The sequence below is a fragment of the Melopsittacus undulatus genome, chromosome 3 (assembly GCF_012275295.1).
Source record: "Melopsittacus undulatus isolate bMelUnd1 chromosome 3, bMelUnd1.mat.Z, whole genome shotgun sequence".
Lineage (NCBI taxonomy): Eukaryota > Metazoa > Chordata > Aves > Psittaciformes > Psittaculidae > Melopsittacus > Melopsittacus undulatus.
In genome coordinates, this window is record NC_047529.1 from 103193609 (window position 1) to 103260427 (window position 66819).

General features: G+C 50.4%; 6 protein-coding genes and 1 long non-coding RNA gene across 9 annotated transcripts in view; 6 read left to right on the forward strand and 1 right to left on the reverse strand.

The window, feature by feature from the left end:
* Positions 1–4478: 4478 nt before the first annotated feature.
* Positions 4479–11249, reverse strand: LOC117435970 (uncharacterized). Its single transcript, XR_004549512.1, has 3 exons — positions 11027–11249; positions 8957–9038; positions 4479–6076 (listed from the first exon to the last, which is right to left on the reverse strand). It is a non-coding gene; the product is annotated as an uncharacterized lncRNA (long non-coding RNA).
* A 4361-nt stretch (positions 11250–15610) lies between these two features.
* Positions 15611–20862, forward strand: LOC117435932 (SUN domain-containing protein 3-like). Its single transcript, XM_034060770.1, has 10 exons — positions 15611–15675; positions 15882–15985; positions 16408–16499; positions 16772–16812; positions 17485–17656; positions 18028–18112; positions 18491–18606; positions 19187–19354; positions 19866–19952; positions 20655–20862. Exons 1-10 carry the CDS (start codon positions 15611–15613, stop codon positions 20787–20789), a joined length of 1065 nt encoding a protein of 354 aa, XP_033916661.1. The 3' UTR covers positions 20790–20862.
* Positions 20863–23425: 2563 nt separating this feature from the next.
* On the forward strand, positions 23426–28677 carry LOC117435933 (SUN domain-containing protein 3-like). Its single transcript, XM_034060771.1, has 10 exons — positions 23426–23490; positions 23697–23800; positions 24223–24314; positions 24587–24627; positions 25300–25471; positions 25843–25927; positions 26306–26421; positions 27002–27169; positions 27681–27767; positions 28470–28677. The coding sequence occupies exons 1-10, from the start codon at positions 23426–23428 to the stop codon at positions 28602–28604; spliced, it is 1065 nt and encodes a 354-aa protein (XP_033916662.1). The 3' UTR covers positions 28605–28677.
* Positions 28678–31237: 2560 nt separating this feature from the next.
* Positions 31238–36488, forward strand: LOC117435934 (SUN domain-containing protein 3-like). The gene is made up of 10 exons (XM_034060772.1): positions 31238–31302; positions 31509–31612; positions 32035–32126; positions 32399–32439; positions 33112–33283; positions 33655–33739; positions 34118–34233; positions 34813–34980; positions 35492–35578; positions 36281–36488. Exons 1-10 carry the CDS (start codon positions 31238–31240, stop codon positions 36413–36415), a joined length of 1065 nt encoding a protein of 354 aa, XP_033916663.1. The 3' UTR covers positions 36416–36488.
* A 4477-nt stretch (positions 36489–40965) lies between these two features.
* LOC117435947 (SUN domain-containing protein 3-like) lies at positions 40966–44294 on the forward strand. 2 transcript variants are annotated; one of them, XM_034060853.1, is made up of 6 exons: positions 40966–41088; positions 41459–41543; positions 41922–42037; positions 42618–42785; positions 43297–43383; positions 44087–44294. In XM_034060853.1, the coding sequence occupies exons 1-6, from the start codon at positions 40981–40983 to the stop codon at positions 44219–44221; spliced, it is 699 nt and encodes a 232-aa protein (XP_033916744.1). In that variant the 5' UTR covers positions 40966–40980; the 3' UTR covers positions 44222–44294. The 2 variants fall into 2 exon arrangements, with proteins under 2 accessions (XP_033916744.1, XP_033916745.1); XM_034060854.1 differs by lacking the exon at positions 40966–41088 and adding an exon at positions 41262–41286.
* Positions 44295–55993: 11699 nt separating this feature from the next.
* LOC117435946 (SUN domain-containing protein 3-like) lies at positions 55994–59322 on the forward strand. 2 transcript variants are annotated; one of them, XM_034060841.1, is made up of 6 exons: positions 55994–56116; positions 56488–56572; positions 56951–57066; positions 57647–57814; positions 58326–58412; positions 59115–59322. In XM_034060841.1, the coding sequence occupies exons 1-6, from the start codon at positions 56009–56011 to the stop codon at positions 59247–59249; spliced, it is 699 nt and encodes a 232-aa protein (XP_033916732.1). In that variant the 5' UTR covers positions 55994–56008; the 3' UTR covers positions 59250–59322. The 2 variants fall into 2 exon arrangements, with proteins under 2 accessions (XP_033916732.1, XP_033916733.1); XM_034060842.1 differs by lacking the exon at positions 55994–56116 and adding an exon at positions 56290–56314.
* A 2564-nt stretch (positions 59323–61886) lies between these two features.
* Positions 61887–66819, forward strand: part of LOC117435935 (SUN domain-containing protein 3-like) — a 5252-nt gene continuing 319 nt past the window's right edge. Inside the window, exons 1-9 of the mRNA XM_034060773.1 lie at positions 61887–61951; positions 62158–62261; positions 62684–62775; positions 63048–63088; positions 63761–63932; positions 64304–64388; positions 64767–64882; positions 65463–65630; positions 66142–66228. Of these exons, the coding sequence (XP_033916664.1) occupies positions 61887–61951; positions 62158–62261; positions 62684–62775; positions 63048–63088; positions 63761–63932; positions 64304–64388; positions 64767–64882; positions 65463–65630; positions 66142–66228 (930 nt within the window). The remainder of the gene's footprint in view (positions 61952–62157; positions 62262–62683; positions 62776–63047; positions 63089–63760; positions 63933–64303; positions 64389–64766; positions 64883–65462; positions 65631–66141; positions 66229–66819) is intronic.

The window sequence follows — 66819 nt, forward strand, 5'->3', positions numbered from 1 at the left end:
CGTTCAAGTGAGCACAGATACACATTTGCACACAAATTATTTAAATGTATGTTTAGTTCCCAAAGACTAGACTGGGATTTATATGGGTTGATATTCTTCTGACTCTATATGCAAGATAAAATCTTGAAGTAAAAATCGTTCTGTAGATTTTAGGCATTTTAGGTGGATACAAACTGTGTTTCTAAAATCAGTAGAAATCATATAGACACATATAGCGCACCTTCAACTGCAAGGAGAACAGTTCCTATTTTCTGCAACAGGATTTTAGATAGTTTGAGATTAGGCTTGTAAAACAAACAGTAATTGAACTAGTAACACAGAACCAGATTTCTTTAGGAGCTTCTTTTCAATTTGCATCGGTTTCTGCCCAAAACTGTCACAAATTTACCTTCAATTTGCAAGTTAATATCACCTGATCATCATTACTCTTGTTATAAAGGTACTTAAAAACAGGAAGCCTGTTCAAAATGATGTTTAAACAAGTATACTGTTATTGAGCTGTTAATCAGTAAAAGCCATAAAAGTTATCTGTGTCAGTCTGAACTTTTGCATGTTTTCCTGAGATGGTGCTGAGATTAAGACTGCTAAATCTGTCAATTAAGGAGTCAGATCATTTAAAACCAAAATGTTGAGCAAAACTACTGTGTCCTATTTTGGGCAGACAGAAGTAGGAAGAATTTAACAAAAACAACCCCTCACAACACAATGTACTGCACCAAATCCTTAATAACTACTTCACAAGCATTCACTGGAAGCTTCACTAAGGTGGCATGGAGCGAACTGGCTGCAAATCGTGGCACAGGAGGTAAAGGATCAGAGGCATTTAGATAGCTCTGCCTTCTCATGAAACTGTCACTGACCCAGTGTTTCAACTCAAAAGATGCAACAGACTAAGGCTGCCAGAGAAAATCCACCAGGGAATCCCTAATGAGATCCAAGTTAAAGCAACCCAACCCTTCCCTCCACAGCATGCTGTCCAAGAGGTGGAGAGCTCAGAGTCCAGTTTTGTGAATCAAGCTATAGTTGCATTTCCCTGCTGGAGATGGCACAAGAGGCTCAGCACTCTGCTGCCTCTCTGTAAGCATCTTCTCACATGTAGCTGTACCTCAGCTGGCACACAGGACTCCTGACAGTGGTGTGTCTCCAAGTCAGCAGCAAGTGTTAATGAGCTAGAGTCACCTCTAGTGGAACTCTCCTAAGGGCTATCTGTTTATATGACTCTGTTGTGCCATTACAGCTCAACTACTTTAGTGCCACCAAAGCTACTTTCAGTTTATTCCAAAATAAAATAAACAAAGCTTTGTTCTGGAAGTCTAGGCAAACTCTTCACCACCCCAACTGTATTAGTTTCTTAGGAAAACATTGGGGCTGTTCAGCCCGGAGAAGGCTGCGTGGAGACCACACATCAGCTTCCAGTGTCTTAAGGGGGCTACAAGGATGCTAGGGAGGGACTCTTCATCAGAGACTGTAGCGACAGGACAAGGGGTAATGGGTCTAAACTGAAACGGGAAGTTCAGGTTAGATATAAGGAAGAAGTTCTTCCCTGTGAGGGTGGTGAAGCGCTGACACAAGGTGCCCAGAGAGGTGGTAAATGCCCCATCCCTGGCAGTGCTCAAGACAGGGCTGGACAGGGCTTGGGAGACACGGTCTAGGGTGAGGGACCATGATCTAGGGTGTAGCGAGGGGGGTTGGAACTGGGGGATCTTAAGGTCCTTTCCAACCCAAACCATTCTATAATTCTGTGATTCTAGGGAAAACAAACAGAAGGTCCACCCTTTTTTAGACAGATGCCCAGACAGACTAACAATAAGGTAACTCCTCTCTGCCCCAGAGGAGACATATTTAAACCTCTAACATAAAATCAGGCTAATCGGAAACCTATGCAAGGTCCTAATGGTGTCATCAGAGAGCAGGTCTCTGACTCTGTCCACAGATAGACTGCCCCTTAATGCAAACAGAACATCCTGCATGCAACGGCAGCTCAAACCCAGATGACTGTCACGCAAGCTCCTATAGATCCAAGCGGAAAAGTGCTCGAGCGTGACTACAGGGAGCTGTGCAGCAATGGTGACACCTCGTGGCGCCAGACCACGGAAACACAGACTTCTTCCCAAACACGACCCATCTGGACAGGGTCCAGAGGAAGAAGCTTTACACGCAAAATAGCCAAACAACCTCTATACCATTCTCCTTCTAAACCAGTATCTCCTGCAGAGATAGGAGTCAGAAACCGAAGGGGGCTGCTAGGTTCTGGGGAAGGACTCTTCATGAGGGACTGTAGTGATAGGACAAGCGGTAATGGGTACAAACTGAAACAGGGGAAGCTCAGGTTAGATATACGGAAGATGTTCTTTACTGTGAGGGTGGTGAGGTACTGGGAATAGGTTGCCCAAGGAAGCTGTGAATGCTCCATCCCTAGCAGTGTTCAAGGCCAGGTTGGACAGTCTTGGGTGACATGGTTTAGTGCGAGGTGTCCCTGCCCATGTCAGGGGTTGGAACTGGATGATCTTAAGGTCTTTTCCGACCCAAACCATTCTGTGATTCTATGAAACCTGAAATCAAATCTCTGCTGCTGTTTTCATACCTCCTGTACCTGACTGACCTCTTTTTCTCTTTAGAACTCTTTCCCATTCCCCATTTCATGGTATTGACAACTTTATGTTAGAAACATAAAACTGACTACATGCAATGTTCAATGCTAAACTGCTAATAGAAGAGGCAAAAAAAAAGAAGTAAAATGGCTAAATGGCACATCATTTAAAAGATGAAAGACTAGGTTAATTCCAGGACACCTAGTTTCTCAGAATCCTCATGAAAATTGTACTACATACATAATGAGTTAAAAAGTGTGGAATTTTGGAAATTCAAAATACTCACCCAGGAGTATTTTTTAATGAGTATTTTTTAATTCTGTGTTTGGGGTTATTTTCACATCCCTGCTAGAGCAGCAACCTCAGCTATAGTGCATAGAGCATGAGCATACTTCATTTGCTGCAGGAGCTAAAGGGAAGGGGCTGAAGGCCAAAAACAACACGAGGGTGCTTGTGAGCTAGCTGGAGGGGCACAAAGAGATGGGAATGTTCAGGCTTGGGGAGTTTTGAGAGTGAGAGGAGAATTGTTTTTACATAAGAAAGTGAAATTGTAGAGGATCTGGAGCAGGACTACAGAGTTCAAGGGCAGAACCCCTCAGCAGAGAGGAGGCTTCACAAGTTGCACATTTTGGAGCTTAGAGGAAAGAGGCATAAAAGAGGGACAGGGTGTTCTAGAGTAAGAAGACTAAAGGGAAAAGTCTCAAATTAGAAGGGGTGAAATTACCTTCAGACTTACTCTAGAGGTAAGTGAACACCCATGTGACCATTGCTCCTCTTTTCCTTCATCCCAGCTTGTTTGCTGTTAAGAGCAATAGGGCTAGTTTGCAACCGCAAGAGAGATGAGTGGGCATTCTGAAGAGCTGCTGGTACCAAAACCTCTCAGCAACATTCTACCTTCAATGAAACTGCACCAGAGTACAAATCAACTCTCAGTGCTCCACAGCAGATATTTCTGGCCCTACCACTTATTTCCTGGCAGCAGTTTAAGCAAAGCTAGATGTTTATGTAACACTGTGATTCAAACAGATCCATAAAGCAAGCAATGTTTTCAAACTGTTGCTGGCTAAAGCCATGTTTTGCAAACTTACAATTGGTACCAAGTCAAACATGAGCTTTTTTTTGTTTTAGTTTTCATCTTTTCCTCTTTTAGCCCCAAACACCCTTGTAATCAGAGCCCTACAAAAAATAATTTCTTACCTAAAGGCAAAAGAAAAGAATGACATTTTAAAACCCCATCTGAAATGTACTAATACTGTTTTAAATACAGCCACTAATGCACAGTCAAAAAGAAGAGCAGCTGAGTGAAGGACAGAGCACACCCACTGCTCGGAGGGCAGAGCATGAAAACATTCCATAGAATCATAGCATTAATTCAGAATCATAGAATTAACTCAGAACATCTTTCCTCTTAATCAAGATGGAACCAATAGAAAGTTCAGACTTTGTGGAGATGTTCATCTTTACTAGAACGGATACATCCAGACTTCTAGTCTAAAGCATTCACCCTTATTCATGGCAGATCATAAATTAATATGCCATATGGAATACCTTCTTTCTTTGAAAAGCAAACAGTAAGAATGTACGTAAATGTACTCCTTGCTAGCTAGGTGCAGCTATATTCTTATCTATAAGGTAATCTTCATTCCTGCTTTGTGTCAATATCAATGCTTCGCATTACAGAAGCATGAAAAAAAAAACCCAAATGTGACCAAACCTATGACTGCAGATCTATGTTATACTTTATTGTAGCTTAAAACACTACCATAACATTCAGAAGTTGTGGTATTGTCACTTATAAATGTGACCATAAATGTGTAGCAACAGGACAAGGTGTAATGGGTTTAAACTGATTCGGAGAAAACTCCAAGAACAAACTCACCAACAGAGTTTCAAGGTGACAAGCAGGTATTCTTTATTGCGGCACCGGGAGACAAGGGGGATATTTCCTCCTAACGTGGGGCCCCGTATTGCTAAGCAAGCTGTCCTTATATAGCCAATGGGCATACATACATCTTCATGAGGCTACATATGGATTACATCATTTTCCAGAAAGATCCCCACCTGTGTACAAAAATGTGGTGGTGGTCTCTGAGGGTCGTTTACTTCTTCCAACAATCTTCATCACTGCTGGCAGCCTTTGAAGCACGCGCAGTAGAGGCTTATACCAGCTTAATTCGTTTGTTAACACCACAGATGTAACAATCCTCCTGTCCTACTTATCAGTTAGCTTAGCTGCAGCCCAACCTGGACACCTGCCATTCCCAAATACTCCTTATCCTTGCATCCTGTTCTTCTAGCCTGTTTTTCTTACACTCATTTTGTACTGAGGCCCTAGGGCCTAATACTACAGTGGTTTATCTTGTACGAGAATTCTCAGTATGTTCTCTAGCTGTACTCTACTTTGTCTTTTTTCCTGTGCATCATGCACCTCAGTAATTTTCCATTGCTACTGTTACAAAGCCATCAAACTTAACATGACTTAAAACTGATTCTAAACTTTTATATATTCCATTTTGTAATTTTGTGTTCCCCCTTGTCTCAAATCCCCCTCCCTTTCCTGTCCTTTTGCAAATTCTTTTGCAACGTTTTATATATTACCATTACTGTCTAAAGTCTCTTTGAAATAATTTCCCATTTCTAATTGGTGCTTAATTTCATTCCTTTTACAGTTTTCATAATTTATCATATATTGTTTACGATACCAGAAGGAGCACTGTATCATACCACAAGTAATCAATATTAAAACAATTAACATCTATATTCCTGCAACCAGTTGCCTCAACCAGGAGAGATCAGGTAACCATGAAGTTAACTTTTTCCATATTTCTTCAAAACCCTAGGAGGTGTCATCCATGGCCATTTCATGAAATACTTTAGTTTGTTTCCAAATTCCCTCTAGATCTATTTCAACTCTGCCACTTTGATCTATATAGGAACAGCAACTTTCATTGATTATAGAACAAACCCCTCCTTGTGAAGCATAATCTCCTACTCTGGTTCCTGGTGTAATACACCTTTGTGTGCAGGTATAATATTTATTACCTGGATTATGATTAACTAGCCCAAATTTTAACCTTTCTCTTAGACGCAGATTGCTGCTGTTCACCCTTAAATTTGTTCGTGAGATAGTGTTAGGAATTGGAACTCCAATTAACGGAAGGTCTGGATTTTCTCCTGATTTAGGCAACTATGCGCAAACCCAGCAGTTACTATGATTAAAAACCTTAGTAACATTCTGCACTAATTTCAGGTGTAAGTTTTGGTCCCAAGCTTGTGTGCCAGTTATCATATAAATCCAAATTATGACCGACGCAATTTCATACGTAAGAGTACTGAAGGTTTGATCCGCCATGTCTTCTCTGGCTCTGGTGCTTTCTTTATTCTTGAACAATGTATCCAAGCAGGTTGTTCCTTTATCTTCAGTGCTGTAAAGGTGGTCAATAATATCTGATACGGTGCGCTCCACTTCTCCTGTAGAGGATCTCCTGAAAAATTCTTAACATAAACCCAGTCTCCAGATCTGAAAGGGTAAATCAGATAATCCAAACCTCTTGCTCTTGTCCCTAATATTCTCTTATTTACCTCCCCTGATTGTTTTCCCAGATTGATCAGAAACTGTTGGAGATAGCCTTCTCCCACTTTCTGAAGACTTTCTCCTTTAAACTGGGCCTGATACAGTCTTCCATATAAAATTTCAAATGGGTTAACCTCTTCTTTCAACCAAGGTTTAGTTTAAATTCTTAATAGAGCCAGTGGTAAAGCTTGGTACCAATATAAATTCGTTTCCTGACATGTTTTACTAGTCTGCTGTTTGACCAGATGGTTCATCTTTTCTACTTGCCCACTGGCCTGAGGCCTGTATGGAACATGTAGCTGCCAATCAATTTCTAATTTTTTGCTAATTTCTGGTAACAATTTTGCACTAAAGTGTGAGCCTCAGTCAGAAGAAACTGCTGCTGGTACCCAAAAACAAGGTATTATCTCATTAAATAATGTTTAAATCACTTGCTTTGCATTATTTATCCTACAAGGGAATGCTTCTGGACAGCCTGAAAAAGTATCTGTTAACACCAACAAATATCAGTAACTTCCTTTTCTCAGTAATTCAGAAAAATCTTATTTGCCTCTGCTGTCCTGGATAACTTCCTCTCCCAGTTGTCCCAGTTTGATTTCTATTTTCAGTTTTAGGATTAAGATGTAGCTGACATTGTTTTGTAACTAACTGAACAATAGTATATAGATTTCTTCCTACAATTTGTTTAAGTATTTATACAAAGAGTTACTGCCCCAGTGAGTTCTATTATGTTCCTCCTGAACTAACTACCACAGTTGGTTATAGAGGATTATAATTCGCCCATCAGGTATCTGAACCCCACCCTCTTTGTTTTCCTGTCCTTTCAGATCTTCAATTAATTTTCTATCCTCTTTTGAATACCTAGGTTTAGATTTCTCAATTGTTAGTTTGCCATCAGAGATTAAGGACATGATTTTAGATTGTTCAGCTGCTTGTTCGGCTTCAAACTCAGCCAAATTATTTCCAGTTTCCTGATCAGAGTCACCTTGCTGATGCCCTACAGTACATAATAGCTACTTCTTCAAGTAGCTGAACAGCTTCCAGTAGCCGTAGAATTTCTGTAGCGTGTTTAATCTGTTTCCCTTGTGTTCAAAAGCCCTTGTTCTTTCCAGATAGCACCATGTGTGTGTACCACACCAGTGACTATTTAGAATCAGTCCAAATATTTATCCTTTTATCTTTAGCTAATTCCAGGGCTCTCATTAATGCTATTATTTCTGCCTTCTGGGCAGAGGTGTTCATGGGTAAAGGTTTAGCTTCTATTACGTGTTAAGTGGTGGTAATGCCATATCCTGCCTTCTGTTCACCATTTTTCATGAAGCTACTACCAAGAATCAGCATCTTCCAGAGGTTTTTCTTTCAAGTCTGATCGACTCGAATATACAGTCTCTATAGTGTCCAAGCAGTCGTGTGTTAGTGGTTCTGTTGATTGTTCCTGCAAAAAGGATGCTGGATTCACAACATTAGTGATCACAATTTCTATATCATCTTATTCCACAAGGGTGGCCTGGTATTTTAAAAAACGTGAAGGAGATAACCAGTAAGCTCCTTTCTGCTCCAAGACGGCTGATACAACATGGGACATTAGCACAGTAATTTTTTGTCCCAAGGTGAATTTGCGAGCCTCTTCAATATTCATGACAACTGCTGCCACAGCTCTTAGGCATCTGGGCCATCCTTTGCTCGCTTCATCCAGCTGTTTCGAAAAATATGCCACTGCCCTTCTGCAGGGTCCTAGGTTCTGAGCAAGGAACCCCAAAGCTATTCCCTGTCCTTCATAGGAATATAGCCAAAAGGAGCTAATCACATCCAGAAGTCACAGAGCTGCAGCTCTCATCAGCTCTGTTTTATTAAATGTCTCAAAGCCCCCTCTGCTGTATCAGTCCATTCTAAAGAAGGAGAGTTTCCTTTCAACAGTTCATATAGTGATCTTACCATAACACCATAATCATGAATTCAAAGTCTGCACCATCCAGTCATTCCCAGGAATGTCCAGAGCTCCTTGATAGTTAACAGTTGTGGAGTCTGACAAATGGCTTCTTTTCTAGCAGCTCCAAGTTCTCTCTGTCCTCCTGTTATTTCATATCCTAGGTAGGAAACTTGGGTTTGGATTAGTTGGGCCTTTTGTTTGGATACCCAATAAGCATTCCATCCCAGAAAATTTAATAATTTCACCATTGACTGGATACATTCTTCCCTTGTTTCTGTAGCAATTAATAAGTCATGCACATACTGCAACAGAGTCCTCATCTGAGTAGGTGGCTTCCATGATTCTTGTTCCAGTGCTAACTGATTTCCAAAAATTGCTGGACTGTTTTTAAACCCTTTAGGTAATACCGTCCACGTTAACTGAGTTTCCCTTCCTGTGTCAGGATTTTCCCATTCAGAAGCAAATAATTTTGGCTTTCTTTGGCCAATGGTAAGCAAAAGAAAGCGTCCTTTAAATCCAGGACGGCAAGCCATTTCTGATTATTATTCAATTTATTCAATTTAGTCAATAAGTCATATGTATTAGTTACTCCTGGACAAATACCCTCTGCAATTTTGTCGACTGCTCTAAGATCTTGAACCAATCTGCAACTTTTCCCATCATATTTCTTTACTGTCTAGATAGGAGTATTATATTCCAATTCACATGCAATTACTAACCAATATTTTAAAATTTATCAATGATTTTTTGATTCCCTTTGATCTTCTAATTTGAAGGGATATTGTTTTATTCTAATTGGGCAGCCCCCCCCCCCTCCCCTTTTTATTTCCACTGTAACAGGCAAAGCATTTTTTGCCTTACCTGGAACTTCAGATGCCCATACTCCCAGATATACCCGATTAAGGTTTTCTTCTATTTCAGGGAGGTCCTCCTCTTCGCTTGTCTGTTGAATTAAAAATAAACTCAAAACTGCAATTAGTTGACTGATTTTAACTCTTAATTCCATTTTGCCTTCTTTAAATGTTGCTTCTTGCCTTAATATAGATTTTAGAGAATTTGACATGTATCAAAATTTATGCATTCCTATTTGTTTTCCCAACTTGTACTTCAAGGGTTTCAGAAAGTATGCCTCTTCCCCCTGACCCCCCCCTCCCCCCCGCTTCTTTGTGGCCAGTAGCTCCCACATCTGTAACAAACTCTTTTCTCTCTGATTTAACGCCAAATAAGTTGCTGCTGTACCTACTAAAATTCCACTTTATTTCCTCTAGTCCCTAGTTTTAATTTAACCACTGGATCTGCTAGGGTAGATTCCCCAGGTCCCTGTTAGTCTAGTTCCAGTTCAGTTACCGGAGCCACCCCATGGCACTCCCCGCCCAGAGCAGTCTGGCTTCCAACATCCAAACTCCCCATAGCATGCACACCGATCAGGTTCCACAGAAGAGCCCACGCACCCACCTCCACGACATCCCTCCTCCACCTCTGCCTCCCCAGCCTCATCCCACGCTCAAACACAGGAGCTGCGCCAGCTCCCCTCCTTTCCCCCTTGATTTTCTCTTTTTTTCTTTTTTTTTTCCTCTCACAGTTGCCCACCCTGCTCTGCAGCACGTCTGTTTTAACCCTTTCTTAACTCTGAACCTGAATCTGCTGCTTGTTGCCAGTGACAGCAAGCTCTTCCTCCTTATCAGTATCAGATAGGACAGATGCAGAGGGTGCTCCTCTCGGGGGTACCTCTGATACATAAATTTATATCCTATCTTCCTGATGACTGTTTTTTAACTTTAAACATCTTTCCCCAATATCACAGGCAGAACAGCATCCCTCCATCTTAACTTTCAGTTTTCCCCTGTCCTTTTCCAAAGCCAAAATTAAGTGATGTGGTGGAGCTATATTAATTTTGCATTCAGTCTGTCACTCTGGGTGCTTTCTTAAAGTGAAAAACATATCTGCATACATTACTTCATCCCATTTTCCTTGCCACCTCAAAACAATGTTAATTGTAACAAGGTATTACAGTTCAGAGTTCCATTTTTAGGCCATTTTTCCTGATCTTCCAAAGTATACAAAGGCCACCATCGGTTACAATATTTTACCAACGTTTTCTCCTTTACCAAGCCCCTAGAAGATCCTCCCGGTTCTTTCCAATGTGCCAAAATGCATTCTAAAGGACTCTTTTTCAAGATCTCTCCACTCTGCTGATTTTCCATTATCTGTCTCACATTTACACATGCACATGCACATACACACACACACAGAGGATCCCACAGACACACTCCACATAGTTACAACACTTGAGACAGAGACTAAAATTCAATCAAACAAACAACAGTTAATAACACGGTTATCACATCCTGCCACCAATACCAAAATCACAAGACCAAAATCATTACTGTAACAAGCCACAAAGTAAGTTGAATACCAATAGAAGAAAAAGCAATACTTCCTAACCTGTATGACTCAGACCATATTGTAACATTATAAGGGGGGTTTCCTTGAACCCTTTATATTTGACCAGCCTGTCAGTGTCCCAAGAAGGACAAGACCCTTGTTTGTGTCCGACCAGCCTGTCTGCATCCCACTGTGGGAACTGTACTGAACAGCACACTGTATCAGAGGGTGATTCAACTAACCCACGCTGACAGCATCACTGCATCAAATCCCTTATGTGCTGTTCACAGCACACTGGACCCAAAACCATTTCCACAAGACACCCCCTGCGTCTTGTAGGACCCAAACCACAAGATGCCCCCTGCTTCCTGTGGGTGTATAGCAAACGGACATTAGCAGCAGGGTATACACCTTTACAGACGAGATTTCCTATCTCTATTTAAGGAAGGCTTCCTAACGTTTCATACGCTTACCAAACCAACTCAATTTAGTCTTTATGTAAGATGTCCTCTGCACCTTACAGACTATACAAAAAGAAAAGAATACCGTTTAAGAAGATGGTAGTTGACTGCCTCCGCAGTGATCCGAATGAGTCGAGAGGTCCATCCGTGAAAAATTCCCGAGGGCCCTAGGGAGCCCTGTCCTGAGCGGATCCTGCAGCCGAGCAGAGTAGGTCCCATCTGGGTCGCCAAATTGACTCGGAGGAAACTCCAGGAACAAACTCGCCAGCAAAGTTTTCAAGCCGACAAGCAGGTATTCTTTATTGCGGCGCCGGGAGACAAGAGCGATAGCTCCACCTAGCGTGTGTCCCCGTATTGTTAAGCAAGCCTGCCTTATATAGCCACTGGGCATACATACATAATCATGAGACTACGTATGGATTACATCATTTTCCAGAAAGGTCCCCGTCTGCGTACAGAATTGTGGTGGTGGTCTCTGAGGGTCGTTTACTTCTTCCAACAATCTTCATCACTTCTGGCAGCCTTTGAAGAACGGGCAGTAGATGCTTATACCACAGTGGTGAGCGAGTCCCTGGGGAGCTGGGGACAAGAGACAGACAATACAATATGAATTACTTCCTCTGCTCTGATGATGCTGAGTGTTATCCTCTGATGAGGATGATGCGGTGGCAGCTGTGTCAGTGATGTGCAGTGGCTGCGATGCACTCACTCTGCTTTAGGGAATGTGAGCTAAAATGGTTATCCCATCTCCTAAGACTTAGATTCTTGCTGTGATAAACACCTAAATGTATTGGCTTTTGCAAATCACAGGTGTGGTTATGTGGCTATAACTTTACAAGTTTATAGTAACAAAAACAAAGCTCGATAAAGACACAAGATGAGCAAATTAGAGTCATATAGCAGAAGAATCTGTAAAGGTAAAGAGAAAGGGGGGTGGAGGGGGTTGTGTGCTTGATATAAGAAAAGCTAGTGCCTGGAAAATATAAAGTACTTTTTAGCTTAACTTAGGCTGTAGAAAGAGAACAATGTTTATGTTGTTAGTCTGTGGAATTTAGTGGCCCCACTAAACGTGAGTTGTTTCACACTAGTCTTCTGAAGCATCTTTAGCTTTAAAGAACAATGTTTGTATTGTAAGTCTGTGGTGAGATAATAAGATTTAGTGACTCCACCAAACATGAATGAGTTATTTCACACCATCCTTCTACTTATCAGTAATTGTAGAGACAGAGCCTCCCAAACATCTGCTAGCTTGGGATACTCCTTGTCTGCCCATCCTGCTATAAATTTTGCAGGAAGGTCACACTGTTTTAAATCTTTGCTAGTTATCAGAATAATTACAGATATGGCTGGTTTTAGCTAGTTGTGTGATTACTGAAGCATCCAACTGTGCCAAAGGTGAAAAGTACACTGTGAGGAAGACTGCTTACTTCATCTTGAAGATCCATGCTCACATGAGGAAGACTGCTTACTTCATCCTCAAGACCCCTGCCCACAATCACTGGAGAGCAGTGCGCAGACTCCAAGAGGAGACTTATGATAAAAGGTTCCTGGACATAGTTATAATGTTTCCTGCATAAACGCAGGAATTATGAATATGTATGTGACTAATGCAATAGTGGAAGTATATAAACCTGTAACAAATGCTAATCACTTGCGCCTCTGGCAATTGTCATGGGCCCAGCCCTGTTTAAGTTTGCTTTATTGACTTTCTCCCTCAATAAAACTTTCCTATCTAGTTCAGAGGAGGGAACTCTTATTTCACATTCCTGGTTTTAACCTTTCTGGGAAAACAAGTGAGGAGCACAGACAGACGCAGCCTTCATATGAATGGTCAGGAGCTAAACGAATGCTGCATCTCACCAAGGATAAAAGGCATTCATGCTTTACTAGATCCCATCACAGAGGTCCATTAGCCATTAAGAATTACATCCTGCTGCGAGTGCTGAGCAACTGGGGCCACCCGGACTACACCTGCGTATATCGGTTCTGGGTGCACAGTGATCCTGCCAGCAAGGAGGGGAAGGTGGCACTTTGAGCCGACAACAAAGCTCCTTGGTTGTCATTGAGTGTTCTGCCTGTGATAATAAAGTTCTGTGATTGTCATTGAATGTTTTGCCTCTCATGCTAAGGGATAAGAGAACTCAGGTCCTTCTCTCCAGCCACAAGCTTATGGGAGATTTCCCTGGAGGGAGAGGTGATGGAAAAAACGACTAAGAACCATTTCCTACAGACACATTAGTTTGGGGGGGTTAAACACACTGAATGTGTGTGCAGTTCAAGGAAAAAAAGGCTTCCAAGGACTCCAAACAGGCAAGAGGGAACCCCAACATTTACCCTTAAAGACTCCCTAAATCTGTCTGACCCCAAAATAGTCCCTGGGCGCCCAAAATATAGTCCAGGGACCTCCAAATGCCAGCTCAAGCTCTACTAAAATGCCCTTTGGGGACCCAAAATGGCCCAGGGACCCCCCCAGATGGGCCTTAGGGTCCCCCAGATTTACACCCAGGGATCCCCCAAATCTTTTTGATGCCAAAAGAACCCCTGCAGAATGCCAAAATACAGCCCATGGATCCCAGAATCACCCCAGGGCCTCCACAATGACATCTGCGGACCAAAAATGGCACCAGGGACCCTCAGGTTGCCCCAGAGAAGTGGTAAATGCCCCATCCCTGGCCGTATTCAAGACCAGGTTGGACAGAGCTGTGGGTGACACGGTCTAGTGAGAGATGTCCCTGTTTTCAGGGGAATAGAACTGGATGAGCTTAAGGCCCTTTCCAACCCTAACTACTCTATGATAATACCCCTTGCAGATCCCCCAGAACAGCTCAACGCCCCCAGACAGGCCCCCAGCAACCCTAAAACTCCCCAGGAATCCCACACTCCCCAGAGATCCCCAAACAGGGCAGAGGGGCCTTCCAAAACTCCCCCCTAGAGATCCTTAAATGGCCTCCGGGACCCCAGACTGGCCCCAGAAGAAGTCCAAATGGCCTCCAGAGACTCAAAAGTGGGCCTCAGGGACCCCAGAATCCTTCTGACATTCAAATAATCCCATGAGATGCATCAAAATCCCCCCGGGGCCCAAAAAGCTTTTCCATGGGCCCCAGAAATGGCCTTCAGGAGACCAAAAACAGCCCAGAGAGATCCCAAAATACAACTCGGGGGTCCATCGGGCCTCCTGCAAACTCCTGCCCACTGGAGGCTCCTCTCAGCTCCAGGATAGACTGCGACCGGAGCGACAGCGGGCCCAGGGCTACCTCCTGGCAACAAGTGTGGGAGGCTCGCCGGTTCCGCTATAGCCCGCCCTTGGCTGAGGCGCTGTTTCCTCTCAGCACCCGCCTTGCCCACCTCCTCAACGGTGACTGTCTGTAGCGGGCGCCCTGACAGGCACCTGGGAGGGCGTTGCCAGGCAACGAGCTGGGCTTCCGGGTTCGGGCCTTCAGCGGGGAGCTGCGGCCCCCAGGCAGGGCCGCGGCCTGAGGACGAGGCGGGTTCCGGCCCTAAGGCGGCGGCTTTTGGCACTGACCGGGTGGACTGGATGCTGCGAGTGGCACTGCGGGCCCTGGAGCCAGCGAGCCAGCGAGCCAGCGGCATTCCTCCCCTTTCCGCTGTCACAGAGCGCAGCTGGGGAGCGTGCATGAGCTCCTCGCACCCCCACGCCTAGGGGAGCTCTCTGAAGACAAAAAGAAGAGGGAAGGGCCAAAGCTGGGATAGGAAATGTGCCCCCAAAATACAGTGGCCTGTTCCGAGTGATGTTTCTGCATTGAAATCATGGGCAGGAAGGTACCTCAGAGTGCCCATGTGTGAAAATAACCCGCAGTTGACGTGAACCCTTCTGGAGCACGAGCTGGTTGTACAGGAAGGGATGTGGAGGTGGCCTGGGATGTAGAGCTGGGGCTCACATCCAGCACAGGAGCAAGCAGGCTGTGGCATCTTCATCCCTGGAGATGGTTGCTGGGGACAAATCCCCCCCCCCCCCAACAGACAGAGGCACCCACCCATGGGGCACAACACCAGGGGACATGCAGCCAGCTCACAGGGACACCAGGAAAACACATACCCCTGGTGTGATCATTTCAGCTTTATTGATGGAGCCAGGGCCCTGGTGCTGCGGTGGCACAGAAACATTGGTGGCCGGAGGGCTCTGCTGCTAACACTGGGCACAGGTCAGCAGCAGGTCCTCTTCAGAGAAAGCAACATGCCTGGGAGCCTTTCCAAAGGGCCTTTGTAGCTGCTGTGAACTGAGGCCCTGTGACAATGATGGTAATGTTGTCATTGTGCAGCTCTGTAGCAATTAATACCCAGAGTTTGGGTATCGCAAAGCATGCTCAGGGTACAGAGCCAGAGGTCCTAGCTGTCCTGGTGCAAAGTGGGAATGCAAGTGGGAATGCAGAGAGCTGCCACCTCTGATGGGAGGATACGGTCTGGTGTTGGAGGATGTTTTCCCTCATGCAGAGGAGCAAAACCTGCTCCCGCTCATGTCGGACTTGGCCTCAGAACACAGGGCTGCCTTTCTGTTGTGACGTTGCCTAGTGCCAGTGATGTCACAAAGCACTGTTGGCTTTGAGGCAGACACAGGAGGGTGGAAGATCAGAGTTGTCCCTGTGTCAAGAGACTGCAGGTCTTGAGGGAACAGACTCCACAGTGGTTGGTTTGCTCCTGAGCAAGCAGGATGCCTGATGTCTGCGCCTCAGTGCAGAAAGACAGAGTCTCACGGTGGAGCAAAGTTCTGAAAAGGTATGTTTGAAGCCTCTGCAGAATGGGTTATGAGCCTGAGCTTCCCTGGTTCTTGGAAAAACATAAGAGGACTGTTTATTTTTAATGAAGTGCATGCCGTGAGCTAGGTTCAAGACCTGCCATCCCTACTGCTGCTCTCAGGTCTGCTGCTGAACTGCATGGGTGCCACCAGCTTCACTATCCTTTTCCTCTTTACTGCTGCGTAGGAAAATGAAGGCTCTGAAGGCAGTGACCCTGGTGCTGCTGCGTAGGAGAATGAAGGCTCTGAAGGCAGTGACCCTGGTGCTGCTCATCAGTCTGCTCTTGTTCGGTGAGTCTCGGTGGAACTGGGACCTGAGCATGGTGCCTTAGGAGATAGGGCTCCATGTGCTCTGACTGGAGTAGCCCAGCAAAGAGTAGGAAGAAGTGAGAGAGGTGTGCCAGTTCCCCCTGCTTCAGAGGAATGGCTGTGGAGGCAAGGAAGGGCTCAGCCAGTTCTCTTAAGGCGATGGAGGGGCAGTGGCTAACCTTCCCTGTCCCCAGGAGCTGAAAAGCTTCTGCGGGACAAGGAGCATGTTCCATGGGAAGGAATATCTGTGTACTGTGAAGCCCTCTTTCACAACCTTTCTCAAAGACTACAAGAGGAGAAACAACTGTGGCAGCTGGGAGAGCCAGGGAAAGGGAAGCCGATGCATAACCCAGCCTCAGACCAAGTTCAAAGCGTAAGGAGAGTTTTGCTGTGTGTCTTAACAGGCGTTCACCACGTGGGACTGCTGGGTGAAGAAGGCCTCTGGAAGGCTGCAGCAGGATGCCAGGCCTTCACCTCCTCCCCCCCCGAACAGCAGGTGTCATTCAGGTTTCTTCAGATCGAGACTGGTTCTACCAGGACGTAACGTACCACACAGTAAAACACTGTGGCTAGGGTTGGGGACAGTTGGCATCCTGGCAGGTCATTCGGGTGAAGGTCAGCTGTACCGAATATCAGTGTCTCCACAGCCAGTGGCACTGCACACGGCTGATAAAAAGAATTATTATGCAGATTTGGGCTTGCTTAGGTTCCAGCAAATCACTGGTCTGTTGCGGTTTGTGATGACTGTTCCCTTCATTGTTGTTCCAGGCGCCTTCCGTCCTCTCTGGATGCGACGAGGAGACGTGGAGGTACAGGTTATTTCCTCTCGACTTGAGGGTGATTTAGAGGAGCTCTGCCCCTGGGCCTCAGCAGGACATCGTTTCTGTCCTGCCTCACAGAGACCTCACCTAGCACAGCTTCCTGACCTTCTCCCATTGCCCTTTCTTCCTGTCTGTCAAATGGTCACCTATAGCTCCCCACATCCACTAGAGGACTGGGGCCACCCATCCGTCACCCTTTTGCTTGGCCTGGTCTGCTTACAGCAAAGCAGGGGAGAGAGATGCTGTGGAGAGGAACCATCTGGCAGCAGCAGCCACCCTCCCTTGCTCCCTGTGTGTCTTGCAGCTTTCCATGTTCATGTCTGAGTTGTTCTAGTTAGTATTTTCTATAGGGAATACCACCTGCTCCCCTTCAGATCTGCTCTTGCCTGGCTTTGATAAGACATTGGCACATGGAGTAGGGAACGTGGCGGCTTTGGGCACACTGGAGATGTTCCTCAGTTTCCCCAAATGTTCCCGGGCAGCCAGGAAGCTGCTTCTCAGCCTGAAACTCTAAGCACTTTGGACCAAGCTCTCCCGACTGCTTAAGACATGATTGCCCTGCCAGTCGTTCAGAGCCAGGCTTCTTACCTTGCTCACACCCCCATGGTGTTCGAGAGGCCAGCCACAAGAGTGACAGTCTCTTGTTTCTCGCTTTCCTAGGCCAGCAGCGAATGAAATAGGAGAAGCACTGAGTAGAGCCCAGATCCCCAAAGAACAGCTCCAGATGCTCCAGCAAGAGTTTTATCACCAGCATTACATCACAAGGGATGTCACCGAGCGTGCTCTCCATGAAGCCTTGAAGCAGTCTAAGCTCCCAGGCTTTTCTGGATTGGTAAGGGCATGCTGCAGAAGGCTCTACTCAGAGGTTTCTTTCCTCCCTCCAGACTTTATCTTTCTACAGTTCCCTGTCCTGGCTAGCCAAAAGGCTGGTGTGGCTGGAACAAGTGCTGTGCATGGCCACACCTCCTTTCCTCTCGCTCCACACTTCTGTATGGGGGAAGAGAGCACCGTGATGGGAGTCCCAGTTGCTGTACTTATACCTTTCTCAGTGTAGAGCAAGCCTGGGAGGTTTCCAGGCAATCTGGGCTTTCCTCACAGCTGAGTTGAACCTCATACACCTTCCCCTTGGCTGGCCTTGCAAGGGAGATGATTGTCCCATTCCTTTTCCTGTTAACAGGCGCTTGCCTTTGTTCTCTTCCCCAGGCTGTTCAAGGGATCATCAATCAAGTCTTGGAGAAGCTGGAAGAAAGCCAAGTCCCGATGACTGATTATGCCCTCAAATCGTCAGGTGCTGTGCCGTTGTACACAGACTGGTTCCAGAGTGCTTCCTGCGCACACTGACAAGATGGGCCTTGGAACGGGCTCAGTGGTAGGAGAGAAAGGGCAAGAAGCCGAGGGCCACACTGTGCCCTAAAAAACGTACCCACTGACAGACTCTGGAAGCGGCTGGACTCCACCTAAAGAGCAGAAAGCCTAGCTGACATTCCAGCTGACATTACCATAGGTTCATGAGTCCCAGCTCTGCTTTCCAGAGGGATCACGCCAGGAAGAAAGAGGGGAATCCCACTGCAGGAGATGGAGGAGCACTTAACAGCATTTCTCAGGCGAACAGTGCAATATTCCTCCTGACACTGCTCAATGATCGTGCTTATGTTTTCATTTCCAGGGGCTGCTGTCATTCCTGAATACACAAGTCCATCCTACCGGAGTTCGGCATATAAAATCGTGTTGTTTTCCCTGCTATCGCTGGATTATGTGAGATCTCCTGAACTTATTCTTGAGGTAGGAGCACCAAGAAACAGGAAAACGAAAGGCGGGTTTGGGGGTGTGTGGGGGGGTGTTGGAGAATGCAACCATGCTGCTGAGAGTTGCCTTTACCCTTCTCTTTGCTCCTCAAAGCTTTCTTTCCCTGTCACATTCTTGTATGGACTCACTCACTGTCTCCCTGCCGAGTATTTCCTCTCCCAGACTGCCTCAGGTCCTCCATCTGAGCTGCTAGCAGGCAGTCTTGGTCCTGCAGCCTTTGTCTTCCTCGTCCCTGTGCAAACTGTCAGCATGGCTGAGGGCCTGCACTGCTGGAGGGCCCCACTCTGTGTTGGCAAGCTCTCCTGGCACTGATCATGGGAACACACCCAGTTGCGTGCCTTCACAGTGCTTCTACAGTGCTGAAGGGGTCTTGTGACCTGTGGATTCTCACAACTGCTGCTCTGTTTGGTACTGGCAGGGTCTGACCCAAGGCACTAGATGCAGTTCAGAGCAGAGCTGGTGGGCCAGATCAGTTCTTACTCCGTGATGCTCATGGCAGAAACGAAAGCCGGGGCACTCTTCTCCACGTGAACGCAGTTTCTTCTTCTCCTTTCAGAAGGAAAATCATCCAGGAAACTGCTGGCCCTTCCATGGAAGTCAGGGACACGTCCTCATCAAGCTCTCTGTGCCAATCATTCCCAGAGCAGTCACCATGGACCATGTCTCAGGGCCACCGCTCCTCAAAAACGGTGTCTCCAGTGCTCCAAAGGACTTTGCTGTCTACGTAAGTGATTTCTCTGAGTGGGGGGCAGAGGGTTGCTCAGCATTTCTAAGCAGGGGGTAAATACGGGTCAGAACCCAGAGGCCTGCGGCTCCCTCTTGCCTTGCAGAAGAACCAGGCTCCTTGGAGTTGCTCCCTTTCCATTGGACTCCTCTTTTGTCCAATATACCACACAAAAGGAGGCTTCTGGGCCAAGACCGTGCTCCAGGAGCCACAGGGAAAATGAGCTGGCACAGTGTCTGCCCCTTGGACCTTCCTGGCTCCCAATGCCAGTGAGCATTGGTGATCCTCAGGGATCATTACCCTGGGAATGTCTGCTCCTTTTCTGACAGCCTACACTCGTTAAGTAGGCAAGTGTGGCAGCACCCTGGCTAGCTTCAGCTTCTCGTCTTTTCCCTGTGATTATCTTCCTTGGGCTATGTAGATGAAATAAATCAGGACTTCACCACCAGAGGTTCAGTCTTGCCATGGTGGACCAGGGCACTCATGTTTTCTCCACCCCATCGTTCCCTAGGCGGTGACGGAAGACCAGGAGGAGCAGCTCCTGGGACTGTTTGTTTTCCTGGCACCACTGAATCCCACTCAGACCTTTCAGCTAAAGGTAGGGGGACAAAGAGGGAGGAGAACGGAGAAGGGATGGGAGGAAAGGAGAGGGGGAGAAATGCTGCTTGCTGGGGAGAAGCTCCCGTGCCCAAGGGCTGGAAGCAACATTCTCCTGGAGAATGCTGTGTGCCGTGCTGTCCCTCCTTCTGCTTTAACCTCCTAAATGGCATACGCCTGGAATGCCATTCTCCTTCCCTTTTGGGTTTACGCTTCAGTGCTGACAACCACCACTGCTGAAGCTGAAATCAGCTTGGCTGTCTGGACTCCAAGTGCCTACACGTGGCCACATCCACTCAGGAAACACTGCTACTGGCCTGCTCATTAAAGACTAGAAATACGGGGCTTTCTGAGGATGCTGTTGTTTCTAGTGTCCAGGCCAGCTAGACAGGGAGGCCGTTCTGTGCCATGGCCTTCTAGAGAAGGCATTGAGACATGATAGGGACACCGCTGGGTCTTCTGACAGGGGAAGCATGTGCCCTGAGGTAGGCTAGAAGTATTTGCCAATCCGTTCACTACAATTTCAGGGAGATGCTTGTTCCTTTCCTGTTCTTTTGGCCCAATGAGGTAGAGCGGTGGAAGAATGTCTCGGCCACAACCCTCCCAGGGCAGTCAGGTGTTGAACAAGTCCATTGCTGCAGTGCTAGGTCAGTAGTTGAATGCCAGAGAGGAAAAGACAACTCATCTCTTCTCCTCCTTTCAGAATGAGATCTCTGGGTCTGTGAATTACATCCTGCTGCGAGTGCTGAGCAACTGGGGCCACCCGGACTACACCTGCGTATATCGGTTCAGGGTGCACGGTGATCCTGCCAGCAAGGAGGGGAAGGTGGCACTCTGAGCCGACAACAAAGCTCCTTGGTTGTCATTGAGTGTTCTGCCTGTGATAATAAAGTTCTGTGATTGTCATTGAATGTTTTGCCTCTCATGCTAAGGGATAAGAGAACTCAGGTCCTTCTCTCCAGCCACAAGCTTATGGGAGATTTCCCTGGAGGGAGAGGTGATGGAAAAAACGACTAAGAACCATTTCCTACAGACACATTAGTTTGGGGGGGTTAAACACACTGAATGTGTGTGCAGTTCAAGGAAAAAAAGGCTTCCAAGGACTCCAAACAGGCAAGAGGGAACCCCAACATTTACCCTTAAAGACTCCCTAAATCTGTCTGACCCCAAAATAGTCCCTGGGCGCCCAAAATATAGTCCAGGGACCTCCAAATGCCAGCTCAAGCTCTACTAAAATGCCCTTTGGGGACCCAAAATGGCCCAGGGACCCCCCCAGATGGGCCTTAGGGTCCCCCAGATTTACACCCAGGGATCCCCCCAAATCTTTTTGATGCCAAAAGAACCCCTGCAGAATGCCAAAATACAGCCCATGGATCCCAGAATCACCCCAGGGCCTCCACAATGACATCTGCGGACCAAAAATGGCACCAGGGACCCTCAGGTTGCCCCAGAGAAGTGGTAAATGCCCCATCCCTGGCTGTATTCAAGACCAGGTTGGACAGAGCTGTGGGTGACACGGTCTAGTGAGAGATGTCCCTGTTTTCAGGGGAATAGAACTGGATGAGCTTAAGGCCCTTTCCAACCCTAACTACTCTATGATAATACCCCTTGCAGATCCCCCAGAACAGCTCAACGCCCCCAGACAGGCCCCCAGCAACCCTAAAACTCCCCAGGAATCCCACACTCCCCAGAGATCCCCAAACAGGGCAGAGGGGCCTTCCAAAACTCCCCCCTAGAGATCCTTAAATGGCCTCTGGGACCCCAGACTGGCCCCAGAAGAAGTCCAAATGGCCTCCAGAGACTCAAAAGTGGGCCTCAGGGACCCCAGAATCCTTCTGACATTCAAATAATCCCATGAGATGCATCAAAATCCCCCCGGGGCCCAAAAAGCTTTTCCATGGGCCCCAGAAATGGCCTTCAGGAGACCAAAAACAGCCCAGAGAGATCCCAAAATACAACTCGGGGGTCCATCGGGCCTCCTGCAAACTCCTGCCCACTGGAGGCTCCTCTCAGCTCCAGGATAGACTGCGACCGGAGCGACAGCGGGCCCAGGGCTACCTCCTGGCAACAAGTGTGGGAGGCTCGCCGGTTCCGCTATAGCCCGCCCTTGGCTGAGGCGCTGTTTCCTCTCAGCACCCGCCTTGCCCACCTCCTCAACGGTGACTGTCTGTAGCGGGCGCCCTGACAGGCACCTGGGAGGGCGTTGCCAGGCAACGAGCTGGGCTTCCGGGTTCGGGCCTTCAGCGGGGAGCTGCGGCCCCCAGGCAGGGCCGCGGCCTGAGGACGAGGCGGGTTCCGGCCCTAAGGCGGCGGCTTTTGGCACTGACCGGGTGGACTGGATGCTGCGAGTGGCACTGCGGGCCCTGGAGCCAGCGAGCCAGCGAGCCAGCGGCATTCCTCCCCTTTCCGCTGTCACAGAGCGCAGCTGGGGAGCGTGCATGAGCTCCTCGCACCCCCACGCCTAGGGGAGCTCTCTGAAGACAAAAAGAAGAGGGAAGGGCCAAAGCTGGGATAGGAAATGTGCCCCCAAAATACAGTGGCCTGTTCCGAGTGATGTTTCTGCATTGAAATCATGGGCAGGAAGGTACCTCAGAGTGCCCATGTGTGAAAATAACCCGCAGTTGACGTGAACCCTTCTGGAGCACGAGCTGGTTGTACAGGAAGGGATGTGGAGGTGGCCTGGGATGTAGAGCTGGGGCTCACATCCAGCACAGGAGCAAGCAGGCTGTGGCATCTTCATCCCTGGAGATGGTTGCTGGGGACAAATCCCCCCCCCCCCCCAACAGACAGAGGCACCCACCCATGGGGCACAACACCAGGGGACATGCAGCCAGCTCACAGGGACACCAGGAAAACACATACCCCTGGTGTGATCATTTCAGCTTTATTGATGGAGCCAGGGCCCTGGTGCTGCGGTGGCACAGAAACATTGGTGGCCGGAGGGCTCTGCTGCTAACACTGGGCACAGGTCAGCAGCAGGTCCTCTTCAGAGAAAGCAACATGCCTGGGAGCCTTTCCAAAGGGCCTTTGTAGCTGCTGTGAACTGAGGCCCTGTGACAATGATGGTAATGTTGTCATTGTGCAGCTCTGTAGCAATTAATACCCAGAGTTTGGGTATCGCAAAGCATGCTCAGGGTACAGAGCCAGAGGTCCTAGCTGTCCTGGTGCAAAGTGGGAATGCAAGTGGGAATGCAGAGAGCTGCCACCTCTGATGGGAGGATACGGTCTGGTGTTGGAGGATGTTTTCCCTCATGCAGAGGAGCAAAACCTGCTCCCGCTCATGTCGGACTTGGCCTCAGAACACAGGGCTGCCTTTCTGTTGTGACGTTGCCTAGTGCCAGTGATGTCACAAAGCACTGTTGGCTTTGAGGCAGACACAGGAGGGTGGAAGATCAGAGTTGTCCCTGTGTCAAGAGACTGCAGGTCTTGAGGGAACAGACTCCACAGTGGTTGGTTTGCTCCTGAGCAAGCAGGATGCCTGATGTCTGCGCCTCAGTGCAGAAAGACAGAGTCTCACGGTGGAGCAAAGTTCTGAAAAGGTATGTTTGAAGCCTCTGCAGAATGGGTTATGAGCCTGAGCTTCCCTGGTTCTTGGAAAAACATAAGAGGACTGTTTATTTTTAATGAAGTGCATGCCGTGAGCTAGGTTCAAGACCTGCCATCCCTACTGCTGCTCTCAGGTCTGCTGCTGAACTGCATGGGTGCCACCAGCTTCACTATCCTTTTCCTCTTTACTGCTGCGTAGGAAAATGAAGGCTCTGAAGGCAGTGACCCTGGTGCTGCTGCGTAGGAGAATGAAGGCTCTGAAGGCAGTGACCCTGGTGCTGCTCATCAGTCTGCTCTTGTTCGGTGAGTCTCGGTGGAACTGGGACCTGAGCATGGTGCCTTAGGAGATAGGGCTCCATGTGCTCTGACTGGAGTAGCCCAGCAAAGAGTAGGAAGAAGTGAGAGAGGTGTGCCAGTTCCCCCTGCTTCAGAGGAATGGCTGTGGAGGCAAGGAAGGGCTCAGCCAGTTCTCTTAAGGCGATGGAGGGGCAGTGGCTAACCTTCCCTGTCCCCAGGAGCTGAAAAGCTTCTGCAGGACAAGGAGCATGTTCCATGGGAAGGAATATCTGTGTACTGTGAAGCCCTCTTTCACAACCTTTCTCAAAGACTACAAGAGGAGAAACAACTGTGGCAGCTGGGAGAGCCAGGGAAAGGGAAGCCGATGCATAACCCAGCCTCAGACCAAGTTCAAAGCGTAAGGAGAGTTTTGCTGTGTGTCTTAACAGGCGTTCACCACGTGGGACTGCTGGGTGAAGAAGGCCTCTGGAAGGCTGCAGCAGGATGCCAGGCCTTCACCTCCTCCCCCCCCGAACAGCAGGTGTCATTCAGGTTTCTTCAGATCGAGACTGGTTCTACCAGGACGTAACGTACCACACAGTAAAACACTGTGGCTAGGGTTGGGGACAGTTGGCATCCTGGCAGGTCATTCGGGTGAAGGTCAGCTGTACCGAATATCAGTGTCTCCACAGCCAGTGGCACTGCACACGGCTGATAAAAAGAATTATTATGCAGATTTGGGCTTGCTTAGGTTCCAGCAAATCACTGGTCTGTTGCGGTTTGTGATGACTGTTCCCTTCATTGTTGTTCCAGGCGCCTTCCGTCCTCTCTGGATGCGACGAGGAGACGTGGAGGTACAGGTTATTTCCTCTCGACTTGAGGGTGATTTAGAGGAGCTCTGCCCCTGGGCCTCAGCAGGACATCGTTTCTGTCCTGCCTCACAGAGACCTCACCTAGCACAGCTTCCTGACCTTCTCCCATTGCCCTTTCTTCCTGTCTGTCAAATGGTCACCTATAGCTCCCCACATCCACTAGAGGACTGGGGCCACCCATCCGTCACCCTTTTGCTTGGCCTGGTCTGCTTACAGCAAAGCAGGGGAGAGAGATGCTGTGGAGAGGAACCATCTGGCAGCAGCAGCCACCCTCCCTTGCTCCCTGTGTGTCTTGCAGCTTTCCATGTTCATGTCTGAGTTGTTCTAGTTAGTATTTTCTATAGGGAATACCACCTGCTCCCCTTCAGATCTGCTCTTGCCTGGCTTTGATAAGACATTGGCACATGGAGTAGGGAACGTGGCGGCTTTGGGCACACTGGAGATGTTCCTCAGTTTCCCCAAATGTTCCCGGGCAGCCAGGAAGCTGCTTCTCAGCCTGAAACTCTAAGCACTTTGGACCAAGCTCTCCCGACTGCTTAAGACATGATTGCCCTGCCAGTCGTTCAGAGCCAGGCTTCTTACCTTGCTCACACCCCCATGGTGTTCGAGAGGCCAGCCACAAGAGTGACAGTCTCTTGTTTCTCGCTTTCCTAGGCCAGCAGCGAATGAAATAGGAGAAGCACTGAGTAGAGCCCAGATCCCCAAAGAACAGCTCCAGATGCTCCAGCAAGAGTTTTATCACCAGCATTACATCACAAGGGATGTCACCGAGCGTGCTCTCCATGAAGCCTTGAAGCAGTCTAAGCTCCCAGGCTTTTCTGGATTGGTAAGGGCATGCTGCAGAAGGCTCTACTCAGAGGTTTCTTTCCTCCCTCCAGACTTTATCTTTCTACAGTTCCCTGTCCTGGCTAGCCAAAAGGCTGGTGTGGCTGGAACAAGTGCTGTGCATGGCCACACCTCCTTTCCTCTCGCTCCACACTTCTGTATGGGGGAAGAGAGCACCGTGATGGGAGTCCCAGTTGCTGTACTTATACCTTTCTCAGTGTAGAGCAAGCCTGGGAGGTTTCCAGGCAATCTGGGCTTTCCTCACAGCTGAGTTGAACCTCATACACCTTCCCCTTGGCTGGCCTTGCAAGGGAGATGATTGTCCCATTCCTTTTCCTGTTAACAGGCGCTTGCCTTTGTTCTCTTCCCCAGGCTGTTCAAGGGATCATCAATCAAGTCTTGGAGAAGCTGGAAGAAAGCCAAGTCCCGATGACTGATTATGCCCTCAAATCGTCAGGTGCTGTGCCGTTGTACACAGACTGGTTCCAGAGTGCTTCCTGCGCACACTGACAAGATGGGCCTTGGAACGGGCTCAGTGGTAGGAGAGAAAGGGCAAGAAGCCGAGGGCCACACTGTGCCCTAAAAAACGTACCCACTGACAGACTCTGGAAGCGGCTGGACTCCACCTAAAGAGCAGAAAGCCTAGCTGACATTCCAGCTGACATTACCATAGGTTCATGAGTCCCAGCTCTGCTTTCCAGAGGGATCACGCCAGGAAGAAAGAGGGGAATCCCACTGCAGGAGATGGAGGAGCACTTAACAGCATTTCTCAGGCGAACAGTGCAATATTCCTCCTGACACTGCTCAATGATCGTGCTTATGTTTTCATTTCCAGGGGCTGCTGTCATTCCTGAATACACAAGTCCATCCTACCGGAGTTCGGCATATAAAATCGTGTTGTTTTCCCTGCTATCGCTGGATTATGTGAGATCTCCTGAACTTATTCTTGAGGTAGGAGCACCAAGAAACAGGAAAACGAAAGGCGGGTTTGGGGGTGTGTGGGGGGGTGTTGGAGAATGCAACCATGCTGCTGAGAGTTGCCTTTACCCTTCTCTTTGCTCCTCAAAGCTTTCTTTCCCTGTCACATTCTTGTATGGACTCACTCACTGTCTCCCTGCCGAGTATTTCCTCTCCCAGACTGCCTCAGGTCCTCCATCTGAGCTGCTAGCAGGCAGCCTTGGTCCTGCAGCCTTTGTCTTCCTCGTCCCTGTGCAAACTGTCAGCATGGCTGAGGGCCTGCACTGCTGGAGGGCCCCACTCTGTGTTGGCAAGCTCTCCTGGCACTGATCATGGGAACACACCCAGTTGCGTGCCTTCACAGTGCTTCTACAGTGCTGAAGGGGTCTTGTGACCTGTGGATTCTCACAACTGCTGCTCTGTTTGGTACTGGCAGGGTCTGACCCAAGGCACTAGATGCAGTTCAGAGCAGAGCTGGTGGGCCAGATCAGTTCTTACTCCGTGATGCTCATGGCAGAAACGAAAGCCGGGGCACTCTTCTCCACGTGAACGCAGTTTCTTCTTCTCCTTTCAGAAGGAAAATCATCCAGGAAACTGCTGGCCCTTCCATGGAAGTCAGGGACACGTCCTCATCAAGCTCTCTGTGCCAATCATTCCCAGAGCAGTCACCATGGACCATGTCTCAGGGCCACCGCTCCTCAAAAACGGTGTCTCCAGTGCTCCAAAGGACTTTGCTGTCTACGTAAGTGATTTCTCTGAGTGGGGGGCAGAGGGTTGCTCAGCATTTCTAAGCAGGGGGTAAATACGGGTCAGAACCCAGAGGCCTGCGGCTCCCTCTTGCCTTGCGGAAGAACCAGGCTCCTTGGAGTTGCTCCCTTTCCATTGGACTCCTCTTTTGTCCAATATACCACACAAAAGGAGGCTTCTGGGCCAAGACCGTGCTCCAGGAGCCACAGGGAAAATGAGCTGGCACAGTGTCTGCCCCTTGGACCTTCCTGGCTCCCAATGCCAGTGAGCATTGGTGATCCTCAGGGATCATTACCCTGGGAATGTCTGCTCCTTTTCTGACAGCCTACACTCGTTAAGTAGGCAAGTGTGGCAGCACCCTGGCTAGCTTCAGCTTCTCGTCTTTTCCCTGTGATTATCTTCCTTGGGCTATGTAGATGAAATAAATCAGGACTTCACCACCAGAGGTTCAGTCTTGCCATGGTGGACCAGGGCACTCATGTTTTCTCCACCCCATCGTTCCCTAGGCGGTGACGGAAGACCAGGAGGAGCAGCTCCTGGGACTGTTTGTTTTCCTGGCACCACTGAATCCCACTCAGACCTTTCAGCTAAAGGTAGGGGGACAAAGAGGGAGGAGAACGGAGAAGGGATGGGAGGAAAGGAGAGGGGGAGAAATGCTGCTTGCTGGGGAGAAGCTCCCGTGCCCAAGGGCTGGAAGCAACATTCTCCTGGAGAATGCTGTGTGCCGTGCTGTCCCTCCTTCTGCTTTAACCTCCTAAATGGCATACGCCTGGAATGCCATTCTCCTTCCCTTTTGGGTTTACGCTTCAGTGCTGACAACCACCACTGCTGAAGCTGAAATCAGCTTGGCTGTCTGGACTCCAAGTGCCTACACGTGGCCACATCCACTCAGGAAACACTGCTACTGGCCTGCTCATTAAAGACTAGAAATACGGGGCTTTCTGAGGATGCTGTTGTTTCTAGTGTCCAGGCCAGCTAGACAGGGAGGCCGTTCTGTGCCATGGCCTTCTAGAGAAGGCATTGAGACATGATAGGGACACCGCTGGGTCTTCTGACAGGGGAAGCATGTGCCCTGAGGTAGGCTAGAAGTATTTGCCAATCCGTTCACTACAATTTCAGGGAGATGCTTGTTCCTTTCCTGTTCTTTTGGCCCAATGAGGTAGAGCGGTGGAAGAATGTCTCGGCCACAACCCTCCCAGGGCAGTCAGGTGTTGAACAAGTCCATTGCTGCAGTGCTAGGTCAGTAGTTGAATGCCAGAGAGGAAAAGACAACTCATCTCTTCTCCTCCTTTCAGAATGAGATCTCTGGGTCTGTGAATTACATCCTGCTGCGAGTGCTGAGCAACTGGGGCCACCCGGACTACACCTGCGTATATCGGTTCAGGGTGCACGGTGATCCTGCCAGCAAGGAGGGGAAGGTGGCACTCTGAGCCGACAACAAAGCTCCTTGGTTGTCATTGAGTGTTCTGCCTGTGATAATAAAGTTCTGTGATTGTCATTGAATGTTTTGCCTCTCATGCTAAGGGATAAGAGAACTCAGGTCCTTCTCTCCAGCCACAAGCTTATGGGAGATTTCCCTGGAGGGAGAGGTGATGGAAAAAACGACTAAGAACCATTTCCTACAGACACATTAGTTTGGGGGGGTTAAACACACTGAATGTGTGTGCAGTTCAAGGAAAAAAAGGCTTCCAAGGACTCCAAACAGGCAAGAGGGAACCCCAACATTTACCCTTAAAGACTCCCTAAATCTGTCTGACCCCAAAATAGTCCCTGGGCGCCCAAAATATAGTCCAGGGACCTCCAAATGCCAGCTCAAGCTCTACTAAAATGCCCTTTGGGGACCCAAAATGGCCCAGGGACCCCCCCAGATGGGCCTTAGGGTCCCCCAGATTTACACCCAGGGATCCCCCCAAATCTTTTTGATGCCAAAAGAACCCCTGCAGAATGCCAAAATACAGCCCATGGATCCCAGAATCACCCCAGGGCCTCCACAATGACATCTGCGGACCAAAAATGGCACCAGGGACCCTCAGGTTGCCCCAGAGAAGTGGTAAATGCCCCATCCCTGGCTGTATTCAAGACCAGGTTGGACAGAGCTGTGGGTGACACGGTCTAGTGAGAGATGTCCCTGTTTTCAGGGGAATAGAACTGGATGAGCTTAAGGCCCTTTCCAACCCTAACTACTCTATGATAATACCCCTTGCAGATCCCCCAGAACAGCTCAACGCCCCCAGACAGGCCCCCAGCAACCCTAAAACTCCCCAGGAATCCCACACTCCCCAGAGATCTCCAAACAGGGCAGAGGGGCCTTCCAAAACTCCCCCCTAGAGATCCTTAAATGGCCTCCGGGACCCCAGACTGGCCCCAGAAGAAGTCCAAATGGCCTCCAGAGACTCAAAAGTGGGCCTCAGGGACCCCAGAATCCTTCTGACATTCAAATAATCCCATGAGATGCATCAAAATCCCCCCGGGGCCCAAAAAGCTTTTCCATGGGCCCCAGAAATGGCCTTCAGGAGACCAAAAACAGCCCAGAGAGATCCCAAAATACAGCTCGAGGGTCCATCGGGCCTCCTGCAAACTCCTGCCCACTGGAGGCTCCTCTCAGCTCCAGGATAGACTGCGACCGGAGCGACAGCGGGCCCAGGGCTACCTCCTGGCAACAAGTGTGGGAGGCTCGCCGGTTCCGCTATAGCCCGCCCTTGGCTGAGGCGCTGTTTCCTCTCAGCGCCCGCCTTGCCCACCTCCTCAACGGTGACTGTCTGTAGCGGGCGCCCTGACAGGCACCTGGGAGGGCGTTGCCAGGCAACGAGCTGGGCTTCCGGGTTCGGGCCTTCAGCGGGGAGCTGCGGCCCCCAGGCAGGGCCGCGGCCTGAGGACGAGGCGGGTTCCGGCCCTAAGGCGGCGGCTTTTGGCACTGACCGGGTGGACTGGATGCTGCGAGTGGCACTGCGGGCCCTGGAGCCAGCGAGCCAGCGGCATTCCTCCCCTTTCCGCTGTCACAGAGCGCAGCTGGGGAGCGTGAATGAGCTCCTCGCACCCCCACGCCTAGGGGAGCTCTCTGAAGACAAAAAGAAGAGGGAAGGGCCAAAGCTGGGATAGGAAATGTGCCCCCAAAATACAGTGGCCTGTTCCGAGTGATGTTTCTGCATTGAAATCATGGGCAGGAAGGTACCTCAGAGTGCCCATGTGTGAAAATAACCCGCAGTTGACGTGAACCCTTCTGGAGCATGAGCTGGTTGTACAGGAAGGAATGTGGAGGTGGGCTGGGATGTAGAGCTGGGGCTCACATCCAGCACAGGAGCAAGCAGGCTGTGGCATCTTCATCCCTGGAGATGGTTGCTGGGGACAAATCCCCCCCCCCCCCCCCCCCCAACAGACAGAGGCACCCACCCATGGGGCACGACACCAGGGGACATGCAGCCAGCTCACAGGGACACCAGGAAAACACATACCCCTGGTGTGATCATTTCAGCTTTATTGATGGAGCCAGGGCCCTGGTGCTGTGGTGGCACAGAAACATTGGTGGCCGGAAGGCTCTGCTGCTAACACTGGGCACAGGTCAGCAGCAGGTCCTCTTCAGAGAAAGCAACATGCCTGGGAGCCTTTCCAAAGGGCCTTTGTAGCTGCTGTGAACTGAGGCCCTGTGACAATGATGGTAATGTTGTCATTGTGCAGCTCTGTAGCAATTAATACCCAGAGTTTGGGTATCGCAAAGCATGCTCAGGGTACAGAGCCAGAGGTCCTAGCTGTCCTGGTGCAAAGTGGGAATGCAAGTGGGAATGCAGAGAGCTGCCACCTCTGATGGGAGGATACGGTCTGGTGTTGGAGGATGTTTTCCCTCATGCAGAGGAGCAAAACCTGCTCCCGCTCATGTCGGACTTGGCCTTAGAACACAGGGCTGCCTTCTGTTGTGACGTTGCCTAGTGCCAGTGATGTCACAAAGCACTGTTGGCTTTGAGGCAGACACAGGAGGGTGGAAGATCAGAGTTGTCCCTGTGTCAAGAGACTGCAGCTCTTGAGGGAACAGACTCCACAGTGGTTGGTTTGCTCCTGAGCAAGCAGGATGCCTGTTGTCTGCACCTCAGTGCAGAAAGAGAGAGTCTCACGGTGGGGCCAAGTTTTGAAAAGGTATGTTTGAAGCCTCTGCAGAATGGGTTATGAGCCTGAGCTTCCCTGGTTCTTGGAAAAACATAAGAGGACTGTTTATTTTTAATGAAGTGCATGCCGTGAGCTAGGTTCAAGACCTGCCATCCCTACTGCTGCTCTCAGGTCTGCTGCTGAACTGCATGGGTGCCACCAGCTTCACTATCCTTTTCCTCTTTGCTGCTCCATAGGAAAATGAAGGCTCTGAAGGCAGTGACCCTGGTGCTGCTGCGTAGGAGAATGAAGGCTCTGAAGGCAGTGACCCTGGTGCTGCTCATCAGTCTGCTCTTGTTCGGTGAGTCTTGGTGGAACTGGGACCTGAGCATGGTGCCTTAGGAGATAGGGCTCCATGTGCTCTGACCGGAGTAGCCCAGCAAAGAGTAGGAAGAAGTGAGAGAGGTGTGCCAGTTCCCCCTGCTTCAGAGGAATGGCTGTGGAGGCAAGGAAGGGCTCAGCCAGTTCTCTTAAGGCGATGGAGGGGCAGTGGCTATCCTCCCCTGTCCCCAGGAGCTGAAAAGCTTCTGCGGGACAAGGAGCATGTTCCATGGGAAGGAATATCTGTGTGCTGTGAAGCCCTCTTTCACAACCTTTCTCAAAGACTACAAGAGGAGAAACAACTGTGGCAGCTGGGAGAGCCAGGGAAAGGGAAGCCGATGCATAACCCAGCCTCAGACCAAGTTCAAAGCGTAAGGAGAGTTTTGCTGTGTGTCTTAACAGGCGTTCACCACGTGGGACTGCTGGGTGAAGAAGGCCTCTGGAAGGCTGCAGCAGGATGCCAGGCCTTCACCTCCTCCCCCCCCGAACAGCAGGTGTCATTCAGGTTTCTTCAGATCGAGACTGGTTCTACCAGGACGTAACGTACCACACAGTAAAACACTGTGGCTAGGGTTGGGGACAGTTGGCATCCTGGCAGGTCATTCGGGTGAAGGTCAGCTGTACCGAATATCAGTGTCTCCACAGCCAGTGGCACTGCACACGGCTGATAAAAAGAATTATTATGCAGATTTGGGCTTGCTTAGGTTCCAGCAAATCACTGGTCTGTTGCGGTTTGTGATGACTGTTCCCTTCATTGTTGTTCCAGGCGCCTTCCGTCCTCTCTGGATGCGACGAGGAGACGTGGAGGTACAGGTTATTTCCTCTCGACTTGAGGGTGATTTAGAGGAGCTCTGCCCCTGGGCCTCAGCAGGACATCGTTTCTGTCCTGCCTCACAGAGACCTCACCTAGCACAGCTTCCTGACCTTCTCCCATTGCCCTTTCTTCCTGTCTGTCAAATGGTCACCTATAGCTCCCCACATCCACTAGAGGACTGGGGCCACCCATCCGTCACCCTTTTGCTTGGCCTGGTCTGCTTACAGCAAAGCAGGGGAGAGAGATGCTGTGGAGAGGAACCATCTGGCAGCAGCAGCCACCCTCCCTTGCTCCCTGTGTGTCTTGCAGCTTTCCATGTTCATGTCTGAGTTGTTCTAGTTAGTATTTTCTATAGGGAATACCACCTGCTCCCCTTCAGATCTGCTCTTGCCTGGCTTTGATAAGACATTGGCACATGGAGTAGGGAACGTGGCGGCTTTGGGCACACTGGAGATGTTCCTCAGTTTCCCCAAATGTTCCCGGGCAGCCAGGAAGCTGCTTCTCAGCCTGAAACTCTAAGCACTTTGGACCAAGCTCTCCCGACTGCTTAAGACATGATTGCCCTGCCAGTCGTTCAGAGCCAGGCTTCTTACCTTGCTCACACCCCCATGGTGTTCGAGAGGCCAGCCACAAGAGTGACAGTCTCTTGTTTCTCGCTTTCCTAGGCCAGCAGCGAATGAAATAGGAGAAGCACTGAGTAGAGCCCAGATCCCCAAAGAACAGCTCCAGATGCTCCAGCAAGAGTTTTATCACCAGCATTACATCACAAGGGATGTCACCGAGCGTGCTCTCCATGAAGCCTTGAAGCAGTCTAAGCTCCCAGGCTTTTCTGGATTGGTAAGGGCATGCTGCAGAAGGCTCTACTCAGAGGTTTCTTTCCTCCCTCCAGACTTTATCTTTCTACAGTTCCCTGTCCTGGCTAGCCAAAAGGCTGGTGTGGCTGGAACAAGTGCTGTGCATGGCCACACCTCCTTTCCTCTCGCTCCACACTTCTGTATGGGGGAAGAGAGCACCGTGATGGGAGTCCCAGTTGCTGTACTTATACCTTTCTCAGTGTAGAGCAAGCCTGGGAGGTTTCCAGGCAATCTGGGCTTTCCTCACAGCTGAGTTGAACCTCATACACCTTCCCCTTGGCTGGCCTTGCAAGGGAGATGATTGTCCCATTCCTTTTCCTGTTAACAGGCGCTTGCCTTTGTTCTCTTCCCCAGGCTGTTCAAGGGATCATCAATCAAGTCTTGGAGAAGCTGGAAGAAAGCCAAGTCCCGATGACTGATTATGCCCTCAAATCGTCAGGTGCTGTGCCGTTGTACACAGACTGGTTCCAGAGTGCTTCCTGCGCACACTGACAAGATGGGCCTTGGAACGGGCTCAGTGGTAGGAGAGAAAGGGCAAGAAGCCGAGGGCCACACTGTGCCCTAAAAAACGTACCCACTGACAGACTCTGGAAGCGGCTGGACTCCACCTAAAGAGCAGAAAGCCTAGCTGACATTCCAGCTGACATTACCATAGGTTCATGAGTCCCAGCTCTGCTTTCCAGAGGGATCACGCCAGGAAGAAAGAGGGGAATCCCACTGCAGGAGATGGAGGAGCACTTAACAGCATTTCTCAGGCGAACAGTGCAATATTCCTCCTGACACTGCTCAATGATCGTGCTTATGTTTTCATTTCCAGGGGCTGCTGTCATTCCTGAATACACAAGTCCATCCTACCGGAGTTCGGCATATAAAATCGTGTTGTTTTCCCTGCTATCGCTGGATTATGTGAGATCTCCTGAACTTATTCTTGAGGTAGGAGCACCAAGAAACAGGAAAACGAAAGGCGGGTTTGGGGGTGTGTGGGGGGTGTTGGAGAATGCAACCATGCTGCTGAGAGTTGCCTTTACCCTTCTCTTTGCTCCTCAAAGCTTTCTTTCCCTGTCACATTCTTGTATGGACTCACTCACTGTCTCCCTGCCGAGTATTTCCTCTCCCAGACTGCCTCAGGTCCTCCATCTGAGCTGCTAGCAGGCAGCCTTGGTCCTGCAGCCTTTGTCTTCCTCGTCCCTGTGCAAACTGTCAGCATGGCTGAGGGCCTGCACTGCTGGAGGGCCCCACTCTGTGTTGGCAAGCTCTCCTGGCACTGATCATGGGAACACACCCAGTTGCGTGCCTTCACAGTGCTTCTACAGTGCTGAAGGGGTCTTGTGACCTGTGGATTCTCACAACTGCTGCTCTGTTTGGTACTGGCAGGGTCTGACCCAAGGCACTAGATGCAGTTCAGAGCAGAGCTGGTGGGCCAGATCAGTTCTTACTCCGTGATGCTCATGGCAGAAACGAAAGCCGGGGCACTCTTCTCCACGTGAACGCAGTTTCTTCTTCTCCTTTCAGAAGGAAAATCATCCAGGAAACTGCTGGCCCTTCCATGGAAGTCAGGGACACGTCCTCATCAAGCTCTCTGTGCCAATCATTCCCAGAGCAGTCACCATGGACCATGTCTCAGGGCCACCGCTCCTCAAAAACGGTGTCTCCAGTGCTCCAAAGGACTTTGCTGTCTACGTAAGTGATTTCTCTGAGTGGGGGGCAGAGGGTTGCTCAGCATTTCTAAGCAGGGGGTAAATACGGGTCAGAACCCAGAGGCCTGCGGCTCCCTCTTGCCTTGCAGAAGAACCAGGCTCCTTGGAGTTGCTCCCTTTCCATTGGACTCCTCTTTTGTCCAATATACCACACAAAAGGAGGCTTCTGGGCCAAGACCGTGCTCCAGGAGCCACAGGGAAAATGAGCTGGCACAGTGTCTGCCCCTTGGACCTTCCTGGCTCCCAATGCCAGTGAGCATTGGTGATCCTCAGGGATCATTACCCTGGGAATGTCTGCTCCTTTTCTGACAGCCTACACTCGTTAAGTAGGCAAGTGTGGCAGCACCCTGGCTAGCTTCAGCTTCTCGTCTTTTCCCTGTGATTATCTTCCTTGGGCTATGTAGATGAAATAAATCAGGACTTCACCACCAGAGGTTCAGTCTTGCCATGGTGGACCAGGGCACTCATGTTTTCTCCACCCCATCGTTCCCTAGGCGGTGACGGAAGACCAGGAGGAGCAGCTCCTGGGACTGTTTGTTTTCCTGGCACCACTGAATCCCACTCAGACCTTTCAGCTAAAGGTAGGGGGACAAAGAGGGAGGAGAACGGAGAAGGGATGGGAGGAAAGGAGAGGGGGAGAAATGCTGCTTGCTGGGGAGAAGCTCCCGTGCCCAAGGGCTGGAAGCAACATTCTCCTGGAGAATGCTGTGTGCCGTGCTGTCCCTCCTTCTGCTTTAACCTCCTAAATGGCATACGCCTGGAATGCCATTCTCCTTCCCTTTTGGGTTTACGCTTCAGTGCTGACAACCACCACTGCTGAAGCTGAAATCAGCTTGGCTGTCTGGACTCCAAGTGCCTACACGTGGCCACATCCACTCAGGAAACACTGCTACTGGCCTGCTCATTAAAGACTAGAAATACGGGGCTTTCTGAGGATGCTGTTGTTTCTAGTGTCCAGGCCAGCTAGACAGGGAGGCCGTTCTGTGCCATGGCCTTCTAGAGAAGGCATTGAGACATGATAGGGACACCGCTGGGTCTTCTGACAGGGGAAGCATGTGCCCTGAGGTAGGCTAGAAGTATTTGCCAATCCGTTCACTACAATTTCAGGGAGATGCTTGTTCCTTTCCTGTTCTTTTGGCCCAATGAGGTAGAGCGGTGGAAGAATGTCTCAGCCACAACCCTCCCAGGGCAGTCAGGTGTTGAACAAGTCCATTGCTGCAGTGCTAGGTCAGTAGTTGAATGCCAGAGAGGAAAAGACAACTCATCTCTTCTCCTCCTTTCAGAATGAGATCTCTGGGTCTGTGAATTACATCCTGCTGCGAGTGCTGAGCAACTGGGGCCACCCGGACTACACCTGCGTATATCGGTTCAGGGTGCACGGTGATCCTGCCAGCAAGGAGGGGAAGGTGGCACTCTGAGCCGACAACAAAGCTCCTTGGTTGTCATTGAGTGTTCTGCCTGTGATAATAAAGTTCTGTGATTGTCATTGAATGTTTTGCCTCTCATGCTAAGGGATAAGAGAACTCAGGTCCTTCTCTCCAGCCACAAGCTTATGGGAGATTTCCCTGGAGGGAGAGGTGATGGAAAAAACGACTAAGAACCATTTCCTACAGACACATTAGTTTGGGGGGGTTAAACACACTGAATGTGTGTGCAGTTCAAGGAAAAAAAGGCTTCCAAGGACTCCAAACAGGCAAGAGGGAACCCCAACATTTACCCTTAAAGACTCCCTAAATCTGTCTGACCCCAAAATAGTCCCTGGGCGCCCAAAATATAGTCCAGGGACCTCCAAATGCCAGCTCAAGCTCTACTAAAATGCCCTTTGGGGACCCAAAATGGCCCAGGGACCCCCCCAGATGGGCCTTAGGGTCCCCCAGATTTACACCCAGGGATCCCCCCAAATCTTTTTGATGCCAAAAGAACCCCTGCAGAATGCCAAAATACAGCCCATGGATCCCAGAATCACCCCAGGGCCTCCACAATGACATCTGCGGGACCAAAAATGGCACCAGGGACCCTCAGGTTGCCCCAGAGAAGTGGTAAATGCCCCATCCCTGGCTGTATTCAAGACCAGGTTGGACAGAGCTGTGGGTGACACGGTCTAGTGAGAGATGTCCCTGTTTTCAGGGGAATAGAACTGGATGAGCTTAAGGCCCTTTCCAACCCTAACTACTCTATGATAATACCCCTTGCAGATCCCCCAGAACAGCTCAACGCCCCCAGACAGGCCCCCAGCAACCCTAAAACTCCCCAGGAATCCCACACTCCCCAGAGATCTCCAAACAGGGCAGAGGGGCCTTCCAAAACTCCCCCCTAGAGATCCTTTAAATGGCCTCCGGGACCCCAGACTGGCCCCAGAAGAAGTCCAAATGGCCTCCAGAGACTCAAAAGTGGGCCTCAGGGACCCCAGAATCCTTCTGACATTCAAATAATCCCATGAGATGCATCAAAATCCCCCGGGGCCCAAAAAGCTTTTCCATGGGCCCCAGAAATGGCCTTCAGGAGACCAAAAACAGCCCAGAGAGATCCCAAAATACAGCTCGAGGGTCCATCGGGCCTCCTGCAAACTCCTGCCCACTGGAGGCTCCTCTCAGCTCCAGGATAGACTGCGACCGGAGCGACAGCGGGCCCAGGGCTACCTCCTGGCAACAAGTGTGGGAGGCTCGCCGGTTCCGCTATAGCCCGCCCTTGGCTGAGGCGCTGTTTCCTCTCAGCGCCCGCCTTGCCCACCTCCTCAACGGTGACTGTCTGTAGCGGGCGCCCTGACAGGCACCTGGGAGGGCGTTGCCAGGCAACGAGCTGGGCTTCCGGGTTCGGGCCTTCAGCGGGGAGCTGCGGCCCCCAGGCAGGGCCGCGGCCTGAGGACGAGGCGGGTTCCGGCCCTAAGGCGGCGGCTTTTGGCACTGACCGGGTGGACTGGATGCTGCGAGTGGCACTGCGGGCCCTGGAGCCAGCGAGCCAGCGGCATTCCTCCCCTTTCCGCTGTCACAGAGCGCAGCTGGGGAGCGTGAATGAGCTCCTCGCACCCCCACGCCTAGGGGAGCTCTCTGAAGACAAAAAGAAGAGGGAAGGGCCAAAGCTGGGATAGGAAATGTGCCCCCAAAATACAGTGGCCTGTTCCGAGTGATGTTTCTGCATTGAATCATGGGCAGGAAGGTACCTCAGAGTGCCCATGTGTGAAAATAACCGCAGTTGACGTGAACCCTTCTGGAGCATGAGCTGGTTGTACAGGAAGGAATGTGGAGGTGGGCTGGGATGTAGAGCTGGGGCTCACATCCAGCACAGGAGCAAGCAGGCTGTGGCATCTTCATCCCTGGAGATGGTTGCTGGGGACAAATCCCCCCCCCCCCCCCCCCAACAGACAGAGGCACCCACCCATGGGGCACAACACCAGGGGACATGCAGCCAGCTCACAGGGACACCAGGAAAACACATACCCCTGGTGTGATCATTTCAGCTTTATTGATGGAGCCAGGGCCCTGGTGCTGTGGTGGCACAGAAACATTGGTGGCCGGAAGGCTCTGCTGCTAACACTGGGCACAGGTCAGCAGCAGGTCCTCTTCAGAGAAAGCAACATGCCTGGGAGCCTTTCCAAAGGGCCTTTGTAGCTGCTGTGAACTGAGGCCCTGTGACAATGATGGTAATGTTGTCATTGTGCAGCTCTGTAGCAATTAATACCCAGAGTTTGGGTATCGCAAAGCATGCTCAGGGTACAGAGCCAGAGGTCCTAGCTGTCCTGGTGCAAAGTGGGAATGCAAGTGGGAATGCAGAGAGCTGCCACCTCTGATGGGAGGATACGGTCTGGTGTTGGAGGATGTTTTCCCTCATGCAGAGGAGCAAAACCTGCTCCCGCTCATGTCGGACTTGGCCTTAGAACACAGGGCTGCCTTCTGTTGTGACGTTGCCTAGTGCCAGTGATGTCACAAAGCACTGTTGGCTTTGAGGCAGACACAGGAGGGTGGAAGATCAGAGTTGTCCCTGTGTCAAGAGACTGCAGCTCTTGAGGGAACAGACTCCACAGTGGTTGGTTTGCTCCTGAGCAAGCAGGATGCCTGTTGTCTGCACCTCAGTGCAGAAAGAGAGAGTCTCACGGTGGGGCCAAGTTTTGAAAAGGTATGTTTGAAGCCTCTGCAGAATGGGTTATGAGCCTGAGCTTCCTGGTTCTTGGAAAAACATAAGAGGACTGTTTATTTTTAATGAAGTGCATGCCGTGAGCTAGGTTCAAGACCTGCCATCCCTACTGCTGCTCTCAGGTCTGCTGCTGAACTGCATGGGTGCCACCAGCTTCACTATCCTTTTCCTCTTTGCTGCTCCATAGGAAAATGAAGGCTCTGAAGGCAGTGACCCTGGTGCTGCTGCGTAGGAGAATGAAGGCTCTGAAGGCAGTGACTCTGGTGCTGCTCATCAGTCTGCTCTTGTTCGGTGAGTCTTGGTGGAACTGGGACCTGAGCATGGTGCCTTAGGAGATAGGGCTCCATGTGCTCTGACCGGAGTAGCCCAGCAAAGAGTAGGAAGAAGTGAGAGAGGTGTGCCAGTTCCCCCTGCTTCAGAGGAATGGCTGTGGAGGCAAGGAAGGGCTCAGCCAGTTCTCTTAAGGCGATGGAGGGGCAGTGGCTATCCTCCCCTGTCCCCAGGAGCTGAAAAGCTTCTGCGGGACAAGGAGCATGTTCCATGGGAAGGAATATCTGTGTGCTGTGAAGCCCTCTTTCACAACCTTTCTCAAAGACTACAAGAGGAGAAACAACTGTGGCAGCTGGGAGAGCCAGGGAAAGGGAAGCCGATGCATAACCCAGCCTCAGACCAAGTTCAAAGCGTAAGGAGAGTTTTGCTGTGTGTCTTAACAGGCGTTCACCACGTGGGACTGCTGGGTGAAGAAGGCCTCTGGAAGGCTGCAGCAGGATGCCAGGCCTTCACCTCCTCCCCCCCGAACAGCAGGTGTCATTCAGGTTTCTTCAGATCGAGACTGGTTCTACCAGGACGTAACGTACCACACAGTAAAACACTGTGGCTAGGGTTGGGGACAGTTGGCATCCTGGCAGGTCATTCGGGTGAAGGTCAGCTGTACCGAATATCAGTGTCTCCACAGCCAGTGGCACTGCACACGGCTGATAAAAAGAATTATTATGCAGATTTGGGCTTGCTTAGGTTCCAGCAAATCACTGGTCTGTTGCGGTTTGTGATGACTGTTCCCTTCATTGTTGTTCCAGGCGCCTTCCGTCCCCTCTGGATGCGACGAGGAGACGTGGAGGTACAGGTTATTTCCTCTCGACTTGAGGGTGATTTAGAGGAGCTCTGCCCCTGGGCCTCAGCAGGACATCGTTTCTGTCCTGCCTCACAGAGACCTCACCTAGCACAGCTTCCTGACCTTCTCCCATTGCCCTTTCTTCTGTCTGTCAAATGGTCACCTATAGCTCCCCACATCCACTAGAGGACTGGGGCCACCCATCCGTCACCCTTTTGCTTGGCCTGGTCTGCTTACAGCAAAGCAGGGGAGAGAGATGCTGTGGAGAGGAACCATCTGGCAGCAGCAGCCACCCTCCCTTGCTCCCTGTGTGTCTTGCAGCTTTCCATGTTCATGTCTGAGTTGTTCTAGTTAGTATTTTCTATAGGGAATACCACCTGCTCCCCTTCAGATCTGCTCTTGCCTGGCTTTGATAAGACATTGGCACATGGAGTAGGGAACGTGGCGGCTTTGGGCACACTGGAGATGTTCCTCAGTTTCCCCAAATGTTCCCGGGCAGCCAGGAAGCTGCTTCTCAGCCTGAAACTCTAAGCACTTTGGACCAAGCTCTCCCGACTGCTTAAGACATGATTGCCCTGCCAGTCGTTCAGAGCCAGGCTTCTTACCTTGCTCACACCCCCATGGTGTTCGAGAGGCCAGCCACAAGAGTGACAGTCTCTTGTTTCTCGCTTTCCTAGGCCAGCAGCGAATGAAATAGGAGAAGCACTGAGTAGAGCCCAGATCCCCAAAGAACAGCTCCAGATGCTCCAGCAAGAGTTTTATCACCAGCATTACATCACAAGGGATGTCACCGAGCGTGCTCTCCATGAAGCCTTGAAGCAGTCTAAGCTCCCAGGCTTTTCTGGATTGGTAAGGGCATGCTGCAGAAGGCTCTACTCAGAGGTTTCTTTCCTCCCTCCAGACTTTATCTTTCTACAGTTCCCTGTCCTGGCTAGCCAAAAGGCTGGTGTGGCTGGAACAAGTGCTGTGCATGGCCACACCTCCTTTCCTCTCGCTCCACACTTCTGTATGGGGGAAGAGAGCACCGTGATGGGAGTCCCAGTTGCTGTACTTATACCTTTCTCAGTGTAGAGCAAGCCTGGGAGGTTTCCAGGCAATCTGGGCTTTCCTCACAGCTGAGTTGAACCTCATACACCTTCCCCTTGGCTGGCCTTGCAAGGGAGATGATTGTCCCATTCCTTTCCTGTTAACAGGCGCTTGCCTTTGTTCTCTTCCCCAGGCTGTTCAAGGGATCATCAATCAAGTCTTGGAGAAGCTGGAAGAAAGCCAAGTCCCGATGACTGATTATGCCCTCAAATCGTCAGGTGCTGTGCCGTTGTACACAGACTGGTTCCAGAGTGCTTCCTGCGCACACTGACAAGATGGGCCTTGGAACGGGCTCAGTGGTAGGAGAGAAAGGGCAAGAAGCCGAGGGCCACACTGTGCCCTAAAAAACGTACCCACTGACAGACTCTGGAAGCGGCTGGACTCCACCTAAAGAGCAGAAAGCCTAGCTGACATTCCAGCTGACATTACCATAGGTTCATGAGTCCCAGCTCTGCTTTCCAGAGGGATCACGCCAGGAAGAAAGAGGGGAATCCCACTGCAGGAGATGGAGGAGCACTTAACAGCATTTCTCAGGCGAACAGTGCAATATTCCTCCTGACACTGCTCAATGATCGTGCTTATGTTTTCATTTCCAGGGGCTGCTGTCATTCCTGAATACACAAGTCCATCCTACCGGAGTTCGGCATATAAAATCGTGTTGTTTTCCCCGCTATCGCTGGATTATGTGAGATCTCCTGAACTTATTCTTGAGGTAGGAGCACCAAGAAACAGGAAAACGAAAGGCGGGTTTGGGGGTGTGTGGGGGGGTGTTGGAGAATGCAACCATGCTGCTGAGAGTTGCCTTTACCCTTCTCTTTGCTCCTCAAAGCTTTCTTTCCCTGTCACATTCTTGTATGGACTCACTCACTGTCTCCCTGCCGAGTATTTCCTCTCCCAGACTGCCTCAGGTCCTCCATCTGAGCTGCTAGCAGGCAGCCTTGGTCCTGCAGCCTTTGTCTTCCTCGTCCCTGTGCAAACTGTCAGCATGGCTGAGGGCCTGCACTGCTGGAGGGCCCCACTCTGTGTTGGCAAGCTCTCCTGGCACTGATCATGGGAACACACCCAGTTGCGTGCCTTCACAGTGCTTCTACAGTGCTGAAGGGGTCTTGTGACCTGTGGATTCTCACAACTGCTGCTCTGTTTGGTACTGGCAGGGTCTGACCCAAGGCACTAGATGCAGTTCAGAGCAGAGCTGGTGGGCCAGATCAGTTCTTACTCCGTGATGCTCATGGCAGAAACGAAAGCCGGGGCACTCTTCTCCACGTGAACGCAGTTTCTTCTTCTCCTTTCAGAAGGAAAATCATCCAGGAAACTGCTGGCCCTTCCATGGAAGTCAGGGACACGTCCTCATCAAGCTCTCTGTGCCAATCATTCCCAGAGCAGTCACCATGGACCATGTCTCAGGGCCACCGCTCCTCAAAAACGGTGTCTCCAGTGCTCCAAAGGACTTTGCTGTCTACGTAAGTGATTTCTCTGAGTGGGGGGCAGAGGGTTGCTCAGCATTTCTAAGCAGGGGGTAAATACGGGTCAGAACCCAGAGGCCTGCGGCTCCCTCTTGCCTTGCAGAAGAACCAGGCTCCTTGGAGTTGCTCCCTTTCCATTGGACTCCTCTTTTGTCCAATATACCACACAAAAGGAGGCTTCTGGGCCAAGACCGTGCTCCAGGAGCCACAGGGAAAATGAGCTGGCACAGTGTCTGCCCCTTGGACCTTCCTGGCTCCCAATGCCAGTGAGCATTGGTGATCCTCAGGGATCATTACCCTGGGAATGTCTGCTCCTTTTCTGACAGCCTACACTCGTTAAGTAGGCAAGTGTGGCAGCACCCTGGCTAGCTTCAGCTTCTCGTCTTTTCCCTGTGATTATCTTCCTTGGGCTATGTAGATGAAATAAATCAGGACTTCACCACCAGAGGTTCAGTCTTGCCATGGTGGACCAGGGCACTCATGTTTTCTCCACCCCATCGTTCCCTAGGCGGTGACGGAAGACCAGGAGGAGCAGCTCCTGGGACTGTTTGTTTTCCTGGCACCACTGAATCCCACTCAGACCTTTCAGCTAAAGGTAGGGGGACAAAGAGGGAGGAGAACGGAGAAGGGATGGGAGGAAAGGAGAGGGGGAGAAATGCTGCTTGCTGGGGAGAAGCTCCCGTGCCCAAGGGCTGGAAGCAACATTCTCCTGGAGAATGCTGTGTGCCGTGCTGTCCCTCCTTCTGCTTTAACCTCCTAAATGGCATACGCCTGGAATGCCATTCTCCTTCCCTTTTGGGTTTACGCTTCAGTGCTGACAACCACCACTGCTGAAGCTGAAATCAGCTTGGCTGTCTGGACTCCAAGTGCCTACACGTGGCCACATCCACTCAGGAAACACTGCTACTGGCCTGCTCATTAAAGACTAGAAATACGGGGCTTTCTGAGGATGCTGTTGTTTCTAGTGTCCAGGCCAGCTAGGACAGGGAGGCCGTTCTGTGCCATGGCCTTCTAGAGAAGGCATTGAGACATGATAGGGACACCGCTGGGTCTTCTGACAGGGGAAGCATGTGCCCTGAGGTAGGCTAGAAGTATTTGCCAATCCGTTCACTACAATTTCAGGGAGATGCTTGTTCCTTTCCTGTTCTTTTGGCCCAATGAGGTAGAGCGGTGGAAGAATGTCTCGGCCACAACCCTCCCAGGGCAGTCAGGTGTTGAACAAGTCCATTGCTGCAGTGCTAGGTCAGTAGTTGAATGCCAGAGAGGAAAAGACAACTCATCTCTTCTCCTCCTTTCAGAATGAGATCTCTGGGTCTGTGAATTACATCCTGCTGCGAGTGCTGAGCAACTGGGGCCACCCGGACTACACCTGCGTATATCGGTTCAGGGTGCACGGTGATCCTGCCAGCAAGGAGGGGAAGGTGGCACTCTGAGCCGACAACAAAGCTCCTTGGTTGTCATTGAGTGTTCTGCCTGTGATAATAAAGTTCTGTGATTGTCATTGAATGTTTTGCCTCTCATGCTAAGGGATAAGAGAACTCAGGTCCTTCTCTCCAGCCACAAGCTTATGGGAGATTTCCCTGGAGGGAGAGGTGATGGAAAAAACGACTAAGAACCATTTCCTACAGACACATTAGTTTGGGGGGGTTAAACACACTGAATGTGTGTGCAGTTCAAGGAAAAAAAGGCTTCCAAGGACTCCAAACAGGCAAGAGGGAACCCCAACATTTACCCTTAAAGACTCCCTAAATCTGTCTGACCCCAAAATAGTCCCTGGGCGCCCAAAATATAGTCCAGGGACCTCCAAATGCCAGCTCAAGCTCTACTAAAATGCCCTTTGGGGACCCAAAATGGCCCAGGGACCCCCCCAGATGGGCCTTAGGGTCCCCCAGATTTACACCCAGGGATCCCCCCAAATCTTTTTGATGCCAAAAGAACCCCTGCAGAATGCCAAAATACAGCCCATGGATCCCAGAATCACCCCAGGGCCTCCACAATGACATCTGCGGACCAAAAATGGCACCAGGGACCCTCAGGTTGCCCCAGAGAAGTGGTAAATGCCCCATCCCTGGCTGTATTCAAGACCAGGTTGGACAGAGCTGTGGGTGACACGGTCTAGTGAGAGATGTCCCTGTTTTCAGGGGAATAGAACTGGATGAGCTTAAGGCCCTTTCCAACCCTAACTACTCTATGATAATGATGCACTGGTAACCAATGTACAGGGGGGTAATATAGAGAAATTGTACAAGGGGGTTAAAGGAATTCCTTTACTTAAACAAAAGTATTGTCTGTCCTAAGTATCTGCCACTGCCACCTTGCCAAGGCATTGATTATTGCTGGAGGGGAAGAAGCAGATGCTAGTTCTGCTGACAAAAGCAGATGAAAGGTCCTGCTGATAAGCCGGGGAGAAGCAGACTGGGCGATCAGGCCTTAAGACCATGACAAAAACACGGATGTTTATTCCTACTGATAAGCAGTAGGAGAAGCAGACTGGGCGCCAACTAACCCTAAATCCATGTCTGAAGATTAAAAGGTAAAAAGGTTAAGAAGAGGAAGACTCATTTACTTCATCTTGAAGACCCCTGCCCACAGGAGGAAGACTCATTTACTTCATCCTGAGACCCCTGCCCATGATCAGAAGGGGCACTGCGCAAGTGCAAAGGACCTTCCGGCTCATTATAATACGAAGCGGGGATAGGTAATAAATATGTATAGGCGGATTGAGCAATCTCATGTCTATGTATACCTTAAGAGAATAAGTGTAAAGGGACAACCACCCTGAGGTGTGCATGCTTTGCAGGAGCTATCCCCATGCACCTCAGCGCTGAATAAAAGCATACCTACTTTACAACTTTAACTAGTTGTGGAGTCTATCCGCGTATCAATTTGGCGAGCCAGCCAGGAGACCTCTGTCCGGCTGCAGGATCGGCCAAGGGGTGGACATCCTCGGCGCCACAGGCTGTTTGCCTGGAGGACCTCCACTTCTCGTCTGCTCACTGCGGGGACAGACAACAACCTGTGCCGGCTGCGGAGAAACGGTATGCTTGGGTTTTGGTAATTTGGGTTTTGGTAATTTAGGTTTTGGTAATTTAGGTGGCCTGTAAGGCGTACGCGTGGCCCGGGGCTGCTGGTAAGGCGCGCAGAGACGTCTGGCGCACAGCGAAGTTCCCCTTGGTTGGTATGGCTTGCAAGCGGGGGGCTCGCCGACCGATAGAGCGGCTGCTAGCGATCCTGGGAGCGGATCGGGTGAGCCCGGGTTTTCGCTGTATCCCAAGTTTTGGGAGCCAGGACGGACCTGCTAGGGGGGCAGGTGAAGGGTAAGCGAACCCACCAGGTTTCTGCTGTATCTCAAATTCTGAGAACCGTGAGGATGGTAAGCGGAACCATAGTATGAGTGGGGGATCCCATGTGTAACTTGTGTTTCTGTGTGACTGAGACGTAGCATAGCTACGAAGCGAGTGTGGAGTCCCAATCCGCGGTTCCGTGTCTCCGCGAGGAGAGCGGCCGGAGACGGACGAAGTGTCTATGTTTTGTGGTCCTGTCTCTGTCCTGTGTATAAGATTAAAAGAAAAAAAAAAAAGAGAGAAAAAAACACAAACTGGAAAAAAAAAAATTGTAAAAAATGTAAAAAAAAAAATTTAAGAGGCATGATTGCAAAGGTTTTCTGTAACTGAAACTTGTGTAGGTGCTCTCATATTTTCATAAGTGCATTTGCAGAGCACTGAGAAGCTATAGAGATCTGTAAAAGATTGACTGAAATGGGAGCCGGTCAAAACAAGGAAATTCTGAGGAAAAGCCCATTGGGTTACATTTTGGCTCATTAGAAAGAACTGAGAGGATCTTCTGGGGCCTCTGTAAACAAGAAAACGTTGGTAAAATATTGTAACCAATGCTGACCTTCATATACTTTGGAAGATGAAGGAAAATGGCCCAAAAATGGAACTTTGAATTATGATACATTGTTATAATTAATGTTGTTTTGAGGTGACAAGGAAAATGGAATGTATGCAGATGTGACAGTGCAAAATTAATATACCTCTTCCTGATCCCTTAATTTTTGCTTTGGAAAAGAACAGGAAAAACTAAAAGCTAATGAAATGTTGTTCAGATTGTGATACTGGGGAAAGATGTTTAAAGTTAAGGAGGGAGCTCGAGCAGCTCCTGTGTTTGAGTATGGGATGGGTGCCGGGATTGACAAACAAGTGGAAACAGACATGTTGATAAATGCGGACTGGGAGTAAAGGAGGAAACATGGAAAGTGGATAAAAAAGAAAGCGGTTGCTTTGAAACTGGTGGAGAAGGAATGTTGAGCAGAGGTGGGGGAGTAGGCTCTTCTGTGGAACCAGATCGGTGTGTGTGCTATGGGGAGTCTGGACCCTGGAAGTGAGACTGCCTGGAGGGGAGTGCCATGGGGCGGCTGCAGTGAATGAATTAGAACTAAAATGGCATAAAAGCTGAAAAAGAAGAGAGTTTATCCCCTCGTTGGGAGGGACCATTTCTTGTTCTTTTAACTACAGAAACGGCGATAAGAACTGCTGAAAAAGGTGGACACATGCGTCATGAATAAAAGGAAAGAATGGAAAGTTGTGACTGAACCCGGAGACACCAAGCTGACCCTCAAAAGGACTTGGATAAGTAACTGAGATAATTCATATTGACTCCTGTAAATTTGATATGGGAAATGCAGATATAGCTGAAATTATTTTAAGAGCCAAGTGTCCCAATTGTTTGAAGTATGTTATTACTGGTAAGGGAGACCACGAATAGTTTTTGAGAAATCAATTACAGTTCTTTTTGCATTCGGTGTGAAATTACCACCTCGTTGGAATAGTTGTTGTGGGGTATACCTTTAACCTACCAGAGAGGGCAAGACCGGAGGGAGTTGGTGCTGCAGCTGAAAAGGTCTGCCAAGGGCTGCAACCCCTGGGGCTGTGACCGCTGAGCACTATGATCCTGACCGGACCTCTTTTGGTGTCGGTTCTGATAGGAACCATATGGGAAAATGCCGTGGCTTCTAAAATCATTCACAACAACTGTAGTGAATGCATTACCACAACTAGACAAGGGAGAGTAACCTCTCAAATGCTGATCTACCACACCTTTTATGAATGCAAAGGAACAAAGACAGGCAGTTGCATATATAATCAAACTCAGTGAGAACAAATTCAGAAGGAAGATTAATTGGAATAAGTTATAATGAAGTTATAACCAATTCGAGTACCTCACTGTCAATAATTTTTGATGCATGTGATATTATAGATGATAATTTAGATACTAATTGTGGAAGTTTAGAGTGGAGGTGGTACTATAGTAGCCAACCAAAATATATTTGCCCAGGTGGATACCAATGTCACATAAATCCTGATGATGTACCTAGTCAAACGGCTAGATATCAGTCATCACACCTCTGTGGAAGAAAAAGATGGTCTTGTGTATGCTGGAATACTGCAGGCTGGAGATATGACTATCAATGTAAGAGCTGTACAACCCGTGCCTGCAAGCCAGTAAATTTAACTGAAATTTAACTGAAAAATTGGAAACAGAAAAAAAAAAAAGTAACTAAAATTGGGCTTAAACTGGAGAAGATCCAAATGTGATTATTAGTTTTAAGATCAAAGAAAAATATAAAGAGTCAATACAACATCATGTATTATCATGAAATGGAAATTGGAGTCCAATATGAAATTCCCACAGTTGCTAAAAAAAAAAAAAAAAAAAAAAAAAAAAAAAAAAATCTCTTTGTAAAGCATTGAATGTAACTAACTGCTGTGTTTGTGGGGGAAATAACCGGGGAGAGAGATGGCCCTGAGAGGCAATGGAGAGTAATATAAGTGACCCTGCAATCTGGAAAAATCTAAAAGGGAACAAATGGACCAGGCCAACAATGGCAGATTGACTTTACAGAACTGCCAAGGAAGGGGGGTATAGGCATGTGTTACTAAATTGAATAATAATCAAATGGTTTGCTGTCTTGGATTTAAAGGACTCTTTCTTTGCTTAATATTGGCCAAAGAAAACCAGAATTTATTGGCTTTTGAATAAGGAAAATCCTGACACAGTAAGGAAAACTCAACTAATTTGGACAGTATTACCTGAAGGGTTTAAAACCAGTCCAACAAGTTTTGATCCACCCACTCAGAGGGACTCTTACAATATGTGAATGACCTATTAATTGCTACAGGAACAAAGGAAGAATATGTCTCGTTAATGGTGGGATTGTTGAATTTTCTGGGACTGAATGATTATCAGGTATCCAGACAAAAGGCCAAACTAATTCAAACCTGAGTTTCCTACCTAGGATATGAAACAACAGGAGAACATAGAAGTTGGAACTGCTAGAAAAGAAGCCATTTATCAAACACCACGACCATCAGCCATCAAGGAGTACCTACCTGGGAATGACTGGATGATGCAGACATGGATACATGATTATGGTGTTCTGGTAAGACCACTATGTGAACTGATAAAAGAAACCTCTCTTTGGAATAGACTGATTCTGTAGAGGAGGGCTTTAAAACAGAGCTTATGAGAACTGCAGCTCTGTGACTTCCGGATGTGACTAAATCATTTTGGCTATATTCCTATGAAGAGGGAATAGCTTTGGTCCTTGCTCAGAAGCTAGGACCCTATAAGAAGACAGTGGTACATTTTTCAAAACAACTGGATGAAGCAAGCAAAGGATAGCCCAGATGCCTAAGAGCTGTGGCTGCAGTTGTCATGAACATTGAAGAGGCTTGCAAATTTACCTTGGGACAAAAGATTACTGTACTAGTGTCTCATGTTGTATTAGCAGTTCTGGAACAGAAAGAAGCCCACTGGTTATCTCCTTCATGGTTTTTTTTTGGTTTTTAAATTTAAGCTGGTGACTCTGATCAGGAAACTGGAAATAATTTGGCCAATATTGAAGCCAAACAAGAAAATCATTCTTTTAATCCCTGATGGCAAACTAACAATTGAGAAATCTAAACCTAGATATTCAAAGGAGGATGGAAAATTGATTGAAGATCTCAAAGGACAGGAAAAAAAAAAAGGGGGGTTGGGTTCAGATACATGATGGGCGAATTTTAATTCCCTGTAATCAATTCTGGAAGATACTTCAGGAGGAACCTAATAAAACTCATTGGGGTCGCAACTCTTTGTATAAATACTTAGACAAGCAAATTGTAGGAAGGAGAAAATAGAAATCAAATTGGTACAACTGGGGAGGAAGCTACCCAGGACAGTACTGGCAAATAAATTTTCCTGAGTTACCGAAAACAGGTTACCAATATTTGTTGGTGTTAATGGATACTTTTCAGGGTGGTCAGAAGCATTCCCTTGTAGAATAAAGAATGTAAGACAAGTAATTGGAACATCGTTATATGATATACCTTGTTTTAGAGTACCATTGGACTCCTCTTTTCCAATATAGGCACGGACTTCTGGGCCAAAATAGTGCTCCAGGAGCCACAGGGAAAAAGAGCTGGACAGTGTCTGCCCCTTGGACCTTCCTGGTCCCAATGCAGTGAGCAGTGATCCTCAGGGATCATTACCCTGGGAATGTCTGCTCCTTTTCTGACAGCCACACTCGTTAAGTAGGCAAGTGTGGCAGCACCCTGGCTAGCCAGCTTCTCGTCTTTTCCCTGTGAACTCTTCCTTGGGTAGAAAGAAATCAGGACTTCACCACCAGAGGTCAATTCTTGCCATGGTGGAAGACCATCATGGGTCCACCCCATCGTTCCCTAGGCGGTGACGGAAGACCAGGAGGAGCAGCTCCTGGGACTGTTTTGTTTTCCTGGCACCACTGAATCCCACTCAGACCTTTCAGCTAAAGGTAGGGGGACAAAGGAGGGAGGAGAACGGAGAAGGGATGGGAGGAAAGGAGAGGGGGAGAAATGCTGCTTGCTGGGAGAAGCTCCCGTGCCCAAGGGCTGGAAGCAACATTCTCCTGGAGAATGCTGTGTGCCGTGCTGTCCTCCTTCTGCTTTAACCTCCTAAATGGCATACGCCTGGAATAGCCATTCTCCTTCCCTTTTGGGTTTACGCTTCAGTGCTGACAGACCACCACTGCTGAGCTGAAATCAGCTTGGCTGTCTGGACTCCAAGTGCCTACACGTGGCCACATCCACTCAGGAAACACTGCTACTGGCCTGCTCATTAAAGACTAGAAATACGTGGCTTTCTGAGGATGCTGTTGTTTTCTAGTGTCCAGGCCAGCTAGACAGGGAGGCCGTTCTGTGCCATGGCCTTCTAGAGAAGGCATTGAGACATGATAGGGACACCGCTGGGTCTTCTGACAGGGGAAGCATGTGCCCTGAGGTAGGCTAGAAGTATTTGCCAATCCGTTCACTACAATTTCAGGGAGATGCTTGTTCCTTTCCTGTTCTTTTGGCCCAATGAGGTAGAGCGGTGGAAGAATGTCTCGGCCTCAACCCTCCCAGGGCAGTCAGGGTGTTGAACAAGTCCATGGCTGCAGTGCTAGGTCAGTAGTTGAATGCCAGAGAGGAAAAGACAACTCATCTCTTCTCCTCCTTTCAGAATGAGATCTCTGGGTCTGTGAATTACATCCTGCTGCGAGTGCTGAGCAACTGGGGCCACCCGGACTACACCTGCGTATATCGGTTTCAGGGTGCACGGTGATCCTGCCAGCAAGGAGGGGAAGGTGGGCACTCTGAGCCGACAACAAAGCTCCTTGGTTTGTCATTGAGTGTTTCTGCCTGTGATAATAAAGTTCTGTGATTGTCATTGAATGTTTTGCCTCTCATGCTAAGGGATAAGAGAACTCAGGTCCTTCTCTCCAGCCACAAGCTTATGGGAGATTTCCCTGGAGGGAGAGGTGATGGAAAAAACGACTAAGAACCATTTCCTACAGACACATTAGTTTGGGGGGTTAAACACACTGAATGTGTGTGCAAGTTCAAGGAAAAAAAGGCTTCCAAGGACTCCAAAACAGGCAAGAGGGAACCCCAACATTTACCCTTAAAGACTCCCTAAATCTGTCTGACCCAACAATAGTCCCTGGGCGCGCCAAAATATAGTCCAGGGACCTCCAAATGCCAGCTCAAGCTCTACTAAAATGCCCTTTGGGGACCCAAAATGGCCAGGACCCCCCCAGATGGGCCTTAGGGTCCCCCAGATTTACACCCAGGGATCCCCCCAAATCTTTTTGATGCCAAAAGAACCCCTGCAGAAATGCCAAAATACAGCCCATGGATCCAGAATCACCCCAGGGCCTCCACAATGACATCTGCGGACCAAAAATGGCACCAGGGACCCTCAGGTTGCCCCAGAGAAGTGGTAAATGCCCCATCCCTGGCTGTATTCAAGACCAGGTTGGACAGAGCTGTGGGTGACACGGTCTAGTGAGAGATGTCCCTGTTTTCAGGGGAATAGAACTGGATGAGCTTAAGGCCCTTTCCAACCCTAACTACTCTATGATAATACCCCTTGCAGATCCCCCAGAACAGCTCAACGCCCCCAGACAGGCCCCCAGCAACCCTAAAACTCCCCAGGAATCCCACACTCCCCAGAGATCTCCAAACAGGGCAGAGGGGCCTTCCAAAACTCCCCCCTAGAGATCCTTAAATGGCCTCCGGGACCCCAGACTGGCCCCAGAAGAAGTCCAAATGGCCTCCAGAGACTCAAAAGTGGGCCTCAGGGACCCCAGAATCCTTCTGACATTCAAATAATCCCATGAGATGCATCAAAATCCCCCCGGGGCCCAAAAAGCTTTTCCATGGGCCCCAGAAATGGCCTTCAGGAGACCAAAAACAGCCCAGAGAGATCCCAAAATACAGCTCGAGGGTCCATCGGGCCTCCTGCAAACTCCTGCCCACTGGAGGCTCCTCTCAGCTCCAGGATAGACTGCGACCGGAGCGACAGCGGGCCCAGGGCTACCTCCTGGCAACAAGTGTGGGAGGCTCGCCGGTTCCGCTATAGCCCGCCCTTGGCTGAGGCGCTGTTTCCTCTCAGCACCCGCCTTGCCCACCTCCTCAACGGTGACTGTCTGTAGCGGGCGCCCTGACAGGCACCTGGGAGGGCGTTGCCAGGCAACGAGCTGGGCTTCCGGGTTCGGGCCTTCAGCGGGGAGCTGCGGCCCCCAGGCAGGGCCGCGGCCTGAGGACGAGGCGGGTTCCGGCCCTAAGGCGGCGGCTTTTGGCACTGACCGGGTGGACTGGATGCTGCGAGTGGCACTGCGGGCCCTGGAGCCAGCGAGCCAGCGGCATTCCTCCCCTTTCCGCTGTCACAGAGCGCAGCTGGGGAGCGTGAATGAGCTCCTCGCACCCCCACGCCTAGGGGAGCTCTCTGAAGACAAAAAGAAGAGGGAAGGGCCAAAGCTGGGATAGGAAATGTGCCCCCAAAATACAGTGGCCTGTTCCGAGTGATGTTTCTGCATTGAAATCATGGGCAGGAAGGTACCTCAGAGTGCCCATGTGTGAAAATAACCCGCAGTTGACGTGAACCCTTCTGGAGCATGAGCTGGTTGTACAGGAAGGAATGTGGAGGTGGGCTGGGATGTAGAGCTGGGGCTCACATCCAGCACAGGAGCAAGCAGGCTGTGGCATCTTCATCCCTGGAGATGGTTGCTGGGGACAAATCCCCCCCCCCCCAACAGACAGAGGCACCCACCCATGGGGCCCGACACCGGGGGCCATGCAGCCAGCTCACAGGGACACCAGGAAAACACATACCCCGGGTGTGATCATTTCAGCTTTATTGATGGAGCCAGGGCCCTGGTGCTGTGGTGGCACAGAAACATTGGTGGCCGGAAGGCTCTGCTGCTAACACTGGGCACAGGTCAGCAGCAGGTCCTCTTCAGAGAAAGCAACATGCCTGGGAGCCTTTCCAAAGGGCCTTTGTAGCTGCTGTGAACTGAGGCCCTGTGACAATGATGGTAATGTTGTCATTGTGCAGCTCTGTAGCAATTAATACCCAGAGTTTGGGTATCGCAAAGCATGCTCAGGGTACAGAGCCAGAGGTCCTAGCTGTCCTGGTGCAAAGTGGGAATGCAAGTGGGAATGCAGAGAGCTGCCACCTCTGATGGGAGGATACGGTCTGGTGTTGGAGGATGTTTTCCCTCATGCAGAGGAGCAAAACCTGCTCCCGCTCATGTCGGACTTGGCCTTAGAACACAGGGCTGCCTTTCTGTTGTGACGTTGCCTAGTGCCAGTGATGTCACAAAGCACTGTTGGCTTTGAGGCAGACACAGGAGGGTGGAAGATCAGAGTTGTCCCTGTGTCAAGAGACTGCAGCTCTTGAGGGAACAGACTCCACAGTGGTTGGTTTGCTCCTGAGCAAGCAGGATGCCTGTTGTCTGCACCTCAGTGCAGAAAGAGAGAGTCTCACGGTGGGGCCAAGTTTTGAAAAGGTATGTTTGAAGCCTCTGCAGAATGGGTTATGAGCCTGAGCTTCCCTGGTTCTTGGAAAAACATAAGAGGACTGTTTATTTTTAATGAAGTGCATGCCGTGAGCTAGGTTCAAGACCTGCCATCCCTACTGCTGCTCTCAGGTCTGCTGCTGAACTGCATGGGTGCCACCAGCTTCACTATCCTTTTCCTCTTTGCTGCTCCATAGGAAAATGAAGGCTCTGAAGGCAGTGACCCTGGTGCTGCTGCGTAGGAGAATGAAGGCTCTGAAGGCAGTGACCCTGGTGCTGCTCATCAGTCTGCTCTTGTTCGGTGAGTCTCGGTGGAACTGGGACCTGAGCATGGTGCCTTAGGAGATAGGGCTCCATGTGCTCTGACCGGAGTAGCCCAGCAAAGAGTAGGAAGAAGTGAGAGAGGTGTGCCAGTTCCCCCTGCTTCAGAGGAATGGCTGTGGAGGCAAGGAAGGGCTCAGCCAGTTCTCTTAAGGCGATGGAGGGGCAGTGGCTATCCTCCCCTGTCCCCAGGAGCTGAAAAGCTTCTGCGGGACAAGGAGCATGTTCCATGGGAAGGAATATCTGTGTGCTGTGAAGCCCTCTTTCACAACCTTTCTCAAAGACTACAAGAGGAGAAACAACTGTGGCAGCTGGGAGAGCCAGGGAAAGGGAAGCCGATGCATAACCCAGCCTCAGACCAAGTTCAAAGCGTAAGGAGAGTTTTGCTGTGTGTCTTAACAGGCGTTCACCACGTGGGACTGCTGGGTGAAGAAGGCCTCTGGAAGGCTGCAGCAGGATGCCAGGCCTTCACCTCCTCCCCCCCCGAACAGCAGGTGACATTCAGGTTTCTTCAGATCGAGACTGGTTCTACCAGGACGTAACGTACCACACAGTAAAACACTGTGGCTAGGGTTGGGGACAGTTGGCATCCTGGCAGGTCATTCGGGTGAAGGTCAGCTGTACCGAATATCAGTGTCTCCACAGCCAGTGGCACTGCACACGGCTGATAAAAAGAATTATTATGCAGATTTGGGCTTGCATAGGTTCCAGCAAAACACTGGTCTGTTGCGGTTTGTGATGACTGTTCCCTTCATTGTTGTTCCAGGCGCCTTTCGTCCTCTCTGGATGCGACGAGGAGACGTGGAGGTACAGGTTATTTCCTCTCGACTTGAGGGTGATTTAGAGGAGCTCTGCCCCTGGGCCTCAGCAGGACATCGTTTCTGTCCTGCCTCACAGAGACTTCACCTAGCATAGCTTCCTGACCTTCTCCCATTGCCCTTTCTTCCTGTCTGTCAAATGGTCACCTATAGCTCCCCACATCCACTAGAGGACTGGGGCCACCCATCCGTCACCCTTTTGCTTGGCCTGGTCTGCTTACAGCAAAGCAGGGGAGAGAGATGCTGTGGAGAGGAACCATCTGGCAGCAGCAGCCACCCTCCCTTGCTCCCTGTGTGTCTTGCAGCTTTCCATGTTCATGTCTGAGTTGTTCTAGTTAGTATTTTCTATAGGGAATACCACCTGCTCCCCTTCAGATCTGCTCTTGCCTGGCTTTGATAAGACATTGGCACATGTAGTAGGGAACGTGGCGGCTTTGGGCACACTGGAGATGTTCCTCAGTTTCCCCAAATGTTCCCGGGCAGCCAGGAAGCTGCTTCTCAGCCTGAAACTCTAAGCACTTTGGACCAAGCTCTCCCGACTGCTTAAGACATGATTGCCCTGCCAGTCGTTCAGAGCCAGGCTTCTTACCTTGCTCACACCCCCATGGTGTTCGAGAGGCCAGCCACAAGAGTGACAGTCTCTTGTTTCTCGCTTTCCTAGGCCAGCAGCGAATGAAATAGGAGAAGCACTGAGTAGAGCCCAGATCCCCAAAGAACAGCTCCAGATGCTCCAGCAAGAGTTTTATCACCAGCATTACATCACAAGGGATGTCACCGAGCGTGCTCTCCATGAAGCCTTGAAGCAGTCTAAGCTCCCAGGCTTTTCTGGATTGGTAAGGGCATGCTGCAGAAGGCTCTACTCAGAGGTTTCTTTCCTCCCTCCAGACTTTATCTTTCTACAGTTCCCTGTCCTGGCTAGCCAAAAGGCTGGTGTGGCTGGAACAAGTGCTGTGCATGGCCACACCTCCTTTCCTCTCGCTCCACACTTCTGTATGGGGGAAGAGAGCACCGTGATGGGAGTCCCAGTTGCTGTACTTATACCTTTCTCAGTGTAGAGCAAGCCTGGGAGGTTTCCAGGCAATCTGGGCTTTCCTCACAGCTGAGTTGAACCTCATACACCTTCCCCTTGGCTGGCCTTGCAAGGGAGATGATTGTCCCATTCCTTTTCCTGTTAACAGGCGCTTGCCTTTGTTCTCTTCCCCAGGCTGTTCAAGGGATCATCAATCAAGTCTTGGAGAAGCTGGAAGAAAGCCAAGTCCCGATGACTGATTATGCCCTCAAATCGTCAGGTGCTGTGCCGTTGTACACAGACTGGTTCCAGAGTGCTTCCTGCGCACACTGACAAGATGGGCCTTGGAACGGGCTCAGTGGTAGGAGAGAAAGGGCAAGAAGCCGAGGGCCACACTGTGCCCTAAAAAACGTACCCACTGACAGACTCTGGAAGCGGCTGGACTCCACCTAAAGAGCAGAAAGCCTAGCTGACATTCCAGCTGACATTACCATAGGTTCATGAGTCCCAGCTCTGCTTTCCAGAGGGATCACGCCAGGAAGAAAGAGGGGAATCCCACTGCAGGAGATGGAGGAGCACTTAACAGCATTTCTCAGGCGAACAGTGCAATATTCCTCCTGACACTGCTCAATGATCGTGCTTATGTTTTCATTTCCAGGGGCTGCTGTCATTCCTGAATACACAAGTCCATCCTACCGGAGTTCGGCATATAAAATCGTGTTGTTTTCCCTGCTATCGCTGGATTATGTGAGATCTCCTGAACTTATTCTTGAGGTAGGAGCACCAAGAAACAGGAAAACGAAAGGCGGGTTTGGGGGTGTGTGGGGGGGTGTTGGAGAATGCAACCATGCTGCTGAGAGTTGCCTTTACCCTTCTCTTTGCTCCTCAAAGCTTTCTTTCCCTGTCACATTCTTGTATGGACTCACTCACTGTCTCCCTGCCGAGTATTTCCTCTCCCAGACTGCCTCAGGTCCTCCATCTGAGCTGCTAGCAGGCAGCCTTGGTCCTGCAGCCTTTGTCTTCCTCGTCCCTGTGCAAACTGTCAGCATGGCTGAGGGCCTGCACTGCTGGAGGGCCCCACTCTGTGTTGTCAAGCTCTCCTGGCACTGATCATGGGAACACACCCAGTTGCGTGCCTTCACAGTGCTTCTACAGTGCTGAAGGGGTCTTGTGACCTGTGGATTCTCACAACTGCTGCTCTGTTTGGTACTGGCAGGGTCTGACCCAAGGCACTAGATGCAGTTCAGAGCAGAGCTGGTGGGCCAGATCAGTTCTTACTCCGTGATGCTCATGGCAGAAACGAAAGCCGGGGCACTCTTCTCCACGTGAACGCAGTTTCTTCTTCTCCTTTCAGAAGGAAAATCATCCAGGAAACTGCTGGCCCTTCCATGGAAGTCAGGGACACGTCCTCATCAAGCTCTCTGTGCCAATCATTCCCAGAGCAGTCACCATGGACCATGTCTCAGGGCCACCGCTCCTCAAAAACGGTGTCTCCAGTGCTCCAAAGGACTTTGCTGTCTACGTAAGTGATTTCTCTGAGTGGGGGGCAGAGGGTTGCTCAGCATTTCTAAGCAGGGGGTAAATACGGGTCAGAACCCAGAGGCCTGCGGCTCCCTCTTGCCTTGCAGAAGAACCAGGCTCCTTGGAGTTGCTCCCTTTCCATTGGACTCCTCTTTTGTCCAATATACCACACAAAAGGAGGCTTCTGGGCCAAGACCGTGCTCCAGGAGCCACAGGGAAAATGAGCTGGCACAGTGTCTGCCCCTTGGACCTTCCTGGCTCCCAATGCCAGTGAGCATTGGTGATCCTCAGGGATCATTACCCTGGGAATGTCTGCTCCTTTTCTGACAGCCTACACTCGTTAAGTAGGCAAGTGTGGCAGCACCCTGGCTAGCTTCAGCTTCTCGTCTTTTCCCTGTGATTATCTTCCTTGGGCTATGTAGATGAAATAAATCAGGACTTCACCACCAGAGGTTCAGTCTTGCCATGGTGGACCAGGGCACTCATGTTTTCTCCACCCCATCGTTCCCTAGGCGGTGACGGAAGACCAGGAGGAGCAGCTCCTGGGACTGTTTGTTTTCCTGGCACCACTGAATCCCACTCAGACCTTTCAGCTAAAGGTAGGGGGACAAAGAGGGAGGAGAACGGAGAAGGGATGGGAGGAAAGGAGAGGGGGAGAAATGCTGCTTGCTGGGGAGAAGCTCCCGTGCCCAAGGGCTGGAAGCAACATTCTCCTGGAGAATGCTGTGTGCCGTGCTGTCCCTCCTTCTGCTTTAACCTCCTAAATGGCATACGCCTGGAATGCCATTCTCCTTCCCTTTTGGGTTTACGCTTCAGTGCTGACAACCACCACTGCTGAAGCTGAAATCAGCTTGGCTGTCTGGACTCCAAGTGCCTACACGTGGCCACATCCACTCAGGAAACACTGCTACTGGCCTGCTCATTAAAGACTAGAAATACGGGGCTTTCTGAGGATGCTGTTGTTTCTAGTGTCCAGGCCAGCTAGACAGGGAGGCCGTTCTGTGCCATGGCCTTCTAGAGAAGGCATTGAGACATGATAGGGACACCGCTGGGTCTTCTGACAGGGGAAGCATGTGCCCTGAGGTAGGCTAGAAGTATTTGCCAATCCGTTCACTACAATTTCAGGGAGATGCTTGTTCCTTTCCTGTTCTTTTGGCCCAATGAGGTAGAGCGGTGGAAGAATGTCTCGGCCACAACCCTCCCAGGGCAGTCAGGTGTTGAACAAGTCCATTGCTGCAGTGCTAGGTCAGTAGTTGAATGCCAGAGAGGAAAAGACAACTCATCTCTTCTCCTCCTTTCAGAATGAGATCTCTGGGTCTGTGAATTACATCCTGCTGCGAGTGCTGAGCAACTGGGGCCACCCGGACTACACCTGCGTATATCGGTTCAGGGTGCACGGTGATCCTGCCAGCAAGGAGGGGAAGGTGGCACTCTGAGCCGACAACAAAGCTCCTTGGTTGTCATTGAGTGTTCTGCCTGTGATAATAAAGTTCTGTGATTGTCATTGAATGTTTTGCCTCTCATGCTAAGGGATAAGAGAACTCAGGTCCTTCTCTCCAGCCACAAGCTTATGGGAGATTTCCCTGGAGGGAGAGGTGATGGAAAAAACGACTAAGAACCATTTCCTACAGACACATTAGTTTGGGGGGGTTAAACACACTGAATGTGTGTGCAGTTCAAGGAAAAAAAAGGCTTCCAAGGACTCCAAACAGGCAAGAGGGAACCCCAACATTTACCCTTAAAGACTCCCTAAATCTGTCTGACCCCAAAATAGTCCCTGGGCGCCCAAAATATAGTCCAGGGACCTCCAAATGCCAGCTCAAGCTCTACTAAAATGCCCTTTGGGGACCCAAAATGGCCCAGGGACCCCCCCAGATGGGCCTTAGGGTCCCCCAGATTTACACCCAGGGATCCCCCCAAATCTTTTTGATGCCAAAAGAACCCCTGCAGAATGCCAAAATACAGCCCATGGATCCCAGAATCACCCCAGGGCCTCCACAATGACATCTGCGGACCAAAAATGGCACCAGGGACCCTCAGGTTGCCCCAGAGAAGTGGTAAATGCCCCATCCCTGGCTGTATTCAAGACCAGGTTGGACAGAGCTGTGGGTGACACGGTCTAGTGAGAGATGTCCCTGTTTTCAGGGGAATAGAACTGGATGAGCTTAAGGCCCTTTCCAACCCTAACTACTCTATGATAATACCCCTTGCAGATCCCCCAGAACAGCTCAACGCCCCCAGACAGGCCCCCAGCAACCCTAAAACTCCCCAGGAATCCCACACTCCCCAGAGATCTCCAAACAGGGCAGAGGGGCCTTCCAAAACTCCCCCCTAGAGATCCTTAAATGGCCTCCGGGACCCCAGACTGGCCCCAGAAGAAGTCCAAATGGCCTCCAGAGACTCAAAAGTGGGCCTCAGGGACCCCAGAATCCTTCTGACATTCAAATAATCCCATGAGATGCATCAAAATCCCCCCCGGGGCCCAAAAAGCTTTTCCATGGGCCCCAGAAATGGCCTTCAGGAGACCAAAAACAGCCCAGAGAGATCCCAAAATACAGCTCGAGGGTCCATCGGGCCTCCTGCAAACTCCTGCCCACTGGAGGCTCCTCTCAGCTCCAGGATAGACTGCGACCGGAGCGACAGCGGGCCCAGGGCTACCTCCTGGCAACAAGTGTGGGAGGCTCGCCGGTTCCGCTATAGCCCGCCCTTGGCTGAGGCGCTGTTTCCTCTCAGCGCCCGCCTTGCCCACCTCCTCAACGGTGACTGTCTGTAGCGGGCGCCCTGACAGGCACCTGGGAGGGCGTTGCCAGGCAACGAGCTGGGCTTCCGGGTTCGGGCCTTCAGCGGGGAGCTGCGGCCCCCAGGCAGGGCCGCGGCCTGAGGACGAGGCGGGTTCCGGCCCTAAGGCGGCGGCTTTTGGCACTGACCGGGTGGACTGGATGCTGCGAGTGGCACTGCGGGCCCTGGAGCCAGCGAGCCAGCGGCATTCCTCCCCTTTCCGCTGTCACAGAGCGCAGCTGGGGAGCGTGAATGAGCTCCTCGCACCCCCACGCCTAGGGGAGCTCTCTGAAGACAAAAAGAAGAGGGAAGGGCCAAAGCTGGGATAGGAAATGTGCCCCCAAAATACAGTGGCCTGTTCCGAGTGATGTTTCTGCATTGAAATCATGGGCAGGAAGGTACCTCAGAGTGCCCATGTGTGAAAATAACCCGCAGTTGACGTGAGCCCTTCTGGAGCATGAGCTGGTTGTACAGGAAGGAATGTGGAGGTGGGCTGGGATGTAGAGCTGGGGCTCACATCCAGCACAGGAGCAAGCAGGCTGTGGCATCTTCATCCCTGGAGATGGTTGCTGGGGACAAATCCCCCCCCCCCCCCCCCCCCCCAACAGACAGAGGCACCCACCCATGGGGCACGACACCAGGGGACATGCAGCCAGCTCACAGGGACACCAGGAAAACACATACCCCTGGTGTGATCATTTCAGCTTTATTGATGGAGCCAGGGCCCTGGTGCTGTGGTGGCACAGAAACATTGGTGGCCGGAAGGCTCTGCTGCTAACACTGGGCACAGGTCAGCAGCAGGTCCTCTTCAGAGAAAGCAACATGCCTGGGAGCCTTTCCAAAGGGCCTTTGTAGCTGCTGTGAACTGAGGCCCTGTGACAATGATGGTAATGTTGTCATTGTGCAGCTCTGTAGCAATTAATACCCAGAGTTTGGGTATCGCAAAGCATGCTCAGGGTACAGAGCCAGAGGTCCTAGCTGTCCTGGTGCAAAGTGGGAATGCAAGTGGGAATGCAGAGAGCTGCCACCTCTGATGGGAGGATACGGTCTGGTGTTGGAGGATGTTTTCCCTCATGCAGAGGAGCAAAACCTGCTCCCGCTCATGTCGGACTTGGCCTTAGAACACAGGGCTGCCTTCTGTTGTGACGTTGCCTAGTGCCAGTGATGTCACAAAGCACTGTTGGCTTTGAGGCAGACACAGGAGGGTGGAAGATCAGAGTTGTCCCTGTGTCAAGAGACTGCAGCTCTTGAGGGAACAGACTCCACAGTGGTTGGTTTGCTCCTGAGCAAGCAGGATGCCTGTTGTCTGCACCTCAGTGCAGAAAGAGAGAGTCTCACGGTGGGGCCAAGTTTTGAAAAGGTATGTTTGAAGCCTCTGCAGAATGGGTTATGAGCCTGAGCTTCCCTGGTTCTTGGAAAAACATAAGAGGACTGTTTATTTTTAATGAAGTGCATGCCGTGAGCTAGGTTCAAGACCTGCCATCCCTACTGCTGCTCTCAGGTCTGCTGCTGAACTGCATGGGTGCCACCAGCTTCACTATCCTTTTCCTCTTTGCTGCTCCATAGGAAAATGAAGGCTCTGAAGGCAGTGACCCTGGTGCTGCTGCGTAGGAGAATGAAGGCTCTGAAGGCAGTGACCCTGGTGCTGCTCATCAGTCTGCTCTTGTTCGGTGAGTCTTGGTGGAACTGGGACCTGAGCATGGTGCCTTAGGAGATAGGGCTCCATGTGCTCTGACCGGAGTAGCCCAGCAAAGAGTAGGAAGAAGTGAGAGAGGTGTGCCAGTTCCCCCTGCTTCAGAGGAATGGCTGTGGAGGCAAGGAAGGGCTCAGCCAGTTCTCTTAAGGCGATGGAGGGGCAGTGGCTATCCTCCCCTGTCCCCAGGAGCTGAAAAGCTTCTGCGGGACAAGGAGCATGTTCCATGGGAAGGAATATCTGTGTGCTGTGAAGCCCTCTTTCACAACCTTTCTCAAAGACTACAAGAGGAGAAACAACTGTGGCAGCTGGGAGAGCCAGGGAAAGGGAAGCCGATGCATAACCCAGCCTCAGACCAAGTTCAAAGCGTAAGGAGAGTTTTGCTGTGTGTCTTAACAGGCGTTCACCACGTGGGACTGCTGGGTGAAGAAGGCCTCTGGAAGGCTGCAGCAGGATGCCAGGCCTTCACCTCCTCCCCCCCCGAACAGCAGGTGTCATTCAGGTTTCTTCAGATCGAGACTGGTTCTACCAGGACGTAACGTACCACACAGTAAAACACTGTGGCTAGGGTTGGGGACAGTTGGCATCCTGGCAGGTCATTCGGGTGAAGGTCAGCTGTACCGAATATCAGTGTCTCCACAGCCAGTGGCACTGCACACGGCTGATAAAAAGAATTATTATGCAGATTTGGGCTTGCTTAGGTTCCAGCAAATCACTGGTCTGTTGCGGTTTGTGATGACTGTTCCCTTCATTGTTGTTCCAGGCGCCTTCCGTCCTCTCTGGATGCGACGAGGAGACGTGGAGGTACAGGTTATTTCCTCTCGACTTGAGGGTGATTTAGAGGAGCTCTGCCCCTGGGCCTCAGCAGGACATCGTTTCTGTCCTGCCTCACAGAGACCTCACCTAGCACAGCTTCCTGACCTTCTCCCATTGCCCTTTCTTCCTGTCTGTCAAATGGTCACCTATAGCTCCCCACATCCACTAGAGGACTGGGGCCACCCATCCGTCACCCTTTTGCTTGGCCTGGTCTGCTTACAGCAAAGCAGGGGAGAGAGATGCTGTGGAGAGGAACCATCTGGCAGCAGCAGCCACCCTCCCTTGCTCCCTGTGTGTCTTGCAGCTTTCCATGTTCATGTCTGAGTTGTTCTAGTTAGTATTTTCTATAGGGAATACCACCTGCTCCCCTTCAGATCTGCTCTTGCCTGGCTTTGATAAGACATTGGCACATGGAGTAGGGAACGTGGCGGCTTTGGGCACACTGGAGATGTTCCTCAGTTTCCCCAAATGTTCCCGGGCAGCCAGGAAGCTGCTTCTCAGCCTGAAACTCTAAGCACTTTGGACCAAGCTCTCCCGACTGCTTAAGACATGATTGCCCTGCCAGTCGTTCAGAGCCAGGCTTCTTACCTTGCTCACACCCCCATGGTGTTCGAGAGGCCAGCCACAAGAGTGACAGTCTCTTGTTTCTCGCTTTCCTAGGCCAGCAGCGAATGAAATAGGAGAAGCACTGAGTAGAGCCCAGATCCCCAAAGAACAGCTCCAGATGCTCCAGCAAGAGTTTTATCACCAGCATTACATCACAAGGGATGTCACCGAGCGTGCTCTCCATGAAGCCTTGAAGCAGTCTAAGCTCCCAGGCTTTTCTGGATTGGTAAGGGCATGCTGCAGAAGGCTCTACTCAGAGGTTTCTTTCCTCCCTCCAGACTTTATCTTTCTACAGTTCCCTGTCCTGGCTAGCCAAAAGGCTGGTGTGGCTGGAACAAGTGCTGTGCATGGCCACACCTCCTTTCCTCTCGCTCCACACTTCTGTATGGGGGAAGAGAGCACCGTGATGGGAGTCCCAGTTGCTGTACTTATACCTTTCTCAGTGTAGAGCAAGCCTGGGAGGTTTCCAGGCAATCTGGGCTTTCCTCACAGCTGAGTTGAACCTCATACACCTTCCCCTTGGCTGGCCTTGCAAGGGAGATGATTGTCCCATTCCTTTTCCTGTTAACAGGCGCTTGCCTTTGTTCTCTTCCCCAGGCTGTTCAAGGGATCATCAATCAAGTCTTGGAGAAGCTGGAAGAAAGCCAAGTCCCGATGACTGATTATGCCCTCAAATCGTCAGGTGCTGTGCCGTTGTACACAGACTGGTTCCAGAGTGCTTCCTGCGCACACTGACAAGATGGGCCTTGGAACGGGCTCAGTGGTAGGAGAGAAAGGGCAAGAAGCCGAGGGCCACACTGTGCCCTAAAAAACGTACCCACTGACAGACTCTGGAAGCGGCTGGACTCCACCTAAAGAGCAGAAAGCCTAGCTGACATTCCAGCTGACATTACCATAGGTTCATGAGTCCCAGCTCTGCTTTCCAGAGGGATCACGCCAGGAAGAAAGAGGGGAATCCCACTGCAGGAGATGGAGGAGCACTTAACAGCATTTCTCAGGCGAACAGTGCAATATTCCTCCTGACACTGCTCAATGATCGTGCTTATGTTTTCATTTCCAGGGGCTGCTGTCATTCCTGAATACACAAGTCCATCCTACCGGAGTTCGGCATATAAAATCGTGTTGTTTTCCCTGCTATCGCTGGATTATGTGAGATCTCCTGAACTTATTCTTGAGGTAGGAGCACCAAGAAACAGGAAAACGAAAGGCGGGTTTGGGGGTGTGTGGGGGGGTGTTGGAGAATGCAACCATGCTGCTGAGAGTTGCCTTTACCCTTCTCTTTGCTCCTCAAAGCTTTCTTTCCCTGTCACATTCTTGTATGGACTCACTCACTGTCTCCCTGCCGAGTATTTCCTCTCCCAGACTGCCTCAGGTCCTCCATCTGAGCTGCTAGCAGGCAGCCTTGGTCCTGCAGCCTTTGTCTTCCTCGTCCCTGTGCAAACTGTCAGCATGGCTGAGGGCCTGCACTGCTGGAGGGCCCCACTCTGTGTTGGCAAGCTCTCCTGGCACTGATCATGGGAACACACCCAGTTGCGTGCCTTCACAGTGCTTCTACAGTGCTGAAGGGGTCTTGTGACCTGTGGATTCTCACAACTGCTGCTCTGTTTGGTACTGGCAGGGTCTGACCCAAGGCACTAGATGCAGTTCAGAGCAGAGCTGGTGGGCCAGATCAGTTCTTACTCCGTGATGCTCATGGCAGAAACGAAAGCCGGGGCACTCTTCTCCACGTGAACGCAGTTTCTTCTTCTCCTTTCAGAAGGAAAATCATCCAGGAAACTGCTGGCCCTTCCATGGAAGTCAGGGACACGTCCTCATCAAGCTCTCTGTGCCAATCATTCCCAGAGCAGTCACCATGGACCATGTCTCAGGGCCACCGCTCCTCAAAAACGGTGTCTCCAGTGCTCCAAAGGACTTTGCTGTCTACGTAAGTGATTTCTCTGAGTGGGGGGCAGAGGGTTGCTCAGCATTTCTAAGCAGGGGGTAAATACGGGTCAGAACCCAGAGGCCTGCGGCTCCCTCTTGCCTTGCAGAAGAACCAGGCTCCTTGGAGTTGCTCCCTTTCCATTGGACTCCTCTTTTGTCCAATATACCACACAAAAGGAGGCTTCTGGGCCAAGACCGTGCTCCAGGAGCCACAGGGAAAATGAGCTGGCACAGTGTCTGCCCCTTGGACCTTCCTGGCTCCCAATGCCAGTGAGCATTGGTGATCCTCAGGGATCATTACCCTGGGAATGTCTGCTCCTTTTCTGACAGCCTACACTCGTTAAGTAGGCAAGTGTGGCAGCACCCTGGCTAGCTTCAGCTTCTCGTCTTTTCCCTGTGATTATCTTCCTTGGGCTATGTAGATGAAATAAATCAGGACTTCACCACCAGAGGTTCAGTCTTGCCATGGTGGACCAGGGCACTCATGTTTTCTCCACCCCATCGTTCCCTAGGCGGTGACGGAAGACCAGGAGGAGCAGCTCCTGGGACTGTTTGTTTTCCTGGCACCACTGAATCCCACTCAGACCTTTCAGCTAAAGGTAGGGGGACAAAGAGGGAGGAGAACGGAGAAGGGATGGGAGGAAAGGAGAGGGGGAGAAATGCTGCTTGCTGGGGAGAAGCTCCCGTGCCCAAGGGCTGGAAGCAACATTCTCCTGGAGAATGCTGTGTGCCGTGCTGTCCCTCCTTCTGCTTTAACCTCCTAAATGGCATACGCCTGGAATGCCATTCTCCTTCCCTTTTGGGTTTACGCTTCAGTGCTGACAACCACCACTGCTGAAGCTGAAATCAGCTTGGCTGTCTGGACTCCAAGTGCCTACACGTGGCCACATCCACTCAGGAAACACTGCTACTGGCCTGCTCATTAAAGACTAGAAATACGGGGCTTTCTGAGGATGCTGTTGTTTCTAGTGTCCAGGCCAGCTAGACAGGGAGGCCGTTCTGTGCCATGGCCTTCTAGAGAAGGCATTGAGACATGATAGGGACACCGCTGGGTCTTCTGACAGGGGAAGCATGTGCCCTGAGGTAGGCTAGAAGTATTTGCCAATCCGTTCACTACAATTTCAGGGAGATGCTTGTTCCTTTCCTGTTCTTTTGGCCCAATGAGGTAGAGCGGTGGAAGAATGTCTCAG

Bases quoted from the DNA above. Each gene is read 5' to 3' on its own strand.
- LOC117435933 (XM_034060771.1), top strand. From the start codon at position 23,426: ATGCCTGATGTCTGCGCCTCAGTGCAGAAAGACAGAGTCTCACGGTGG. The intron at 23,801-24,222 runs GTGAGTCTCGGT...GTGTCTTAACAG, and splicing joins CATCAGTCTGCTCTTGTTCG to GCGTTCACCACGTGGGACTG. The intron at 25,928-26,305 runs GTGCTGTGCCGT...TTTCATTTCCAG, and splicing joins TTATGCCCTCAAATCGTCAG to GGGCTGCTGTCATTCCTGAA.
- LOC117435946 (XM_034060841.1), top strand. From the start codon at position 56,009: ATGCTCCAGCAAGAGTTTTATCACCAGCATTACATCACAAGGGATGTC. The intron at 56,117-56,487 runs GTAAGGGCATGC...TCTCTTCCCCAG, and splicing joins TCCCAGGCTTTTCTGGATTG to GCTGTTCAAGGGATCATCAA. The intron at 57,815-58,325 runs GTAAGTGATTTC...ATCGTTCCCTAG, and splicing joins CAAAGGACTTTGCTGTCTAC to GCGGTGACGGAAGACCAGGA.
- LOC117435947 (XM_034060853.1), top strand. From the start codon at position 40,981: ATGCTCCAGCAAGAGTTTTATCACCAGCATTACATCACAAGGGATGTC. The intron at 41,089-41,458 runs GTAAGGGCATGC...TCTCTTCCCCAG, and splicing joins TCCCAGGCTTTTCTGGATTG to GCTGTTCAAGGGATCATCAA. The intron at 43,384-44,086 runs GTAGGGGGACAA...TCCTCCTTTCAG, and splicing joins CTCAGACCTTTCAGCTAAAG to AATGAGATCTCTGGGTCTGT.
- LOC117435932 (XM_034060770.1), top strand. From the start codon at position 15,611: ATGCCTGATGTCTGCGCCTCAGTGCAGAAAGACAGAGTCTCACGGTGG. The intron at 17,657-18,027 runs GTAAGGGCATGC...TCTCTTCCCCAG, and splicing joins TCCCAGGCTTTTCTGGATTG to GCTGTTCAAGGGATCATCAA. The intron at 19,953-20,654 runs GTAGGGGGACAA...TCCTCCTTTCAG, and splicing joins CTCAGACCTTTCAGCTAAAG to AATGAGATCTCTGGGTCTGT.
- LOC117435934 (XM_034060772.1), top strand. From the start codon at position 31,238: ATGCCTGTTGTCTGCACCTCAGTGCAGAAAGAGAGAGTCTCACGGTGG. The intron at 31,303-31,508 runs GTATGTTTGAAG...GCTGCTCCATAG, and splicing joins TGGGGCCAAGTTTTGAAAAG to GAAAATGAAGGCTCTGAAGG. The intron at 34,981-35,491 runs GTAAGTGATTTC...ATCGTTCCCTAG, and splicing joins CAAAGGACTTTGCTGTCTAC to GCGGTGACGGAAGACCAGGA.